The following is a 51,900-nucleotide window of genomic DNA, read 5'->3' on the forward strand; positions in this document are numbered from 1 at the left end:
CGCGGCGCGCCGGCGATGCATCACCCCAGCACTCCCGGCGGCTGCAATTACGTTGCATAACGAACCGACGCCGCTTCCTGCCGGGGGTGGAACCCCCTCCCTGCGCCCCCCGCGGTGCCACCACCTCCCTCCCGTCCCCGCGCTCCTCCCCGGGCCATGGGGACGGGCGTCAGGGTGGGGAGGGGTCCCCATGGTTTGCGGGTGGCACCCCTCTCCGGCAGCACGGGCGAAAGCGGCGGTGGGAGCCGGGGAATCGGGAGGTGTCTTGGTTGTCGGAGCCTGTGGGCGAGGTGGGGGTGCCGGCACGTCGCCCGGTCGGTGCCTCCCTCCCCCTGCCAAAGGGGTGACCCCGGGGCTGCGATGCCGGTGCCGGGTCGGGGGGCTGGGACTGGAGGGTGGGAGGGTGCCCAGGCCCAGAAGTACAGCAGAGGCGCAGGCGGAGCTTTGGGGAGGGGCAGGGGTGGGATGCGAGCCCCTTGAGTCGGGGGACGACGCCGACGCAGCCCTGGGAAAAGCCCAGCAGCCCTGGGAAGGGGGGTGAACCCCAAAATCGCCTGATGGATTTGGGGCAGGAGCCGAGTGGCGAGTCAATGGCTGGAGGGGGGATCTGTCCCTCCGCTCGCACCCGCGCTTGGGGCAAGCGCTTGCCCCGTGTGGCTGGAGCAAATCCGCCCCGGGGGGGACCGACGGCAGCCCCGCCGCACGGCCAGGCTCGCGCTGGCCCCGTCCAACCTCCCCCAAAGCAGCGAGGGACCCCGGGGCGCTGCCGGGTGCTGGGGCGCCGGTGACGCTGGCCGAGCGCCGGCGCTGTCGCCCACAGGGGTGGCCGGGGCCCCCGCCGGCAGCAACCCACAAAACGTGTCCCTCAACCAGAACCGGTCGCTCCCAGGGGAGGAGAGAGGCAGAAGGGAATTACCCGAGCCGGGGATTTGCACGGGCCCAGGAGATTTGAAATAACCATAATCTGGCCGCGGGGGTTATTTTGGCGCAGCGGCGGCTGCCCAGCACCCTCAAGAGAGATGCCGGGCTGAGCCCGGCCGGGGGGCGCGGGGGCTGGAGCGGGGATTAGAGGGTGCAGAGATGCTGGGAGGCACGTACGAGTCCCGGGGGTGCCCCGCGGCCCCCCCCGGCGCGCACGGGGCGGGCAGAGCCAGCCCAGATCTGGGGCAGCTGGAAAATGAGGAGGACGAAGCCTATTAAGCAGCTCAGTGCCAGCAAAGCAGAAGCAGGGACGGAAGCGGATTTGTGGGGGGAAGGGGACCGGGACCTTGAGCCAGCGATGGCTATATCGGTCCTGGGTTTTCTAAGGAGCTGCTGGGGGGGTTGGGGACCCCCCAGACCCTCTGCTTGGGCCAGGCCCCCGGCAGGAGAGCGTCCGTGGCTGCAGGGATGGGGATGGTCCTTGTGCTGAGGACGTCCCTGTCTGTGGTGCCCCCGCAGCGTGCACGCACCCGCTGAAAAATAAGGGGAATGATTCCAAAATGGGGTCCTGAGCAGGCTGGTGCACAAATGTGCTGTACTCCGTAGCTCAAAGGACTTTTCTACCTATTTCTTGGTGCTGTAGAGGATGGGGGAGCGGATGGGGGAGCAGATGGGGGAGCAGATGGGGATACCCTGCACCCTGCGTGTGCCTTTTCAGGGTCCTCTCTGAGGCACAAGTATCCTTGCGGGGTCTGCGGGCAGGGCTGAGCTGCTGGTGGATCCAGGTCTTGTGCCTCAGTTTCCCCAGCTGCAGAGCAGGGCTGCGGCCGTCGCGGAGGCAGGGCCATCTCCCTCGTTTGGTTCAGCGGTGGCCATCAGCCACTGTGGTTTTCCACCTCTTTCTCCTCCGCCGCAGCCCAAATCGAAGTGATCCCGTGCAAGATCTGCGGAGACAAGTCCTCAGGGATCCATTACGGCGTTATCACCTGCGAAGGCTGCAAGGTGAGCCCTGGGACACCCGGGGACGGGTGCCGGCGGGTGGGTGGCCACGGGGGCTGGCAGCCCGCCGGGCGCTTTCCCAACACCTCCCCGTCCCGTGCAGGGTTTTTTTCGGAGGAGCCAGCAGAACAACGCCAGCTACTCCTGCTCCCGGCAGAGGAACTGCCTGATCGACCGCACCAACCGCAACCGCTGCCAGCACTGCCGCCTGCAGAAATGCCTGGCGCTGGGCATGTCCCGCGACGGTGAGGCGTGCCCGGGGTTCCCAGGGGCCCGTCTGCTCCTCCTCGGAGCGAGCTGGGCTGTTGGGGTCACAGCATGGGGAAAGGAGGCGTTTGGGGAGCAAGGAATGCTTTTGCATTTTCCACGGGGGAAATTTAAATCGATTCTGTTCTCTTCGACCCAGGGTTGGTCTGGGGCAGGGGGTGCATCCGACAGGGCCCCTGCCTCGCTCGGGGCTCGTACGCCCCCAAACCGCGCGCTCCCCTGGGAGCCAGGACCCTTCCCGGGGCAGGCGGGCGGGCGCGGCCGTCGCTGTGCGGGGGCGAAGCCGCCCTGACGTGGCCGCTCTCCCCTCCCTGGGCAGCGGTGAAGTTCGGCCGCATGTCGAAGAAGCAGCGGGACAGCCTCTACGCCGAGGTGCAGAAGCACCAGCAGAGCCAGGAGCAGAGCGGCGGCACCAAGGATGAGCCCGAGCCCCTGAGCCGCGTCTACACCACCAGCGTCAGCAGTGGGCTCTCGGACCTGGATGACATCTCCACGCTGTCAGATGGGCTCCTTTTCGACTTCCCCCTCACCCCCGATGGCAGCAGCACCTACTACAACCTTGACCTGCTCGCCTCGGCGCAGCCCTCGCCCGACCAGTCCAGCCTGGACATGGCCGACGCCACGCTCATCAAGCAGGAGTCCATCTACGAGCTGATGCTGGAGCCAGCCCTGTTCGCGCACGGCGCGCTGGAGGGTGGCCAACTGACTGCCGATATCTCCGTCCTTGAGATCGGTGAGCGTTGGCGCGGTCCCGGCGCGATGCTGGGCATGCACGCGGCGTGCAGCCCCGGGGACGGCGCTCGATGCAGCCCCGGGCGCCTTGCAGGACGCATCCAGCCCCGGGTGCCCGCGCAGCGCTGGGCGCGCTCACAGCGAGGGACTGACCCAGCCTCGGCTCTCGCAGCAGCCCCAAGCCCAGCCCCTCCTCCAGGCTGAGCGCTGATGGAGCTCGGTGCGCCCCAGGTCATGCGGAGCATCCCCCCCTGCCCCAAGGACAGCCCCTGACCCCCGATCTGTCCCCAGATCCCCGTGACATCGGGCGTGAGCCCCTCTGCCCCCCCAGCCCCAGCAGCCCCCAGGATAGCCGGGAGAGGACGGTGTCAGGGCATGGGGACAAGGGGCCGGGGGGGTCCCCGGGGCTCAGCGCCCGCTGCCCTTGCCTTGCAGACCGGGTGGCCCAGAACGTGGTGAAGTCGCACCTGGAGACGTGCCAGTACACGACCGAGGAGCTCAAGCGCCTGGCGTGGAGCCTCTACTCCCCCGAGGAGGTCCGCGCCTTGCAGAGCAAGGTGAGCGCCGCTGCCATGGCCAGAGCCACGGCGGCCCTCGGCAGGGACCACCTGCGCGGCACCAAGGCAGGGAGGAAGGCGAGGAGGATGAGGGGGGGTCTTTCGGTGCTTTGGGAGCTGCAGAAGTCCAACTTGGGGGGGGGGTGTGGGTGGCAGGTCACATCCCAGTTGTCCTAGTGCCACCGCCCCCCGTGGGTGGCACGGCACCTGGGTCCCTTCCCTGCCCCGTGCAGTGGGGATGGGGGGGGACAGCGGAGCCAGGTGATGTAGTGGCAGCAAACCCCAGGTGACGGGGTGGCAGCGAGCCCTAAGGGACGTCCCCGCTGTGCCGGCAGAGCTGTGAGGCCATGTGGCAGCAGTGCTCGCTGCAGATCTCCAATGCCATCCAGTACGTGGTGGAGTTCGCCAAGCGCATCGACGGCTTCATGGAGCTCTGCCAGAACGACCAAATCATCCTCCTGAAAGCCGGTAAGCGCGGGGGACCCTGCCGCCCCCCTCGCGTCCCTGCCGCCCCCCTCGCGTCCCTGCCGCCCGCCTCGCGTGCCCAACGCCTCTCCCGCACGGCAGCTGCGGTGCTGAAGGCAGATCCCGTCTTTTCTCTTGGCTAGTGCTTTCCTTCCCAGATCTCCCCTCCCTCCCTGCCCCGGTTGCCCCCGGGCTCGGCATCGGTGCTCGGCGAGCAGATACCGGGCTGGAAGGAGTTTAAGGTCATTTTTAAAGGTGATGGTATAGAGAGGGACGTGGGGAGTGGCCGCCCCGGGCAGAGGGTTTTCTCCATGGTCACCCTCAACTAAATGTCACCCAGAAACTGGGATGGAAATGAGCACAGCGGGTTCGTCCCCGGGAAAAGGGGTGCCAAACCCAAAGGGGAGCAGGGAGGCAGAAGAGGAAAGGATTGGCTTCTTTTCCCAGCAAGAGACTGGGAAGTAGAGGACAACAGCAGCACACACGCGTGTCTCCCCCACCCATCTGTCTGCCTGAGCCGGCGACGCCGTGCCCAGGCGAGGAAGCTGAATGTGCAAAAGCCCCAAAATGCCAAAAAAAGGTGGAAAAGCTGCCCAGTTTTTAAACTTTCACGGCTGGGGAGCTGAGCGCCTCACCCAGCGCAGGGGACCTGTGCCAGCATCCCAGCAGGGTGCTCTACCCTGAAGCCAGAGCTGGCTGTGCCTGACACGCTGGAGTTTAACTCATTCTTTCATTTCTTCCTTCCATTTTCTTTTTATTTATTTTGTTTTCACCCTCTCCTCTCTCGGTGCTCCACCATGACCTCGATCGATCTCTGCGTCCGTCTGCAAACGCCTGGATAATATTTCCCTTTGGTGAAATATTGCGGTCGCAATTGGAAACGTTAAAAAAAAACCCAAACCCAAATTGGATTTATTGGAATAACCATTCTGCTTTTGGGAATGAACAATCTGGACTTCAAACTTGCACCGGGGGCTTTCCTCTTTCTTACGTTTGGTCCTGGGATGATGGAAACCCCCCTGCCCTGCCCTGCCCTGCCCTGCCCTCTCTCTGCCTGCATCAGGTTGCCTTGAGGTGCTCCTAATCCGCATGATCCGCGCGTTCAACCCCTTGAACAACACCGTCCTCTTCGAGGGGAAGTTTGGCGGCGTGCAGATGTTCAAGTCTCTCGGTAAGAGCTGCTTCGCTGCGCCTCTCTCGGGGCTCTCCTCTCCTTTCGACACCCGGACGGGGCTGGGGTTTGCAGCCAGGTGAAACGCAGCATCCCTGCGGCTGGGCTAAATCCTTGGGGCACAGGACGGGGCGAGACCCACCTGCGTTTGCTCCCGCTCCCGTTGGGATCGAGTTGATGTGCAGTGTGGTCGGGACCTGCTTTCTGCCCCAGCCCGAAGCCCAGCCATGCCGGGCATCCTCTGCTGGGGACCCCTCCTTCACCCATCTCATCTCCCGAGGACCCCTCCTTCACCCATCTCGTCTCCCGAAAGCTATCTGAGCCCCGGGTGCCGCTGGGGTCAGCCAGTGGGTGGGATTGGGGGGGGTGCCGCTGGGCAGCACGGAGCTGTGACGTCCCCCTCCTCCCCGCTGTCCCCCCCATCAGGTTGCGACGACCTCATCGGCGCCGTCTTCGAGCTGGGGAGGACCCTGTGCCGGCTGCAGCTGTCGGACGAGGAGCTCGCCCTCTTCACCGCCGCCGTCCTGCTCTCCCCGGGTACGGGGGCTGTGGGGGGACACGGCAGGGGAGGGGGTGCCAAAGCTGGGGAGAGCTGACCTGTAAATCTCAGCACTGCTGGATGATTTAAGTTATTCCTGGGAAAGGAGGTTGGGGTAAAAATGCATCTGCTAGAACTCCTCAGTGGGAGGAGGAGCCGCGTCCCCTACAGTGGGGTGGGGAGGGGTGAAGAGGGGCCACCTGGCCATGCCACCGTCCCCAAAAACATCCTGGAGAGCAGGAAGGGTTAAAAGAGCAAGAGGCCACCACACCGTGCCAGGGGGTCACCCCCATGGCAGCACTGACCTGGCTGGCGGCCATCTCCCGTAGATCGCCCGTGGCTGACGGAGTCCAAGAAGGTGCAGAAGCTCCAGGACAAGATCTACGTGGCCCTGCAGCACGAGATCCAGAAGAAACACTCCGCCGAGGACAAGCTCTCAAAGGTAGCGGTGCCGCCTGCGTGTGGGGCAGGGAGCCCGGCTGGGGCACGGCCCATGCGCCTCGGGGAGACGTCCGAACCAGTGACGGGGCTGTGCCAGAGCTCGTTAGCTGCACACAGGCGGTTTTTTGGGGGCGTGAGCCCTGGGACCTGTTGAAGGAGGAGAATTTCTCTTTCCAAGGGCTGTGCATTGCCATTGCAGTGCAGGCGGAGGCAGCCCCGCTGTCGGCAGCCCCACGCTGCTGTGCCCGGCAGCGCATCGGGCAGTGGGGGTTTGGGGCAAAAGGAGCCGTTTCAGGAACGCTTTGGGTGCGATGGAGCTGGGACGGGGGCGCTGGGGGGCTCCTCGCGCCCTCCCAGGTGCCGGTTTTCCTGCGGAAAGATGTGGGTTTGGAGGCAAGGCCACGTTGCTGCCAGGCTGCCCAAAGGTGGGGGGTGTCCACTGGTGCCCCCGGCGCTGGGCAGAGGCAGGAGTCCCCAAACCCACCCGCTTGTCCCCAAGGGAGGGTGAACAGTGGCATGAGGGATGCTGGCCGGGAACCGAGCGGTCACCAGTTCCAGCTCTTTCTTTCCCCGCAGATGGTTTCCAAGCTGCCCTTGATGAAGACCATTTGCAACCTGCACTTGGACAAGCTGGAATTTTTCCGTCTCCTGCACCCAGAGACCGCCATGAACTTCCCACCCCTCTATAAGGAGGTCTTCAACTCGGAGCTTCAGTACAGCAACCCACGGGAGAGCTAAGGCTGGGAGCCACCGGCCCCCTTCGAGTTCCCCAAAATTCGGAGATGAACTAAACTTCAGATGTTTGGGGCATTTTATTTAAAACAAATAATCAAACTCAAGAGAACCTGGAGGGCTGGGGTGTCTCCCCGGCCCCGTTTCCTCGCTGTGGATTGCAATAGCTCTTGAATGTAAAGCACCTTGAAGGAAAAAGCAAACGGACTTTGCCATACCAGTGAAATGAATGTGAAATCTCTGCTCAGGAGAGGAGATGCTCCTGGCAGTGGTAAGGGACCGGCTCCTCCCCGCAGCGCACAGATCCAGGGGAGCGCACACCATGCACACGCCGCCGCGCCCGTGGCACGGCCCTTCCCACCGTCCTGGCTGCGCTCTCCATCTCTGACTTTTAATTTTTTTTTTTAATTATTATTTTTATTTTATTTTTTTTACCCAAACACAAGGCATGGGATAAAGAAGGGGCAATGCAGACTTGGCTGGATAGGGGTGAGCCAGGCCAGTGGGGACAGCTTTGGGCTCCCGGCTGGAGCCAAGGAGAGGGCAAAGGCAGAGCCTTTGCTTTATTCCTTCTCCCACGGGGCACGGGGTGACCTCGGGAGCTCGGTCAGGAAAGACCCGGCTGTGGCCAGGGCGGGATTCAGCGCAGGATTTCCCCGTGGAGGAGGCTGGTTTGAGGGAAAGGATGCTCAGTGCGGCGGGGGAGAAGCTTTGCAGGGTCTCCGTGCCCTCTGTCGCAGCATTTTCCCAAATGTCCGGCCAACTCCCCGCCCAGCTGGCCGACCGCCTGGCTTTTTGGAGCTGATTCAGCAGGTCCGCCCGCCTCGTGCCACCTTTCCGCATCCCCAGCGCTTTTCGAAGAGGGGCTTTGCCCTTGCGACCGTGGCCAAATCCCAGCTCCCGGCTGCTCTGCCCCAGAGGCAGCTGCAGGCGTTGGTGCGGGCGCCGGGGCTCGGTCCCCGTCGTCGCAGGCAGTGGCTCTTTGGGTGCTGGCTGCCGCGCATCGTTTTCTTACTGAGGCCATTAAAACTCTGTCCCGTGGCTCGGCACCCGGAGGAGGTTTTGTGGCCTTTCCTCCGCCCAGCCCGCAGCCGGTCCCGCTGCCGGGTCCCCTCTTCCCACACGGGGAGCCCTGGGAGCACGGCCATGGCTGCTGTTGCAGGTTGAGTTGGACCCAGGCTTTCCCCCCCAAAAGGAGCTCTTTAGAACTGTTATTTTGGGGTTTGTCCTCTATTTAGCAGGACCTGGGGGCTTTTTAGGGGGAGAAGCTGCCTGTTGTGGTCAAGGGGAAGTGAAAGGCCCTTGTTCCTTCCCTGGGAAGTCACGGTGTGGTCGGGACCTGCTGCTCTGAGCTCGGGAGGCTCAAAAGGTGAAGAAGGGATGGATTTGTGGGGCGATGCTGTGACAGCTCGCAGCTGGCGGGGCCGCTTGAGGGACTCCGTGGCCAGGCTCTGCAGCTGGTTTTTCCATCCCTATTCCTGCTCCTCCTGCAGTGAATACCGAAAGCTACAAGGGAAAAACCTGCTCCGAGGCAGCCCCAGTTTGTGCTGACAAAGGGCTAAAATCCCAAGCCCTTCCCGCTTCGTGTTGATTTCCCATGCATCCAACCCCGTTCCCCAGCAGCTCACATCACCTCCGAGCATGAGCTGAAGACCTTCAGTTCCATAACTGCACCCCTCAAACTAAACGAGCAGCTTTCTTAGTGATGGTAGGGGATATTCATGCTTGCAGCTAAAAGACCTCCTAGGGAAGACCATGGCCCAACCTTGACCAGGGAAGACTCACCAGGAAGCCGATGGGATTTCTGCTTCGGTATAAGGCAAAGAAAAATTTGGGACTGTGCTATTCCCCAGCAGCTGCCGTCCGCCACGTACAGCCGTGCGCTTTCTGGTTTTGCTAACTGCCGGCTGAACTGCTTCTCGGAGCGTATCGGAGTCCGTCAGCCTTGTTTCTCTCCCCGATGGCGTTAGAGCCCAGGTCTCCGGCGAAGGCTGCCGACCCTCCCAGCGGGCCCATGCGATGGTGAGTGCCAACACGTCGTTCTCCAGCGCAGTGTTCGCCGGGGTGGGGATGCGCCGTGCTTGTTTCCTGCCCTCTCCGATCCTAAAGCTTTGACAGAAGTGAGAAGTCAGTGCTGCCTTTTTCGTCTAGAAGGTTGTGCCTTTTTTTTTTTTTTTTTTTTTTTTTGAAGCATCATTTCCGACGGCACCGTTCGCTTCCTGGCTCCTCTCTGTGGGGAAAAGCACTCGAGAAAATGAGTGTGCTTTGTGGAGGGGGCTCTCGCCCTCCATTTCTGCAGGACAGCAGCACTCCCTTTCTCGGAGGAAACAGCCGCGCGTGTTTTGAAATGTTTGGGAGGAAAAAAAAAGCACACACCCTTCTTTACGTCCTTGGTATTCGTCAGCCAACGTGCGCCAATAATCAACATCACCGTTTTCATTTCATCCGGCAAAGAAACCAAGAAAGCACCTTAAATTGGGAAAAGACTGAGCCCTCACCACCAGTTGCGGTTTTTTCTGGCTTACAACACAGCATCCATCTCCTGTGAGAGATTTTTGGATTCTGAGCAATAACAGCCCCTGTGGGAATCTAGGGAAGACTGGAAGTATTAAACACATGTAACTCAACCTGCCAAACTGCGGGAACCTGCACTTTTAAGTTCTCTTTAAAGGAACCGACTTGTCGATTAAATGATTTCTTGGGAGGGGATAAACGATTAAATGTCGGTTAAATGATTTCTCGCCTGGGAGGGGCGGCGTGCATCGGAAGGGATGGCAAGGGCGCGCCGAACCCCACGGCACCTGCGCTGGCTGCAGCCTCTGCTTTCGGCTCGCCCAAACGCGCGGGGGCTGTGCCAAGGTCGCTCCTGCTCCCTCTGTGCCACCAAGAGCGGCGGCTTGGCAGAGCCAGCCATCGAGCTTGTAGGGAAAGGGCGAACGAAAAAGCCTGGGTAGAAATGCCTGAAAAAGGGAGATTTCCGCTCTCCCCTGCACCGGAGCCGCGTGCGGCCAGCGGAGGTGATGCACGGGAGCCCCGAGCCCCCTGACGTGCTTTGATGCTCCGTCTTCGGCGTCTCGGAGATGTTCCCATCCCACTGGCCAAGAGACGTTTTGCCGCTTTATTTTCAAACAGACCTCGGCAGCGGTTCCCTTGAGCGGGGTGACCTGAGCCGTGAGGGATTGCTCTTTTCCAGATGAAGATGAATTTTTGTGTTTGTTTGTTTGCTCTGGCAGTTTAGCTGAGTGTGCATTTCCACCTCCAGAACCCTCACACTGTGTATAAAAATGGATAATATATATATAATATATATTCTTGTGAATGTTGGTGCAAAAGAGAAAAATATATAAAGTTTCAGTTGGTTTTATGTTATTTTTTATCTATATGAATGACAGGAAGAAATGGAAAACATTTTTTTCCATTTACCACCCTCCACACACACCTACCTGTAGATACCGACAGGTTTTACGGAAATGTTTTACTTTTTAGATTTAGGAACATGCTTCTGTTCTCATTGAATGTTCTGTCTTGTAAGATTGTAATTTCTATTTTTTTAAAGAAAAGAAAATAACTAAATAAAATTTCCTCTTTCAGACCAGTCAGCTAGGAAGGGAGGGCAGGGGAGGGAGAAATGTTTATTTAAGGACAAAAGCGTTGTCTGAATTTTTCATGACATTAAATAAAAAGTAATATAATGTATGGACGAAAAACTTTTTATTGAGGTGTATTCTATAGGTATATAGATGTATATTGCACAAAATTTACAGGGAGAAAAATAAAGACTGGTTTACGAGGTTAAAAAAAAATAATAACGTTGGAAATAGTGACTGTGGTTCCAAGTTTTAGCGAAGGGTGAGACTGGAAGCAAAGTCCTCAAAGTCACGGAAAAGCCCTTCATTTCTTCAGCGGGCTCAGGACCAAGCTGTACCAGAAGCCCCGATCCAGCGCAGGATTTGGCCACAAAGCCAGATTTTTAGCTGTTGTAAGGTATTGTTGGGTCACTCCAAGCTAGGAGCACACTGGGAAGGATCCCGAGATCTGGGAAGGGGCTGCACCTGGGAGAGCTTGGTTCAAACACCGCCAGGCTGAGGACAGCGACCGCATCTGCCTGTACTGGGGACGCGTTTCAGGGCAGGGGGTACGCGGATTAATTTTCAAACAGTACTCAGTCCTAGGAGGGAAGGAAGGGATACATGTGCTGGATACAAGGACTCAGATGCAAGGATTCTTCTCCGTCAGCATGCAGACGGTTCAAAGGTATCGCTGGCTATCAAGTGTGCAAATCTCATCATTTCCCCCTTCCGCTTGCCCTGAAAATCTCACCTCGGTGCACGCTCCCTGCTCCCTGTGCAAATCCAGAGCAGTTGTGTTCCCTGGCAGCAGCGGTTGACCTGTGGAGCAGAGCAAAATAATGAAAAGGGATCCTTGTACCAGCGGGGTCAGTAAATCCCAGGGTGGGCTCTCCCCTCACCGGCTCCCGAGCCGCTACCACTCTGCCATTCCCAGGAGGCAGCACGCGTCCTCCTGCGTGTTTCCACCTGCAGAGCTTATATATTGCAGGATAAAACCTGGCAGCTACCGAGAGCCAGGAACAGCCAGAAACATGGCATGGCCCGTGGGAACATGGGGAAGGGTCAGCATCCCATTTGGAGAGGGAGGGAGCGGAGCTGGGGCAGCCGGGGCTGCGGGGAATTGCCGTGTCCAGCGTGTGACATGCAGGGACCAGCTGGAGCTGGAGTGGCCCACAGCCCTGCCAAATTGCAACACACTGGCACGTCTCTTTGGTTTTCATTTTTAAAAAGATGTCTTTTTCCACAAAAATCATGTTTCTTCTTTTTTTTTTTTTCTTTCTGAAAAAAATAAATAAAAGCATGGGAAATCCATTTAAAAATTCCTTGCAAAGAGCCAGTCTTTAAACAAAACACTTTGATGAAACATGGCCTTTCAGTTCCCGGGGAGATGCCGGGAATTGGCGAGAGGAGCGTCAGCACCTGCAGCTGCGGGGGCCAGCGGAGGACGGGCTGCGGGGGCCCCGGGAGCCCGAACGCCTTCAGCTGCCGGTGCGAGGGTGACTCCGTGCCCCCATCCCGGGCTCTGCCACCCCGCTGCCCGTCCCGCATTCCCCCAGTAAGCGCTCTCCCTCTTACTGGTGGCCCAAGGTCTCCAGCAGCACTGGATTTACCGGGGCGGAGTGACCTCTACTGGTTTACAGCTAAAATATTCCCTGCGTGTCTTGTGATGCTTCTAGATCGATGGAGGCAGGAGGCCTGATCCTTCCCTCCCCAAAACTATTGGCCCAGCTGGCACTGCCTGCGCCCGCTTTGGGGCGCGATCCCCAGCAAAGCTGGGCAGGGGCCTGGAGCAGGGGCCGCACGCAGGCAATGAGCCACAAGACCTGTGTTTTAGGGCAACTTTGCAGACCAGGGGTGCGAAGGCCTCGGCATTTGTACAGCTAAGCGTTAAGAGGGATGAGTCGGGATAGCAGGCGGAGCTGGGAGTGCCGAGCTTACAGAAACCACAGTCCCAGGGCTTGCAAATGGTTTTAAAGTAGAGTAGGGTTTATATACGGCCAACTTAACAGCATTTATATCGAGCTGGTACCTTGGAGGTGGACTGGTGCCATGTTAAGGAGTCTAATGCAGCGTAAGGAAGGAGTTAAGGAGCTACAGAACCAAACAAAAGCGTATAAATCCACAAAGTGTATAAATCAGTGTGGCTGGGTAGGGGCTTCCCCGTACACCAGAGATTTCAGAGGGGTCTGTTCAACCTCACCACCCCGTTTGGCTGAACAGCAGAAGGGGGTAAGTCACGCAAGCGCCGGGCACCAGCTCCGTTGCTGCCGCTGCTGATTTACCTGACTTAATCAGAAGCGAAATCAGCATTTAGCGACAGATGTTACAACAGCACTCTCCTCACACAGCCCCGCGTCCCGAATCCAGCCGTCGCCCGTCAGCCGTCGCGCCTGACCCAGCGACCGAAGCGTGGCGATGCGCGGCGGGGCCGAGCTGAGGGCTGGATGCCGCATCGCCGTTTGGAGACGGAGCCCGCCGGTGCCTCCGAGCCAGCTCCGGCGCTGGCGTGGCTGCTGCGGGGTGCTGCCAGGAGGGGCACGCCACGAAGGCCCCGGCCCAAACCCGCCACGTTTCTCTGAAAAGACGCCGCCGCCAAGAGCGACGCGCGGCCTGCGCGGGTGGGCGGCCGCTCCTCGCACCTCTGCGGGGGTTCGTGACGCTCGCGAAGGGGTGAGGGCGGGGGGCACCCAGCCCCGCACACGGCGGGGCCTTGCCGCCCGCTGCTCCCCGCCCGCGGTGGCCTCTCCTCGGCCCGGGCGCCACCGCTGAGGCTCCTCCAGCCGTCAGGGGCCCTCCGCGCCCCCCCGCCCCGGCCACGCACCCGTCAGGTGGACGGGCTGTGCCAAACCCGCTCCCTCGGGGCGGCAAAGCCTCCCCGCCGGGGACGGGGACCGGGACCCGGCCGAGGCCCCCGCGCCCCGGACTCTTCTGTCCCTCCCGGCCCCCGTAGCGGCCTCGGCCGCGCCAAGGCCCACGCGCCGCCAGGCGGCCGGCCCCACGTGACGAGCGGCGGGCGTGCCGCGGGGCACGCCGGGAAGTGTAGTCCCCGCCGCCGGGGCCGCCGCGGCCGCCGCCGTGGCCAGGACTCTCTTTCCCAGCGCGCCCCGCGGCGGGCCCGGGGGAGCGGCGTCCCGGCCGCTGCGCCGTGAGGTGGGCACGGTGAGCGCCGGGCCGGGGCCGCGGGGGGGACGGGACCAGGGCCGGGCCGGGCCGGGGGGCAGCGGGGCGGGGCCGGCGGGCGGAGGGGACAGCCTGGGCGGGGAGCTGGGGGTCGGGAGGCAGCGCCGGCCGGGCGGGAGCGCCGGCGGCCTCGGGGACTCGCGGGGCGGCGGGCCCGGCCCCGGCGGGGTCGGGCGGGCGCGGTGACAGGACTGCCTCGGCCCTGGGGGTGCAGCGGGGCCTGCCCGGGGGCTGGCGGTGGGGCAGCGGGGGTGCCCGGGGAGGGGGACGACAGAGAGGGGGCAGCGGGGACAGCCCCGGGGACAGCAGCGATGGGGGGGGTGGGGGCGGGGGGGGAGCCTGTGCTTGGGGCGGTGTTGGGGACAGGTTTGGGGACAGCAGCGATGGGGGTAATGGGGGCGGGGGGGGGGGAGCCTGTGCTTGGGGCGGTGTTGGGGACAGGTTTGGGGACAGCAGCGATGGGGGTAATGGGGGCGGGGGGGGGGAGCCTGTGCTTGGGCGGTGTTGGGGACAGCCCTGGGGACAACAGCGATGGGGGTGGGGGGGGCAGGGGGGGAGCCTGTGCTTGGGGCGGTGTGGGGGACAGGTTTGGGGACAGCAGCGATGGGGGTGGTGGGGGCAACGGAGGGGGTGTGGGGGAGCCTGTGCTTGGGGCAGTGTTGGGGACAGGTTTGGGGACAGCAGCGATGGAGGTAATGGGGGTGTGGGGGACCCTGTGCTTGGGGTGGTATTGGGGACAGCCCTGGGGACAACAGTGATGGGGGTAATGGGGACGGTGGGGGGGGTGTGGGGGAGCCTGTGCTTGGGACGGTGTTGGGGACAGGTTTGGGGACAGCAGCGATGGAGGTAATGGGGGTGGGGGGGAGCCTGTGCTTGGGGCAGTGTTGGGGACAGCCCTGGGGACAACAGCGATGGAGGTGGTGGGGGCAGGGGGGAGCCTGTGCTTGGGGCGGTATTGGGGACAGGCCTGGGGGGATGGCGCGTGTGTGGGGAGGAATCGGGGTCAGCCCTGGCAGGGGGAGGGATTGGGGTCAGCTCCGGTGGGAGCAGCTATCGGGGGCAGCGTGTGCAGGCGGTGCCGGAGGCAGCCTCAGCGGAGAGCGGCGAGGGGGTCCCGTGCCCCCCGTGGAGCTCAGTGCCAGGGGTATCGAGGCTGCTCCTGACCCACAAGGAGCACGAGCACCCCGGCTGTGCCCCCCATCCCCTCCCAGAGGGGTGCTTGGGGATTTTCCTCTCATGGCTGCTTTCTGCCGTGGCCGTGTGGGGCCAGCGGCCGGGACACTGCCCGGGCCGGCACTTGGGGGCTCCCGGGGGAGCGCAGGGCAGGCCGAGGGGCTGCGGCCGATGTGCTCGGGGCAGGGGGGGCGCAGGCCGGGGCACAGCTCCTGCTGCGGGAGGTCGGGTGTGTGATCCTCCAGGGACTGAGGAGCGAGGGTGAAGCTTTTTGACACGTGGTTTGGGTAACAGCTCTTTCATATGCTGCCCTTGATAGAGGCAGCACACGGACATTGTAATTTTATTTCCCCCTCTCTGCCTTAACTTTTCTGTGAGTGTTAACTAGCTCAAGAAACTCTTCTCTGACCCTGTGATAAAGAGAGCATTAGCTTAGAAATTAAGCAGGTAATTGATAGATTAATTTATCTGCTTTTCAGTGTTATTCTGGGCCAATTAATGTTGTTGCTACTGCCTGCAGCCCAGGTCTTCTCCATGAGGCCAGTCCAAATAGGTGACACGCGGTGAAAAAAGCTTGTGCCCTGAACACGCGTGTTCCTGTGCTTTTCTCCCTTGCTCTTGAGCCTTCTGCGACTCTGACCCTATGCAGCCAAGCTTTACTTCTGGAAGTGGTCATACTGAAGTTAATATTTCTCTGCTGTGGGTTCCGTAGTACCTAAACTAAGGCTTCTGCTCATCTGCTGAGGTAGTAGATATGGCTGTGTAAAGAGGCTGGGAGAGACCCAAGGGGAATTGCTTCTGATTGTGCTTTCTCACCAGCTCCAGGATGGGAGGTGAGGGGGAAAGTGGGCAGCAAAATGCCCGGTACAGCCAGGCATTCCCAAGAGGCTCCGGTAACTTGGAGCTGTCTGTCGGACTGACATGGGAGGAGGCTAACCCTTGCTAACTTTATTGTTCCCTGTGCATTTTCGCAGCGGCGGTGCTGCCATAAACAGTTTCCCCGTTCTCACTGGTCGTGCTGGGTGGCTTTTGGAATTACTTTTTTGGCTGGTTTTGTCGCCTCATCTAATTTAAAGCACGGCACTGCAAGCATTACGCTGGCGTCGCTGAAGGGACAGTGTCCCGCTCCGTGAGGGTTGGCAGCGTGTGGCGAGAGAGGAAACACAAATACAAACTGTATCAGCTACACAAAGTCGAGGTTCATAAAGCTGAGCCAAGCATTTTGGTGCCTTGCAGAGTGACCTCTGCTGCTTTGGGCTCTCTGGGAAATTTCTGATAAGAGACGGGCATCTGAATGAGGCTCAAACCCAGCCTTTTCTCTTAAAACCAGTGCAGAGTCACCACTTTCTTTTTAAATACAACTGGAGAGGCATACGAGCAAGGCATTCGCTTGTCTCGGGAACACTGGAGGCTGCAGTGATTCCCTGCCAAGCCTGATGGTTTCAGATCCGCATCTCCCAGATCCCTGCGGGCTGCCCTTGCTTTTAGGACATTTGTTCTTCCAAAATGTCTGGGGTCTGCTGGCTTGCAGCGTGAAGTGACTTCCAAAAGCCTGGTCTCTGGTGATAGCCCTCACCAGAGGGGTGAGCTTGAACCACTTTCAGGAGATGTGCGTGGTGCCCAGGTCTTCTCATTCTCCTTGTGCTCTAATCATTAAATCGTTATCTTACGAGGGAGCGTTGGCAAGTTCTGCCGTTGCTGTTATGTACAGATCCTGCCCCTCGATTTGCTTTCGGCAAAGTACTCTAGATTAAACCCTTGAGTACAGATCTGCATAGAAGCTCTTAGCCTCGCTACAGTCAACATATTGGAATGAAAATATAAAAGTAGTACAGAAAATATCCTAAAGCAAGACTTCAGAAGCTGGTGAATTTTGCTGGATGGAAAGCTTAGGATGCTGGGCTCTTTGGGTTTGGTTGGGACCTCTGCAGATGGCACGAGAGGAGCCGCTGTTCTCTGAATCTGGTCTTAGGGGACTTGCTCCAGGTTACCAGGTGGGTTTATGGCAAAGCAGGAATAAATTTAGCTTTCCCACCCCCCTGTCAGCACTCCTCTTTTGGCCTGTCCTTTATTTATTTCCCCTACTGCCTTTCTCTCTTTTTGGAGAAAAAAGTAGTGAGAAATAAGGGAAACTTTTAAAAATATTTACTGTAATATAGGCGGAATAAACAAGGGAACTGAATAGCAACGTACATGCAGTCATATAATGTGCCTCAAGCAGATTGCCACAGGTGTTCCTTCACAAAATTTTCCCTAATCTGAGACGGTGAAACGTGTTTCGCACTAAAGTCACATTCGAAGTGATCATGTTGTTCACCTAGAAAAACAGTGTTGCTTGCATACGTGTCTTGGTTTAAAAGGAAAATGCTGTCCCTTAAACTGACACAGGCCATTTTTGTCTTTGAAACACTGGTGAAGAAAAGCTCCGACTGTTTCCAGTGGGCTCTGTGAGTCATGTGCGTTGGACTGTAATCTTGGGAGTTATTCGTTGACCGCAGATGAGCACAGTGGAAAAAGGAAGTTCACTTCACACCATGGTTTCCTTAGCATGTGTGGTTTTTTCTTCCCTCCACAAAGAGTGGATTATATATGAAGAAATCTCTGCAGCGGAGTGCAGGATGTTGGGTTTTGTCTATTCCCAATTAAACTGAAAATGTGCTGGTGATTAGAGAGCTTATTTATGGGTGTTGTTACCTTGCACAAATTCACGCATGGTTGGATGGTGCCTGTTTATGTACCTGTTTATCTGTATTTGCTGCGAATCTATTTCCTTATGGATCTTGCAACTGGAGCTTGATTTGAGGTTGTTTAGGCTGCACAGTGAAATTTTCCCCCTAAAGGATTTTTAGCCACTGGCTGTCCGAGCTAAGCAATGTCATCACTTATTAGACACAAGATTTTTTTGCTGACTGTACGTCTGAGACCCTGCAATTAAGACTTTGCAGGAATCCTGCCCAAATTGAGCGGTGAGCTGGGGAGGTACGAAAACAGTGACTCCTGTGCAAGTGGATCTCAGAGCACTGAACAAAAATATTGGGTTGGGTCCTGGAGTCTGAGTTCATGAAAGGTTTGAGCTTGCTGCCATAGGTGTGTGTGTTGGGTTTGTGTGGCAAGGTTTTGGTAGCAGGGGGGCTGCAGGGGTGGCTTCTGGGAGAAGCTGCTAGAAGCTTCCCTATGTCTGATAGAGCCAGTGCCAGCCGGCTCCAAGACAGACCCGCCGCTGGCCAAGGCCAAGCCCATCAGCGATGGTGGCAGCACCTCTGGGATAACATAGTTAAGAAGGGGGGAAAAAAAAAACCAACAAAACCAAACACAGTGGGACACAAACTGCAGCTGGAGTGAGAGTCTGTGCGAGGCAGCCCCCCAGGTCAGTGCAGGAGGGCAGGAGGTGCTCCAGGCGCGGAGCAGGGATTCCCCTGCACCCCGGTGCAGCCCATGGCGAGGCAGCTGTGCCCTGCACCCATGGAGGCCCCCGGGGGAGCAGGGATCCCGGATGGGAGCAGGATGCCCGGAGGAGGCTGGGACCCTGCTGCTGGCAGGGCCTGAGGCCCCGTGGAGAGAGGAGCCCAGGCTGGAGCAGGTTTGCTGGCAGGGCTGGGCTGCATCCCCACAGCGTGGGCAGCGGGGCGAGGGAGGGGATGCTGCCCCTCTGCCCCGCTCTGGGCAGACCCCCCTGCAGCCCTGCGCCCAGCTCTGGGCCCTCAGCACAAGGACACGGAGCTGCTGGAGCGGGGCCAGGGGAGGCCACAGAAATGCCCCGAGGGCCGGAGCCCCTCTGCTGCGGGGCCAGGCTGGGGGGGCTGGGGGTGCTCAGCCTGGAGAGGAGGGGGCTGCGGGGAGGCCTGAGTGCGGCCTGGCAGCGCTGAGAGGGGCCGATAGGAAGGGTGGGGGCAAGCTTTTTAGCAAGGCCTGTTGTGACAGGACAGGAATAATGGATTTAAACTAAAGAATAGATTTAGACTAGGCATAAGGAAGGAATTTTTTACAGTGAGGGTGGTGAGGCACTGGAAGGGGTTGCCCAGAGAGGTGATGAAGGCTCCATCCCCAGAACCATCCCAGGCCAGGTTGGACGGGGCTGTGAGCACCCTGGGCTGGTTAAAGCTGTCCCTGGCACTGCAGGGGCTGGGCTGGGTGGGCTCTGAAGGGCCCTGCCCACCCAAAGCATTCTGTGATTCTGTGACTTGTGACCCCGCGGGGGACCCACCCTGCTCCCGAAGGGCTGCACCCACCCACGCTGGAGCAGTGCGTGAAGAGCTGCAGCCCGTGGGAATGTTGGAGCAGTTCCTGGAGGACTGTGCCGTGGGAGAGACCCCACGCTGGAGCAGGGGAGGAGTGTGAGGAGCCCTCCCCTGAGGAGGAAGGAGCGGCAGAGAGGACGTGTGATGGACTGCGACCCCCATTCCCCGTCCCCCTGCGCCACTCGGGGGGAGGAGGGAGAGAAAATCAGGAGTGAAGTTGAGCCTGGGAAGAAGGGAGGGGTTGGGGGAAGGTGTTTTAAGATTTGGGTTTATTTCTCATTACCCTACTCAGTTTTGATGGGCAATAAATTAAACTGATTTCCCCCAAGTCGAGCCTGTTTTGCCCATGACGGTAGCTGCTGAGTGATCTCCCTGTCCTTATCTCGACCCACGAGCTTTTCGTTACATTTTCTCTCCCCTGCCCAGTCGAGCAGCGCAGCGACAGAGCGGCTTTGGTGGGCAGGTGCCATCCAGCCAGGGTCACCCCACCGCAGTGTCCGTGGGGAAAGCTCCCGTTCCTTTCACCGGAAGCCAGGCTGGAGTCTTGGTGCGGCTGAACCAGTGGAAGGTCAACGCATTTCAGGAATGATTATTCAGTGTAAAACTTGGTCATATGCGCTTGTCCTTGCAGAAAGAAATGTTCTTAATGCCACTTTGCGGTTCCAAAACACATCTTTCTGTAGGGAAATTACAGTTGTTGTCCCAGGAACTTCTGTGAGATTACTCATAAAAGCAAAGGTTGATGAAGAGAGGAATATTCAGTAGTTTCTGTTGTAGCTTCTTTACGTGATAATGTCCTCTGTCTTCAAAGCATTAAACCGTGGCTGAGATTTATTAGGAAGTGGGCAGGTAAATGAGAACAGCTGGGTAGGATGAGAAGGGAGTGCATCACCGGAATGCTGCTTGCTTTGGTTTTTTATTTCTTTCTTTGAGTTAAAGCCACTCGACAGCACCACGGTTGTCTCCTTGAGAAGGGAGGGCACAGGAGAGCTGCTGTTTGGCCAGGATGCCTCCGTCAAGCCAGGAATGTCCCGCTCGGCCTTTCCTTCTGGTTCCTTTTCCAGCAGACAGGCTGACACCTCCCACCACTCTGCAGCTGTAACACAGTGGCACTAAGCACATGAACTAAATAATCCTCTTCTGAAGAAGGACCTTACATGTTTGCTCATCTTTCAGTGAAAGATTCTTTTCTCAGTGCCTTGGCATAACTGGTGTTCATGTGTCATTTGCTCTTCCCCCCAAATTTAGGGATCTGAGCTGGGAGCAGCTGCAAATGGGTGGGGTGAAGTTTTCATTGTATTCTTAACTGTCTTCATACTTTATTTTCTATTCACACATTTTAAAAAGGCAAAGCAAAATGCTTCCATTTCTAAATCATAAGTTATAAAACGCCTGTCAGACACTGGGTAATGTCTGTATTGTGGGAAAGCCCGGAGGCTTCAGCTGCGATGGGGCCCCTTGTGCGAGCCTTTCACCAGGGAGTCCCAGCCCTGAGCAGCTCAGACTGCCGTAGCTTTCCTGTCCACACTCTGTTGCTTTCTTTAGACTGGTACAAGCGAAATAATATGTTCTCCTCAGTGTAGACATAGTTAAGCTTGTATATAACTGCATCTCTACGTGTAGGAGGAATTAGCTGCCTGTACAGGTCCCGCTTCTTATCAGAGTGCTGTTGTCTCCACCAAGGACTGTGCGAGAGTAGCTCAATTAAAAAAGGAAAGGAAACGGAACCCCAACAGAATAAGCGTGCCGTTGTAAACTCTGCAACCTCCAGAGCATCCACAGGGCACGCAGGAGGACAGCACAGAGGTGCAGAAAAGGGAAACGAGCAGCTGTGAATCCCGAGGGCTTTGGATACAACACAGCTATTCCGACCTCGGCGCTGCGGTTGCTGTCGGTGCCGGCAGCAGCATGTGGTGTTTGTTGTGTTTTTGTAAGGGCAGTTTTTAGTCTAGGCTGCCTTCATTCTTGATAACTCTTATCAGACCCTGCAGTGCTGGTTTAGAGGGTTGTTTGGTGGTGTTCTGTGTTTCCATTCTGGGATTTGCAGGTAGGGGCACACGGTGTTTTTATCCTTAACAAAGAAGGGGTAGAATCAAAGCTCAGCACAGATCTCTCTGCGGCTTTCATCTGTGTGATCAGTTCTGCCAAAATCAGCAACACGGCTGATGCTGAGTAAACTTGGCAGGATTTGATTCTTCCAGTACTACGGTCATGTTCAATGGCAGTAACAGGAAGAATGAATCTGCGTTTTAAGAAGGGTTGTGCAGAATTATTAAAATAATGAGGGATGTTGGGGTTTGTGTACCAGCTGAATTTTTTTTTTTAACAGCAGTTTACTTCCCAGCTAACAGTGATTATCTGTTTGTTTCAGCATTTGGGAAGGTCCACAGAGAGCCAGAAGCCAATAAATCATCTCAACACCTAAATAAGGCATTAAGTCTGGTGAGCTCGTACAAATTTGTCTTCTGATGTGTGCGCTTTGCTGGGTCCCAACCAGAGCTGTCTGTCTCAGGTTGTTGCCTGGCTGCAGCTGGAAGCTACACGTGTTCTGGCAGTGGCTCTCTGAGCATCCTCAGCCTTTGCCAGGTACCGCTACGAGCACATTCGTTTGCTGCTGAATAATACCAGCCTTAAAAGTGGTTGACAGTGGGGTTGTGCTGAATGAGATGCTACCAGGTGGAGCTTCATGTATACAAGGAGAAATTGTGATCCTTTCCGTAAGGTTCCAGCGTGCCTACTTTGGGCAATTGGAGATGAGTAGTTTGTAGTGGGAACCTTGGGCTTGCAGTCTGTCAAACTGTACCAGAGATACTCCCAGTTCCAGGAGATTCTTTGGGTGCTGGGTGGTGACATGTGCTGACCTGATTTTCTGTCTCTGATAGATCTGTTGCTGTCTGTCTGAAACTTCACCGAGAAACACTACTCGTAGAAATGGCAGGTAAGAGCACCTCAAATATGGCAATGCAGGGAGAAGAATGGTTTCAGAGAATGTTTTTCAGTGTGCTGTGATGGCTGTAATGTGTCAGGTATGCGACATGCCTCCCTTCCTGGGATCGCTAAAGCTCTCCAGGTACTAAAGTACATGAGAATAATTCCTTCTTTACAGAGGCTAAACAGCTTTCCATAGCATCTGTAGCTCTACTATTGATATTAATACATCTTAATTTTAGTTGTAGTGAAATTAGTAAAAAAATTCCTCCCAACTTTTTTAAGATAAGAAAAAGTCCAGGACTTGCACACAGCTGCTGTTCATTGGGAATACAGTTTGGTTTTTGAAAGCACGGCTTGTGCTTGCTGATCTAATGCGTTGATCCTAGCCTTGATGGGAGTTCTGTAGCACTCCAAGCTATGCAGTCAGACATAAAAGGGGATGTTTTAATTTGATTTCTTTTGTCTGTTCTTGGAAGTGACCCAGAACAGTTGAAAACTGCAGGGTCTCTGGGTGGGAGAAAGTGGTCATCTGGCTGCTTGCAGCGGAGCAGCAACAGAGAAGAGGTGTAATCCCAATCTTTGTGTACCTGGCAAACAGTTGTGTAAGTACTTGGAGCATTTTGTAAGCTTGAAGAATAACGAACTGCAGTGGCTGGTGCCCAGCAGGCCAGTTGGTTTTGGCCCCACTATTTGGGGAATTCTGCACTAGAGGCTGGCAGCAGCTCTATTGCCCATGACAGATCTATACTGTAGGAGAGAAAAACTGGAAAAGAGCAGAATCAAAGTAACTATCTGCAGCTTCAGCTGTTGAAGAGGGACAGAACAAAATTTTCCTTATCCCTCAAAAAAAAAAAGATTGTTAGAGAATCTGCTTTTACTGTGGTTGGTTAATCTTCATCTTACTGACTTCCCTAGAGAGCTGTCTCTTTAGCTTTAAAAGCTGTGCCCCCTTCCTTTCCTCTGATCCCGCACTGTTACGTCCCTTTGTAGGCTGCTGAGACAGACTGTCCAGGAGAAAGCCCATTAGGTGTTTACAGCAAACAAATAATTAGTGCTAAGAAGTCCAAATTCCTATGGACTTTGAAAGCAGCCACGGGACATCAGCACTCCATGTGATGGGGTCAGCAGTAGGTGTTAACCAGTAACTAATACCAGCTTTAGGGGGCATCTGAATGAATGTAATAAAATGCATTTAGAGGAGATGGGTGAGGAGGGGCAGAAGACTTAATGTTTGTTTTTATAAGGAAAAGTCTACTGAAAAGTCAAGTTGGGCTGGTGACTTCAGACATTATTCCATATTTAATTCTGATGTACTCACAGTGGGCGTTATCCTTGCCATATTTTCTGCGTGAAAATATGCCTTTTCTTTGCATGAAGTAAAGCCTTTTCTTTCCTAAAGCATGGCTTACAGCTTTAGACTCTTCCCTGCCAACCTTCAAGTGAAGCTAAGAAGCTGCTCCTGTGAAATGTCTTCTCACACAGAGATAATGGCAAGAGAAGGGGAACTCTTGTGCTGACAGTTCCTGTTCAGACATTTCCTCTCGTCTTCTGTGCCATTTGGAGGTTTTCCCAGGACATTCTTCATCTCTTCCTCTGGTTGTTTTTAATTCTGTTTACTGGGGCTGAAGTGGACTAGAGACAATTAGTCACAATGCCCTGGAATCAAACTTTAATCAGTGCTGGGAGGCAAAAGCAAACATTCCCAGACATGTAGAAATGCACATCCAGGCACACACATATATACATAGACAAATTTGTGCATCTGTCTAGAAGCTGAGAGTGGCTTAAATACGGAGGATTTAGGCATTTAATTATTTGATTTTAAAACATAATTTTTTCCCAAGGTAAGGTTTTCTTCACCATATCGCATTTGTCAGCATTTGCTGATTTATTGTATCTGAATGCAAAAATGCAAAGCTTTTTTTTTTTTTTTTTTCCCTCTGGGGGTTAACCTTACAGGAAAAACTTGACTTTTAAAGAAAAAAGGGTACGTTCATGAGTCTTGTCACAACAAAATCATCCCTGACATCTGACTTGACTTCCCTGAACTGGATGATATCTGAGTACTAAATTCTAGTTTGAGAGGTGCTTTCCAAAGGCACCCTTCCTTACTGTCACAGGGACGTATCTACTACAGGTCCTAAGGCCTGATCCATGCGCCAGCAAGCCCACCTACTCCGAGCTTGTGTCTGAAGGTAAATCTGCTTGTCTGGACAATCACCAGCCTTTCCTCTTCGCTTTGGTTTTCTGAGGGGTTGTAACTAAAAACCTCTGTGCAGCCTGTTTCCCCCAGATGTTGCTGGCCTCTCCCCTCTTCCTGGGGAACCTCATCCTGGAGCTTATTTTAAGGTTTTTTTTTGTCTTGCAGCGCCTTTCATGCAACTTTACACTGATATGTAAAGGTATCAAAGCCACGTGTTGCTTATTAGCTTGTTCCTATTCCTCGCTCTGAGCCTTGCATGTGCTAGTTTAAATTTCATGTCCACTGCTGAGGAAGGGGAACAACATGTTTGGTGTCCAGGGTGAGGATGAACGCGCTGCAGTGAGTAACGTGAATGGCCAGAGCTGGCGATGGTTTCCTCTTTTGATTCCTGTGAGTCCCCTCGACCTAGGGGTCCACAGGTGTGTATTGGGAAGGTGTGGAGGATATTACGCTTGCTCAGCCATATGAGAATGTTTCTGCATTCAGCTAATATCTGTGTTCTGCGTTGTAGAAAAGGTGAATAACTTCCCACCGCTCCCCAAGTTTATCCCTCTGAAACCATGTTTCTACCAGAATTTTGCTGATGAAATTCCCATCGATTATCAGGCTCTGGTGAAGAGAATCTACCACGTATGGATCTGTAAGTTGAATAAGAAACCTGTGCTGGGAAAACATATGTGTGTACTGAAACAGCATAGATCTCAATGACTTACATGCTTTAAAGTTTTGATGCAATTAGTTGATGAAAAGCAATGATTCATCTTAGAATACTGTAATAATAGCTGTATGCCCAAATTTTAAGCTGCTGTGCCTTAAATCTTTGCTGCAGAGCTGCTGTTGAAGAAAGGAGAGAGTATCAGTGCTAGAAAAGTCTACTAGTAAATTTGAGGAGGAAAAAAGTAGGCCACATTTGATACCTTTATTGATGTCAAGTGATGTTTTGCTCCCCAAAATAGCCCTCTTAAAGTAATTCCCAATTCACCTAAACTAAGATGAATAGGAGAATTTTAGGCAAGAAAATAAATGTGGCTCGTTTGCTTGCTACCTGTCTCCCCACCTCGCTATAGGAAGGCTAAAATTCCCCCTTGTTTGTGCCATCCACAGATTTCCCTTCCCAATCAAAGCAGTGTCTTCTAGCCATACACTGTCTCTTCCTTAGCTATCCGTAGCCCGCAGAACATTCCCCGTCCTGCTGGAGAAGGGTGCCGATCCTCTTGGTCACAGCTGGTGATTTGCTGATATTCTGTATGAACAGACCTCCTGGCTCTGGGCTTGTGTTTTCTGGCTTAGCCATTCAAAAGCCAGTAATGAAAATTGACCATTTTTCTCCGAGGAATGAAATCGGATGAAAAATGGTGTGGCAGGCCTAGAGAACCACAGGGAATGCTTTGGAAGATTAAAAATCTTTTCGCCTTGCTTATCTTTTTTTCCCCAAATGCTTGTCATCCTATTTACCCTTCTCACTGAAGAAAAGCTTGTTTTCTGCCAGATATGCATTTGGTGGCATGGCTTTTATTCCAGATGCATAGGATGTGTGTATGAGAGAGATTTGTGTGCATAAATAATAGCATAATCTATCACTCCATTGTTCTTTCGTTATTTAGAGATGCTGAAATGAGCTCTGTAATTTTCTTGCCTGAAGAAACTGCTTGTCCCTTCAGACTAACCGGTTAAATGTTGCGTGCTGTAAAGCTGCCTTTGTCTGCGACTCTTCCTAAACAAAGCGCCCCTCATTCAAGTTCACGCAGGCTGGAAGGGCGCCAGCCATTCGGGCAACTAGTCTAGGCACGGCTGAGGAGACCTGGCATTTTCACCAGGAGTTTCACATTTCCATCGGCAGCACGCTTTCTTTTGGGGTCTCCCTGACTTTTGGGGATGGGATGGAGAGAGACACACGTAGGGTGGTAAACAAGAAAAAGGCCGGTGTTAAAAATAGAAACACAAAAGTCATCGCTAGAAGGTCGAATGCTCATTACTTTAATTGGATGTGAACATTTTATTAAGGTGGAGGGTGATTTGGGGAAACCTGTACCAGAGCTCCCACTACTGGAGAACAAACTCCTACCTGACGTGCAGGGAGAACCAGAAGTTCCTTAAAACTTTATAGGTGCTCTTGGCTTGGTGGGATTTTTTTAATTAAGTAACTTTTGGAGAATAAATGACTTCTGAAAATAAAAATCTAAAGAAGTACAGCTAATTACTGTATAAATGAAATTTAAGTAATTAAAATTCTTTCTTCCTCCCAACATTAAGATACACCCAAACCATTGCGTATAAAGTCTTGTTAGCTACTCAGAAGAAATTTTCTTCGTAGTAAAACAGTGTTTTATTTTAGCTCTCATGTAATTTGTATGTCAGAAGCAGCAGCTGGGTTCGGATGCTTTCCACGCTAGATTCTCCCGACTGTGTTGTCAATATTATTTTACAACCACAAAACTTTGTAGCTGTTCAGCAGCCCCTGGGCTGCCTGGAGGCAGGCGGGTCTGTGCCAAGAGGAGGAGAGAGAAGAGTCAGAAGGAGAGGCCAGACTGGCGTTGGGCATCAGAGGACCGAGCCGGTGACGCGCAGGCGTGCTGCAGAGCCACCGCCTGTAGTGAAGCACGGAATGGGCAGGGTGTGTGCACTTACACGGGTGAAGAAAAATTCAGGGATTTCATTTTGACTGAATAAGCGAGGCCAGGGTCCAGAGTGTTACTGTGAGCCCATCACCAGGCGGTACTGAAGGGTCTGTTGTGTTTGGACCCTCCACCTTCTCATTTCTCTTCATCTGTGCTAATTGATACAGGTTACCACAAAGTTTTTTAAGAGTTGCCACCTGTTTTCCAAAATAGGAGCTTGTAATTGCGCTAAGCCTCTTCCACACTGGCAGAGCCTGAGGGGACGCGAGGACAGCTGCAGGGAGTCCCTGGAGCATTGAGGGGAGCGCGTGGAGGGAAGCGGGGAGCCCCTGGCATGGGGGCTGAGCTCAGCCTGCGAAAGCTAGGAAGCGTGCGGCCCCCTTTGTGGTGATGCTGAGCTTCAGGGAAGGCGGGGAGCAGCGTCACTTCGTGCACATCTACTTAGCGCAGCTGTGGTGCGCTCTGGGGGCCCTTGTCAACTGTTCCTTTTTATCCAAGTGGCAGGAACAGGGATGTGAAAAGGCTTTTAAGCCACCCCTGCGGCCCTGTGTTTTCAGCCTCATTGGAGTTTGCTTATCCCCTCGCTCAAGGCAGCACTTACAAGCCCTGAAGCTAACTTCCAGGCTTCCTCAGAGGCCCAGGGAAGCAGAGCGAGCGAGCCCGCAAGGCGCTGTGCTGGCTCTGTAATAGCTCCCGCAGCAGCCTCAGCAAGCGTGGAGACCAGAGTCGTACTGAGGCTGGGTGCAGGGCAGTGGTTTACACCCCTCTCCTCTCACAAAGGGGTTTTGCTACAAATGGGAACTGAACCTTGCTCGTAAATCATAATAATACTGGCCTGAGTCTCGCATTGGCCGCACCGGTTGCTACCCAGCTCTCCATCCTTTGGCAGGTCCCAAAAGCGTTTCCTCGTCCCTCTGCTGCAGCGCTGCCTCTGGAGATGGACGTGGCTGTGCGGCCGGCTCCGGGGGTCATGCAGGAACCTGCGACTCGCTTGGAGCGGCTGCATTACTGGGCTGGAGTTTCCCACTGCAGCGTGGACCCTTCCTATTATGATAGCGGGTGTTTGTTTCCTTTTTGCGTGAAGACGTGAAACTGCACAATCTTACGTTCTTTCCTCTGCCCTCTTTACAGTTTACTGCATCACGCTAGTAGTGAATGTAATTGCGTGCCTGGCGTGGTGGATTGGAGGCGGCTATGGGGTCAATTTTGGTTTGGCCATCCTCTGGCTTATCCTCTTCAGTCCCTGCGGCTACATCTGCTGGTTCCGACCTGCGTACAAAGCCTTTCGGTAAGTAGAAGCCCATGGGGCGGTTTCGTTTTGGTTTCCCTTGGGAGAGATGTGTGTTACTGGGGAATGCTCCTATGGAGATCTATCTGTCTGGGATAAAGGTTAAGGACTTGATGTCTGAATGTCTTGTTCACTTCCGAAATGAAGAAGAATGTGGCTACTTTTAAATACTAGATGTAGGACGGAGGGTCACCTGCCTAGGATTGGAGGTGAGCAGCAGTGAGTAGTTTGCCACTTCCATGAGGATGAAATTCATATTTTGCTTAAATATCTCAAGCTCAGCAGCACCCTCATATCAGTGTAGCATTAAGATAGATACCAGTTTGGTAAAGCTTCATTGAGGCTTATTTTGATGGAAGACCATTAAGTTATTAGTTTTTGAGAACTCTTTGGTTTTTTTGTCTCTAGATACTTGAGAGCTTGGCTGCTTTGCTTTTTAGATAAAAGCCATTGCCTGGAGCGAGTCCTTCTGAAACTCCACAAATATTTAAAGCCATCCTACATTTTCACTTTAATTAATAATCATTTGCATTTCCTCCTGCTTGCTGTGGATCACGAGGCGTTATTCAGACATTAATGCATAATGCTTGCCGGAGCTGTGAAGGTCCCAAGCATTTTCCAGCTTGATGCAGGGAGAGGAGGCGCAGAGGAGGGGAGGGACCTGTCCCGTGCCACGCTGCGGGTCACCAGCAGACCCCACACACCAGTCAGGGATTTGGACTCTGAAGGTGAAGCTCGTTCTGGTTCCCCATTACCAGAATACTCTGGATTTTGATGACTCACCAGATTCTGTGATGAGCTGGTTTAGATAACAGCAAAAGCAGCTGATAGAAATGGGAGTTGGCAGGTGGGGTCCTATCTGTTTAGCACATGCTAAATTAGTTGTTTAAATGCTCTTCCGAATTTATGTTTTGTGTACTAACAACACTGGGCAGTTAATGCACCGGTGGTGCTTAAAACATCAGTGACTACTTCGTGGAGTACGGGAGAGGATTAGTTCTGATGGAAACGGAAGGCCACTGGCTTGGATTCATCTGAAAATTTTAAAAGACATGAAAATACTAGCTCTGAACTCTTGCCCTCTGGGGCTGGGGTTTTGTCTCCATCCCTAGTTTAGAAGCCCAAGGGCCTCCGAGTGCCGGCTAGAGCTCTGTTCAAAGAGCAGTTTCCATTCCGAAGTCTGGGAAAAATTACTCCTCCCCGTTGACCTCCTCTGGGCTTCACAAGGACCGTTTCTAATTATTTCTTTAATGTTGTTTGTATGTGTTTATGCAACTGAATACTGAAAGGTCCCTGAGGTTACTCTGTGTAAGGACTTCTATGGTTAAAAAAAGAATAAGCCCTAGGGACAGACTGGCAAGCCCCGATATTGTTGACTTTGACATGGGTTGTAGAAGGGGCTTGAAAAACGCTGCAATGGGGCAGCACTGTTTCTTGTGGGATAGCAGCTAGTCATGACTCAAGAAAGCGAGGTCAGACCCGCTTACTATGATTGTTCTGGGAAGAGGCAACCTTTCAATATTGGCATCATGTACTGCGAAGATGCTTTCGTAAAACCTTCGTCATACATCTGCATCCAAAATTAAATTAGCTGCAGAGCTTTGGCGCTAGGGCAAAGCTGTTGCAAATCTACACCAGAAAGCTGGATCAGAAATCACCTTTTCTGTGTATCCTCACTAATTCCCACAGATCCTTTCAAATAAAGACTCCTCCAGCCCTTTCAGGTCGTGGTTGCAAGAGGCTGTTTGAAGGCTCAGCTTCGAGCCTGATCCTTGTTAATTGGATTATGATAGGCAGTGCTGTGAACAGTCCCTGTTTAAAGTATTTCTTTCACATTGCTGTACTCTGAGGTGATATTTGAAGGGTGGGATTGTGAGGATACTCAGGGATGGCAAATTTCTTTCACAGCATCTCTGTGGCCATCTTCCGAAAGGTGAAAGACAACCGCACCAACACACGTGGCTGAGAGCAGCAGGGGTCTGGCTGGAGGCTTTTCCACTTGTCTCAGACAAGCCAGGGTCCCCACCGTTGACCTCGCCAGAGCCTGGGGTCCTGCCTCCCTCATCTCCTCTGTAGGCATTAGAGGCTAGAATTATAGTACTAATAAACATTAAATACTTTCAGAGTTTGAGCAGGAGCTGGGGATGACTGGAGCTCTTTTGTAAACTCTCCCTTGCACCAAGATGCCTCATAAGCAACTGAAGTGTTTTTTGTAAATCTGTTCTGTAAATCATGGGCCCTTTGAGTTTCTGAGAGAATGGGAATCATTTGTATCATTAAAAATGATAGTTTGGGGAGTTTTAGATGTGCCTGGGCTTACAGTGAGAGACTGGCTCATCGACTTAGCTGGTTTAATGGGATGAAGATGTTCTGCTGCAGTTCTGCGGCAGAGCCAAAGCTTGGGCAGGACAGTGCTGTGCCCCAGAGCACCCATGGCGGAGATGACTGTCTGGTCAGCCTTCTTGTTTGGGATCGTATTCATGCTGCCTGGTATACCTGCATAAATTAAAGGACCTCATATATTCAGGACCCTCTCAACCTATACATCCTGGAGATGTAGAGCCCGCAAAGATGCGAAAGCATGCTTCTGCATTTCCCCAGACAGGGTACCACCCACTTCTCTTGTGGCTGTTTTTCCTCTTATTATGTCCCAGCACTGGATTATTAACTGCGGGCGTGTAAACGTGATGACGAGCAGCCACTGAGACATTCCCAGCTGGAATTCTCATGCTCAGTGATCACTTCTAGCGTATGGGCAAACTCTGCCTGCCAGTGTTCAGGCCCCCTTGTGCCTCCTTGCCAGTGGCTGAGCTGCACAGGTGTCAGGCTGTGCTGTCTTCAGATGTTTGGTCAGAGAAATGATTCAGGCACGCTCTGTTCTGCCGGAGACTGCCTATCCTCATGTGTCATCATATATGCAATTACTTTGGTAGAGCAATTGCAGGAGCCAGGCTTATTGGACGAGATTAGGTGCTGATGATTCATGGATCTGCATGCTTTCGGTGCCAGGGGAAGAGGAGCAGCCTTCAGAGTACGTAGGTGTAGAGGGATCTCTTCTGAGACACCACATTTGGGGGTTTGTGCGTGATGGGGTCAAACATCAGTGTGAAGCAACGCGAGGTGCCGGTCTCCCCCTAACTTCCTCTCTTCCTTCACAGGTCGGACAGCTCGTTTAATTTTATGGCCTTTTTCTTCGTCTTTGGCGCGCAGTTTATTCTCACTATCCTGCAGGCGATTGGTTTCTCCGGATGGGGAGCTTGGTAAGCAGGATGCTCCTACAGTCTTACAGCTGAGCACCCGGCTCCCATGCCTGAGAGTTTCATGGGCTGTTTCTATGAACTTTTGAGAAACTGGTGGGAGTCTGTACAGGGTGGAGTGGAAGAAGCTTTCTGTTTTCCTCTGTGGCATAATTATATCTGCTCTTGGAGTAGTACACAGTTCTGTTTTCATTGCTGTATTGGCAGAAGTCAGATGTCTTCACTTGCTTGTTCTTTTTAGCACCGTCCTACAATATCCATTTCTTTTTTACCATTTAACCAGCCAGTTTTAAGATTAATCTGATCCTGTCTTAGCATTGCCCTCAAATTATTCACAGCACATGGTGAGCAGTGCCTGATGACTCACTGTTGGCCTATAGAGCAAGTATTGTGAGAGTTGTCCTAAAATAAATGGGAGCATTTTACTGTCTGTCCCTGGTTATGTTCTAATTGCTTGGCATTTTAACTTTCTGTCTCTAGAGACTAGAGAGCAATTCCTGCTGAAACTACAAATAATAGAAAGTCCTAGCACTCCGTATAGCATTTTGTTTTCTTAACTGCTGATGCTCTCCGGTTGCCCTGCCTGGTTGTTGCCATCAAAGGCACAGAGATGCGGTGTAAATCATAGGACCCTCATGTTCCCCGTCCCCAGGTCTGATCTCTAGATGCCCAACCTCTGCACAACCAAAAGCACCTTGGGAATAAATTTTCTCTTCCCAAAGTCTGTGCAGCTGGCTGTCCCCTAAAGGTCTGAGACTGGATTAGCGAGGCATGCTGGCAAGCGAGATTTGAGGTCTTGGGGAAATACCTGCCTGAGCTGCGTTTAATTCTGTCCATTGTTCTTTTCATTTTCAAGAGCTTTAAAGCTTCCTTGTAATTTTTGGGTGTGAGTAAACAGTTTTTCTGATAATAAGGACACTTAAAAAAGAGAGCTGTAACGATAACGTTTCTTTCTTTCTGTTTCTTCCAGCGGATGGTTGGCAGCCGTTACTTTCTTTAGCACCAATGTTGCAGCTGCTGTGTTCATGCTGTTTCCTGCCATTATGTTTACAATATCAGCAGTCGCGATGCTCATCTGCATTTTAAGGGTAGGTGCTTCAGATGTCTCTCTGACTTGGAGTATCCGCACTTCATATCGCAATAATGTGAACAGGCAGCTTAGCAGCCACTGTAAGGCATCACTGCTTTTAGAGGTTTTATAGTGTAGTCAGCTGGGGTGTCTCAGAATATCTAGAGGACAAATCCAGATAACAGAAGACAGCTGGGGCTGGATGTTGTCACCATTTCATATGGTGATGTTCCTTTATGTCACCTGAAGCAAGCTTCATTGCTCATTGGGTTGGTCATTGATGGTAAAGGTGAAGCATCTTGAGGTGGCCTGCAGTGGGGACTGGGTGGCAGGATGGGAAGCGCTCCTCGGTTCTCTGCAGAAAGGAGGATTTGGAGGTAGGACTGTCTGGAAAGCTTCAGTAGACTGACGGCAGAGGAGGAGAGAAGACAGAAGCCCTGCTGAAGCAGCAGTGACAGTTTTACAGAGGTTTCAGCCCGCTGGCCTGGGTTGGCTGCCTTGCTGTGGGATCCCCAACCTGAATCCCAGACATGTGGCTGAAATGGGTTCGAGTGTTGGGTTGATTATTATGTATTTGTACCTCCATTCACTGTATTATTACATTTTTAGTGCTTTTGTCCCTTAGAAATATAGCTTCTTACAGAGAGAGAAACAAATACACAATACGGTACCAAAGTGACTAATAGCTCTTCTGAGGAAGAGGTGTGGATACCCGCTGCTGACTTTCTTCTTGTTCTCTCTTTCATCCATTAGGTACATAAAATCTACCGAGGGGCTGGTGGAAGCTTTCAGAAAGCTCAGGACGAGTGGAACAGCGGCACATGGAGGAACCCCCCCAGCAGGGAGGCCCAGTACAGCAATTTTTCTGGGAACAGCCTGCCAGAGTATCCCACAGTGCCCAACTATCCCCCGGGAAACCAATGGCCTTAAGCAGCAATAGCTGCAAACTGCCTGGATTCTCTTCTTTTTGGTCTTTTTATTATTGTTATTTGAAAAGATCATTTGCATTCCCCCCAAGCACCCCAGTCATCTTGGGGACTTTTTTGGTTTTTGTCTCCTCATCACTGCAGAAGATAATGTGCTATCAGCCCTTGCCACCTCCAGAGCTCTGCACGGCCTTATCGGAAAGTTTTTTGTTTGCGTTGTTACCAGTTACCAGTATTTGCCTCGTTGCAGACTGAGGAACCCACCGTTCACTGCCCTTGCTTGAGGGAATCCTCTCACGACCATATGTGAAAAAGGCTGACTTCCGTACAACGGCAAACTCCACCGCGATTGCTCCTTCTCCTGCCTCGCTGCTTAGTTTTCACCACATGCACAGCACACCGCCAAGTCACCTGTAATTCTAACAAACGCAATCAGAGCAGTAGTAGCAACTGGTGTTTACTGTCCTGGAAGAATAATCTGAAATTTTTCACTCTAAGGGAAATGCAGCGCCTAAATTATTTGCTACTAGTGATATTGAAGGTATTTGTAAAACCTACAGCCTCATTTCTTGCGCGCTCTGGTGAAGAATCCTTTAGATAACGGTACTTGCTGTGGGTGAGTGTTGTTCAGATGTGAAGTCCACAAGAGTCCTCTTTTGTCTGGCTGGGACTATTCTTATGCTAGAAGTCTTGCTTTCCCTGCTGCCAAAAGCTTTTGCTGAATCTGTGTGCTTCAAAGGTGCAGATTCATCTCATTTGGTTAATGATGGCTCGCTAAAAGCCTGATTCAAAGCCCACTGGAAACTATTTGAAAAGCTTGCTGACACTGGGCTTTGGACCTGGCTACCCGGGTGATGTTCACCCTGTTACAGGTAGGCAGCACAAGATCTCTACGCCATCTCACTTCCACTGACGTGGCATCCAGGTTTTGTGCTGACCCAAGAAATGCCCTACTAGACACGCCGTGCCCTCTTGGGACACCCTTTTTTCTTGGGCTCCCAGCCAGAAGCCAGATGCAAGGTAACTACTGATCTCGGTGCTGGGGCCCCAGTGTGGCTTGGGAGTAATTGTATTACAATGAAGAGTTTTAATTCTGCCTTCTACCGATGTAGTTGAAACTCAAACATTATGCAGTGGGGTCTGGTAGACCAAGGAGAGCTTCTTAGTCCTCGTAACTGATGTTAGCTGCGCAGACCTGGTCTGCGTCTGTGGAGCCAGCAGCACTTTCCTTCCATGTATGAGCAGGGAGAGATTTTTGCCTTTCTCCAAGAATCGGCTAAAGAGAGGATAAGGCTGTTGGGAGGGGTTGTTTTCCCTGAGAGCTAGCATCCGTCTCGTCCTTCATCTCCATTCTGTGCATGCACATCAGGACTCCTGTAGCCTAAGCCGTGCAATTCCCCTGTGTCCTCGGTGATCCAAGCAGCAGAGGCTGCAGTTTTTTCTTCTCCCTCAACAGCCTGCTGTGAATTTTTTCAAACCTGTCAAAACTGGGAGGTCAGTTCCCAATATTTTTATAGGGAGTGAGTGTTCAAAGTCTTCGGCCCTGAAAGTTTTGGCCGATGATCCTGTGAAGGACGGAGTGCTCCACTGCAGAGACTTGGGAGGTGTTGGGGACCCCGAGGATCAGCCCCAGAGCCTGCCCGGCTTGGCCGGCTGGCAGATGGGATGCCAGAGATGTTACGGTGTGAGTGGAGTCACCCCAAATTCACACTGAGTAACTGGGAAACAAAATTGGCTCCTGGAAAGGGACAGGGAGGTGGTCCTAGCTAGGTGGAATTGATTTGCAAGTGATCTTTTGAAAACTGTCTCTACATGTGCCTTATCTAATAAAATACTAGTTCACGAAGGAGAACTCTTCCTTCCACATTACCCCTGCAGAACTTCCCATTTGCTCTATTAACTTTTCCTGTGTCAAACTCTAAATACAAAGTGAAGTACAGCTTGGAGTCTGCATGACACCTTTGTTACTAGGGCCAAAGCGAAAGCCAACACAAATCGGAAGGCAGAGCCTCCCTGAATTTCCATTTACAAGCAACACTGACGCCCCACTGCAGAACCAGCCTTTTGCTGGGTCTGGGATATTTAACGTGCTCTGAACACGAGGGTTTTTTTTTTTTTTTCGTGCGAGTGTGCAATGTGCTTATAAGTATGAACGCTTGAAGCCTTCGTAACAGAACACAACCTGATCGCGTTGTCAAGCTTTTAGGTGCCTTTGTCTTGTGTCAAGTGTAATTTTAAGTGTTCTTTGTCGCTTGCATCAGAGAGTGATAAAAGAACTGCCTGTCGATTAACTCCCTGGAAATACGATTGCACTACGGGGGAGTGAGGGATGGTTAATGGGGCCGAATGCGAGGTTTGCCGCACTCGGAAGCCAGAACACGGTGCACCTGTGTACCACGCTCCCTCCAGCCCTGCCTCTCGCCATCCTCAGCCTCTTGCCAACGTTTTTCAAAAGCAATTGGTGCCTGTCCTTTTTTAGTGCGTCAGGTTGGAGATCTCAAAGGAACCAAGAGGAGAAGCACTGCCGGGGACTCCGCATCCTGCTTCTCTTTTTTTTCTTTTTTTTTTTTTCTTTTCCTGGGGACTGTTTTGAAGCAGTCAAAATGCTTGATGCAAGGAGAAGGGGGTACTTAGGAGCCCGGCCACCAAAACGGTCGGAGCCAGACACCGAAATCGTGATCCATTAGCATACACTGCCTGAGATCTCTACAGAGCTTAAACGAACCTCTCTGGATGGGATCTGCCATCTCTCATCCCCCCTCCATCCTCCTTGATGCCAGAAACCGTAATTCCAGAAAGTTGACTCAACACGCTGCCTGAACTACCATGACTTATTTTTTTGGACTCCTCTGTATGTTTTTAAATGTTTACATTAGATTTCTAAGACTTCTTAACACCATTAACCTGGACCTGGCTCCTGGGTTTGTTTGGCATCACGTGGCGTGTATGTGTGCGATGTTTCATGTCACTTGTGGAGTTCTGGTTTTTGTTTGTGTTTTTCTCCTGATCACAAGACAATAAATGCTCATCCTGTGCTTGATGAGAAGAACTGGCCATGTTAGAGAAGTGTGTCTGTTCCTAGGTAACCGGAGTTATCTGGCAGAGGGAAATGGCGAAATCTCTTATTTTCCTCCAAAGTCTCCCACCACATGTTGTTTTTTCCTTAAAAGAACAGCATGTTTACGGACGAAGCTCATCCCCTGTGCTGGGGACTGGCGCGACAGTGGCACGCTGTGGTTTGTACTCTTACAGATGCCTGCTAAGCGTTTACCAAAGGTGCTGCCATTATTCTCATTTTCTAAGGAAGGGAACGGAGAGCAGAGGTGTGGGTGGTGGTGAGAAAGTCGTATCATCCGAGCGCTGGGGTCAAGGTCTTTTTCCTGGCCTCTCCTTAGCAGTGCAGAGACTCGCACCAGCCCCTTGCAGTACTGGCTTCTGCCTTCTCCAGTTTATTGCCCGGAAGGAGATCATTATCCCTGGAGTGAACGGGCTGTTTGACAGCGAAGGTGAGTTGAATCGCTCTATTTAGCACATAGCTGAATTTATTGCCCCAAATTACCATATTGTGGCTACATACCCCAATTCCGCTCCGTAGCAGATATTTAATCCTAAAAGAGCCGTTTTCATCACAGCCGCTCGCTAGGACGTCTGCTACTCCCAATGTCTTCTTTAGCTCCAAAAGCCTTGGCCAGGTACCCCCTGCCCAGCCACCAGCATCTCGCTTTCACTGGCAGCGGTTTCCTACAGCTGCTCGCTGTGCCAGTGATGCGTTGAGCATGAGGATGAAATGGCTTTGGCTCAAATTCTTGCTCCAGGCCCTCAAAATCTGAGCACAAGGCACAGCTTTAAGCTCCCGCTCTAGCAGCTACTGGGGCAGGTCCTTGGCGCTTGGGAGCGTCGAGTTGTTTGCTTCTGCTGCGCTCCCTGCGCGAGAGCTGGGGCTTGGCAGGAGGACGGGGCAAAGTTGTCAGGAACGAGCCCGAAGCATGGGGACGGGGGGATGTGGCTGAGCTCAGCCCCCCACCCTGAGGAGCTCCCCAAAAGTCTCAGGGTCCCTGGCGTCGAGGTGGGGACTCTTCACCCAGGGGTGCATCGGCCGGGACGCTGCAAGGGGCCTGGCTTTTTCTTTTGTCTGGCTCTTGATGTGTTTCTGTCGCTCTTTGGTTTCCCAGGCCCTGAACGCGAATGTTTCACGGCAGGAAGGTTTCGTCCGCCCGCCCCCGAGCAGCTCGTTCTCCCGTGCATGATCGAGAGTGGTTCGTTTTGTGTTGTCTGCTTGTGAATTAGCCCTAATTAACTCGAGCCCGCAGGAGGAGGGCAGGGTTCATAGCTGGATGCTTTCCCAACAGAAATTCCCGAGCTTTTCTTGCTAACTTGCCGGTGCTGAGCCGGTTCCGTAGCATGAGCTGTACAGGTCTCTGCAGACCACGCCTGGCACACCGCGTGTTCACCGCTGGAGATACAACTTGAAATAAAATCAAAACTATTTGCTTTCCCCCTCTCCTGCTCCAGAGGATGGGTTACATTCTCAAGCCAAATGTCTGAACAACTTGCATGTTCTCAGAGTGCTTGAAATTGCCTCTTTCTGCGGCACGGGGTGGTGGGATGGTGCAAAAGGGAAATGGGAGGATGGCTCTGCCGTCGGGTGCTTTGGGGGCAATTTTATTCTGTCCAGCAGCAGGACATGGCGCAGGAGGAGGAGCGCCGTGTCGCAGCACGGGGATGGGGTAGCCACAGCTGGGCTTTACGTGTGGAGTAGCTCATGTTATTTTCCTAATTCTCTAAAATCAGAGTGTTTTCTTCTAGAAGCAAACACCTACGGGGGAAGAAGTACTTTAGACAAATGCTGGGGGGAGAGCGTTTCCCTGGGACTGGGAGAGAATCAGTTCAAATGGCTGGAAATGCTGGTATGGGTATTTGGGGTGATGCTGGTGGCTGAAGACCCGATTCTCCCCCAAAACCACACAAACTCATTTGCCCATTGCCTGAAAATATTTTTTGGGTTAATCTGTCCCACGCCATGAAGAAGATGAGAGCAGTGGGAGCGTACAGGAGTGCCTCCTCCCTCCAGCGTTGCCCTGAAAGGCTCAAATGGGGACGGCTCTTGAGAGAAACGATTCTCCTGGCTGTGCCCTCCTTCACCGAGTGAGCACAGGGAGAGAATTTTTATGGCCGAATGATTGATCAGAATAACTCCAAAACTGAAGAAAGCGAAAGACTTTTGGAGGTGGTATGGGGGGGCTGCATGCCCGCCCAGCTCCTGTCCCGGCGGGTCCCACCAGCCTCGAGCTCCGTCCCGTTGATGTCCCCTGCGAGGCAGCAGGGACGGCAGCGGCTTTGTTCAGGGCTGGTGTCCCCAGAAAGGCTTCAATGTCCGTGAAATGCTGGCCCCCGGCTTCCCTCTCCTCCCGCGGGATGGGGTGGGGTGGGATTGAGGGGCCTGCGGGGCTTCGCCCACCGGTACCACGGCTGCACCCCATCTGTGGGACCCCCAGGCCCAGTTCCCCTCCCCAGAGATGGCCCTGCCAGCCCCCAGCGCTGGTTGGGCCCTATAGCGGGGCTGTATGGTGTACCGGGGGCTGTACCCCAGAACAGGGGCTCAGCCTGTACATGTTAGGGCCTGTCCCCTACATCTGGGTCCACAGACCCCATACCGGAGCCTGTCCCCTATAGCGGGGCTGTGCCCTGTACTGGGGCCTGTTCCCTGCAATGGCGCCGTGCCCCACCCTGAGGACGGTGCCCTATACGGGGTCTTGGTCGCTATAGCGGTGCTGTCCCCCATACCGGGGGCCACAGCCTGCAGCGGGACCCGTCCCCTATAGGGGGCTGTACCCTATGGGTACCCTATAGCGGGGCCTGGCCTCTGTGGGGGAAGCTGTGCCCTATACCGGCACCGGCGCCTGCGCCGTACAGGGGGCCGTAGGCAACGCGGGGGCCTTCCCCACGGCGGCGCCGGGCCCCGTACCGAGCCCCCCGGGCCGGGCCGCAGGGAGTTAAAGGCAGGCCCCGCCGGTAGCCGCCAAGCACGGCGCTGCCGTAAAGCGCTCGGCGCTGCCGCAAAGCCGCCCTCCCGCCGCTCGCCTCAAGCCTGCTATTCTCGAACGCGCTTTACGCCAACGCCGTTGCGCCACCACCCTCCCGTCGGCTGCGCTTGCGCCGAGCTCCGCCGGGCTTCTCCGCTTCGGAGTTGGTATTCAGGAAGGGCGCTTGCGCCGGCGGCGTGGCGGGGGGCGCATGGGTGCGTGCGGAGCCTACGCCGGCGGCGTAGCGTTGTCGCTGGCTGGCCGCTGCCCGCGGAGTGGTGAGGGGAGGCGAGAGGCGGCGTGAGGAGACCGGGCCGGGCCGGGGGCGCCGCCATGGGGAGGCGGCCGCGGGGCAGCGGCAGCGCCGCCCGCCGCTGAGGGCCCGCGGAGGTAACCGGGGCCGCGCCGGGGTGCCCTGTTGCTGCCGTCCGCCCCGGCCGGGACCGGGCAGTGCCGGGGAAGCGGGGCGGGGGGGGGGGCCGGGCCGGGCGGCGCCTCGGGCGGGGGCGGCGGGGGCCGGGCCCGGGGCGCTGGGGAGGCTGTGGGGGCCGGGCAGGGCCCGGCGGGCAGAAGGGGCCGTGGGGGCTACGGGGCGAGGTAGGTGCCGGGGCGGGGGGAGGCCCAGGCTTGGCCTGGGGGGGCTGCGGGGGGTGGTGGGGCCGGGGGGGTCCGGCTGGCCCCGGGGCTCTGAGGGGGCCGTCGGGGCCGGGGGGGCTGAGGGCCCGGGGCCGCCTCGCCCCGTTTCCTCCCGGCGATGCCCGTTTCGTAGCCCCGAGGAAGGGGCCCGGGTCCAGCCGAGATCGCGGCCCCCCAGGCCCGCTGGAGGCCGGGCCGGTGGCAGGGATGGGGTCGGGGCCTCCCCGGGCCGTGTCCCCCGGGCCTGCCCCCTGCCCCGGCCTGCCCGGAGCCTCGCAGGATGTTGGCTCCTTTGTATGTGGCTTTCCTCTCTCCAGAGGGGTTGGGAAGTGTTTATTTGGGGAAAGGGACTGTGCTGAATCTGGTATTTAAAATAGCTTTTTTTTTTTTTTTTGTGTCTTTAGCAAAGCGGGTGAGGATGAATGTGAGAAACAGGAAAAATACCCTCCCCCTTCTGCCCCCGCCAGCCAGGAGCTGACTTTAACTGTTCCGAAGGCAGCCGAGAGCTCTGCAGATGAGCAGCAGCTCTCTGGTGGGGCTGGCGGCCCGAGGCCTGTGGCTCCTGTTTGGTGGCTGGCAGAGGGGAATTGCGTGAGGCCCTCGGATCCAGGGGGGCAAATCACGCGAAGTCCTGGGGATGTTCTGGAAGGTGCCTTTTCTTTTGAGGAATGGCTTGTGATCTGGGCGGGATGGGGACGTACCGTGTTAGGTGCATTTCTGAAGTTAAAAAATGAAGTTGGGTAAACCTCTTTCAAGTTGCCGTGAAATGAGTCTGCTCTGAACAAGCTAGAGGTAACTGGGACCCGAGTCAACCCGTGGGTAAAATGACTGCAGGCGTGTGAGTGGTTTGCACCAGCGTGTTTGGAAGTTGCCTCGTTAACTAATCCGTTTGTTTTCCTTTTGTACAACAAGTGGTTGGATATCTGGAAGTGAGTTCTGAGGAGCGTGTAAGTTCACCTGCCAGCTGGACTGTCCTGCCAGCCTGCCGCACGCAGCGTGCCCCCATCTCCCCACTGCCAGCGCAGAGGTTTAAAAATTGGGCCTTATATAACAGATTGGAGAAAACGTTTGGTGTTTGCCAGTGCGTCTGAAAAAGAATTGCTGTAAATTAGGGCAGGAGGCCTCCATGGGGATGCTGTGGAGAGGCCTTCTCTGTGGCGGGGTAGGCTTGACTGCTGGGAGGAACTTGCCAAAGATTTTTTTGGTTTTGTTTTAGTTCGGTGCGTTACAGATAGCGACGTTGTTCGGTGATGATTTTTATCACTCCTTAGCACCTTTTGGGCCTCTGGATGGGTTGTAGGCTTGTGGTGCAGATGAGGATGGGCAGACCCCAGTCTGCTGCCTGGCTGGTGGCAGCTTCTTGGGCACGCGCTGGTGGGCGCGCTTGGGGAGCCCCCGGTTCCCCCCACGGGGGTTGTCTCGTTGGCTTGTAGAGATGGCTGCCCTCCCATGTCAGTCCGCCTCGGGATTTGATCTCTTCCTCATCAGCTTAGAAATCTGTAAGGCTTTATAAATCAGTTCTGTAGTTTCTTTGCAAAAACAGCTGCCGCTCTGGTTTGCACTTTTATCAAAACGACTGGGGTGCAGTTGGTGGTGGCTTGCAGGGGAGACTGTTTTTTCTGGGCAGTTTCTCTGGGCGCACTGAATGGAGCTCTGTGTTCCTGCCCTTGCAGTGTGGTTTGTGTTTGGTTTTCTTGTTGCAGCACTCTTCAGAAGAGCGAGTGGAGAGGAGGAAGTTGGCACTTGCAGTTCAGCAGGTTTCTGGATTCTGCCCTGCGAGTGCTTCTCTCCGCTGGTGGCAGTACGTAGAGAGGTTTCGCATCGCCTCTCGTTTTGTATTCCGTCTCTGAGCTCCTGTGCCGCCCGAGTGTTGTCAAAACTGTTAATACGGGAGTGACTCAGCGGATCAATGAGAATGACATGAGGGTTGTGCTCGTGGACAATCGGTATTTCTCCCCCCACCCCCTCCAGCCCCACTGGGCTGGAAGAGACGATGTCCGAGAGCAACTGCCAATAAACGTGTTTACTGGACTCGGGCCTGGCTGTGGTCCGTAGCTTTCTTTTCCCCCCACTGTGGTTTTTCTAGCTAGGAGGAGCTCTGATGAGCTGTGCTGGAACAGCAGTGCGTTGCTTTGGCTGGTCCATCCAGGCATGTGCCTAGCCCCGGGTCTGGGGGCATCGCAGGCCGCTGGAAGGACCAGTCCCCGCGTGAGCCAGTCTGGGTAGGAAGCTGGTTTATCTCTGCCTTTCAGATAGGGGAACTGCAGCACTACAGGCTTATCTGAGGTGGTGAGGAAGCCTCGGGTGAACGGCAGCCCCTGCTGCGCTTTGGCTCCTTCCTGGGGGTGTGCAGGAGGGGTGCAGACCTCAGGGCGGTGGAAGAGACGCTCCCCTTTCACTCGGCAGAACTCGGGGCTGTTGATGTGGGCTTTGGTTCCAGCGCTCAGTGGCCTGGCTTGCCTTGCGCCGCTCCTGTGACTTCCAGCTGCGTCAGGAGTCGAACCCTCTTCCCTCATAGCGCTGCTGAGAGGGGGGAGACTCGGATGCCAACGCAGGAGCTTCCTTCGTGTGCTTACAATGGCTTTTTGCTCAGAGCTTGTGGGAACAGCTCTGCCCACAGCCCTGTAATTGGGCTTTGACTCGGCAGACTTGGCTTGTCCTGGGTGCAGTGAGAAGCTGTGAAACTGAGCCGCCTTCCTCGGGCCCAGACGTGGCGCGGCTTGGAGACTGCTTCGGTCCTGCTGTACCCTGTGAGCCGGGAGGGGAAGGACGGGGAGCAGGTTTCTCAGCAACTCTGGGCTTCTGCCGGAGAACAAGTTATCTTCCTGTTAGAAAAGCTGTGTGCTTATAAATAGTTTTAGGTTTTTATTAGAATGGATATTTATACTTCCTACTGGCAGTCTGCGTCTCCGGTAGGTCCACTGCTGTAGAGAAGAAGCAGGGCTCAGTTGTGAGGAAAGTGTAAAGGTGACTTTCTGCTGGGGCAGCTGAACGCAGAGTGTTGGGGCTCTTTGTCTGGCTCCCAGATTCATGCTAGCTGCCCTCCATCTCCTGGGGAATTCTTTTAAATCCCTGCACAGGCTGTGGCCCTGCAGCCCTTCCTGTTGCACAGCCCCTCCCTTGCATGGTACATTGATGCATTATTCCTAATACCTAGCTTTAAAAAAAGCTTACTGCAGAGCATACGTGGAGCTGAGATGTTCCAGGATAGCTCCTGCCCTGTCTTTACTACACTGTCGGCTGCCGGATGGCTCTCTGGCAGCTGGGGTGAAACATGGGTCTGCTCTTTCGGGGCTTGTCTCGACCCGAGGTGCTCAGAGCTGTGATCCCCATCGCCGGCGGGTTCCACCAGCCCTGCCGTGATAGGGAGGGAGAGGTGGTACAGCGTGCGCTGGGTGCAAGCGCAGTGCGTGTAAAACCACAAAACGTCTGCCTGTCTTCCGCTTGCTGCGACGGTAATGTTGCAGCAGATTGGTGCGCTCGATAAGCGCTGAGGTGATCCCACGCTGTGCGATTTAGGAAATGGTTCTTCAGGTAAGCTGAAACTTGTAGGTAGGACTTTGCAGGGTGTTTTGAAATGCTGTGTGGAGCAAGATGTTCATGATTTCTTTCACAGCTCGCAGTAAGGAGAGTTTGCTCCTGGAGTAGAGGAATTCAATTAGTTCTTGAAAGACTTTAAACTGGCTTCTTTGGTTCCAAAAAGATGACCGACAGAAGTTCGCCATGTGTCCAGGAAGATTTCCTAGGGCCCATGAAGTCTGTATTCTTCTGCTGACAGGTTGGTGACAGTCACGTTTTCCGAGCAGTACCCTGCTGACTGCCTTCTCTGCTGCAGTCAGACCTGTGTCGCTTAAAAAGTTGCAGCATAAACTTTCTCACCTGTAGGAAATGGAGGTCTCGATGTCTTGAGGCTAGTTCAGCTGTGACAGTAAAACCAAGTGCTCTCATGATCTCGTCTGCTAAAAAGACTTGTGCTAAGATGGTGACGTGAGGGAAGCCCGGAGTCCTCTCCTGCGAGGTCTGGAGGAGCTGAGCCTCAGGCCTGGGAAGGGTTCCCCGTGCCGCAGGCAGAGATCTCCACTTCCTCTCCAGCGTCAGACGTCAGGCAGCAGAATACGGCCCCACCGCTGTCTGGTGGGGATGGTGCTTTGAAACAGAGCTGGGAGTGCTGTGTTGCATTTAGTGTCTGTGGGGCAGAGGCGGCAATAACTTGAACGCGGGAGCATTGCCATGAGCCGAGGCACCGTTGCAGCCAGGTCTTGGAAACAAGGTGCTCGTTGTGTTCCCAGGGCGTTTGAAACGCTGAGAGTCTGGAGGAAAGAAGCGTTAATTTTTTTTGTCATTCAATTTTACATGTCCACCAACCAAAGAGTGTCCTGTGGCCCTTTGTTATTTAAGGTTATGTAATGGTTTTTAATGAGGGAGGCCTGGCTTTTGCTTTCCAAATGGTGAATTAGACAGTTGGCAGGTGACGCGCAGGCTTTGTCAGCCTGAGAGCGATGTTCTTAAGTCAATAAACAAGGGGGTTAAGGTTGGTCTTGAACTTGGATTTTGTGAAGCTTTCCTTTGGAAGAGCTTTGCAGCCCCGCGGGTCTGCAGCTGAGCAGACCTGCGCAGGAGGAGCGGTGCTGGGAGGGGTTCGTGGGGACCCTGGGAGCACGGCCGCGTCTCTGGGGGTTCGTTCCCCTTCCCAATTTGGAGGCTGGAAAGTCTTGCTAAGAGTGGCTGTTGCCCGGGTGTGGGGGGGCTGGATGATGGGCTCTGAAAGGTCAGCAGTAATCCAATTTAAAACTAGAATGGAGGTGTAATGGTTTTGTGCTACGCAGAAGCTCCATTCTTACAGACTCTTGTCATTGCCCGATGTTTTCAGGTAGAAAAATCTCGCTGCTTTTTTGCTTTTGAGATGGCACTGAGGTATAAACAACAAAGCGAGAAACCCTTTTTCTTTTCCTTTCTTTAACACGGGCTGTTGGCAGCGATGAAGTTTATACTCTCTGCCTGGTTTCCCGAGTTTGATGCAGGGAGAGGATGGTGCTTTCCAGCACCTTCTGTGCTGTACGTGTGGGCGAGGGGCAGGCTGAGGCTCTCCTGGAATCCCCCCACCCCCAACTATGCCGATTCCCCTCATCCTGAAGGCGATGCAGGTTTGAGTTGAAGCCTGGCTTTTGTGTTCCCAAATACCGAGACTATCAAGGACGTGACTCAGAGCAAGTGCTGGAAACGGAGGTGCGGTCTGTGTGTCGGAAGGGACTGCAGGGAGCTGAGGAGCAGCAGTTGCTTCTGGTGGGTGTGGGGTCAGCGTGCCACGGGACGAGGCACCGGAGGTGTTGGTGCTGACAGGTACAGACTAGCCTCCGCCTTGAGCCCTGGGAATTCCTGCACAAACTTGCTTGCTGGAGCTTGTCGCTCAGTGGGCTTCAGCGGCTGGGGAAGGAATAGGAAGTGCTTGGAGGGATGGAGCTTTAACATTTCCTCCAGTGTAACTTGCAGCTGATTTTAAACCCATGCTGTTTTCATAGGGGTGATCAAGCCTGATCAAGGGCTCCTGAGAAGAGATTGTCAGAGTCCCCAGCACATTCTCCAGCTTGAAGTAGTAGGTGTTTCGGGGCAGGGAAGGGTGTAGAGAGAGGAATTCCGGCGCAGCAGACCGTCACGGCTCTCCATCTCACGCGATAGCAGGGGATGTTGCCAGCGAGCGGCTCTCCGCCGCTCGGGCCCCTCTTCTCCCTCCCAGGCCCGCTGCTCGGAGCAGGGGGAGCCGAGCAAGGTACTCCTCGGGCCTACCAGCTCCGCAGGCACCGAGTTCAGGAGAGTGAAGGGGAAGCTGAGTTAACACACCATGCTGAATTTAGCTGGATGTAGAATAAACACTGTGCATGTGAGTTACTGTGCAGTATGCTGTTCAGGCACACCTGTGCTGTGGTGCAGTAACCTTTCTCTAGCTCAAGCTCTGGGTAAATCTGTTGTGGCATTTTGCCACGGAGAACTGGTGGGCCGACCCCTTGCGTTGGAGCAAACTCTGCTCTCGGGTGGTTTTTGGCAGGGGCCGTGAGGTGCAGACGCAGGCCTGCCTTCAGCAGGAGGTGTGTGAGCAGCATGGTGATGTAGCAGCCCCGTCTGCCGATGGGCTTGGCTCGGCAGCGACGCGGCATCGCAGGGCTGCTTTGGGGTGAGGCGAGGCCGGCTCTGCAGGGGCTCCGGCCGCTCGGGGCTGGCTGCAGAGTCACGACGGGAGCTCTGCTCCCCTGTTCTGTGTGGAAAATGCCCACAGCGTCCCAGAGCCTGGGTGCAGCCATGCTTCAGGTGTACTGACCTCACTGCTTTTTTTTTTTTTTTTTTTTCTTCCTGCTCACCCTTCCCTCTCCCTTTTATTGTGCTGACATCTCTCTGACTTCTTGGGCTCCTACCTTGCTGAGATGTTTTCTTGCAAGAGCTAGCACGTCTGTCAGGGAGCTGGGCTGCCTGCGTAGCAGGAACAGCCTAGAGCATCTTCTGCACCGGAGAGATCAGTTTGCCAGGCACGGCTGGATGGAAAGGTGGGCACCTTTGGGAACAGCAGCGGCGCAGCCAGAGCGGGGAGGACAACGCATGCTAACGCTTTCGCTGCAGTCTGGATGGCACCCCTGGTTCCCAGCAGGTCGTCTCTAATGTCTCTCTGAGTATATAAGCACAGACCTGGAAACAAGACTGAAAATATTCCTGTGCACAGCGCAGAGGATGCACTGCAGCGGGCTTGGCTTGGTGACAGCAGACACCCGAGGTGTGATGATGCAGGAGTGGGGGACAGTTCCCGCTGCTGGTTGTGGTCCTGGCAGGGGATGTGCAGAGCCTGAAATCTGCCTTCTCCCTGGAGAAGAGCGTAACGCTTGGTGCTTTGCTCCTATTTTTGTTCAGAGCCAGAAATCAAAGTCCAGAGCAGTGCTTCTGCAGCCAGAATCATTTAAAAGCACTTGCTGTTGTTTTAGGGCCAATATTTAACTTGTGCCTGTGATGAGGAATGCCTGTTAGACTCTAAATATTTGCCTTAAGGAAGAAGTTTAAGGAAAGAACATCCACTGCTGGGGGGGGAAGCAGGGGGGACGTCAGGAAACGAGTTTAAGTCTCTGTATTTGCAGGTCTGTGTAAAACAGCCTGCGCTCCCCTTCTGACGCGGCTCTGGCAGGTACTGAGGCTGCTCTGGCTGAGCCGCAGCGCAGGAGCGTCTGGGAGGAAATGTTTGTGCGCTCCGGCGGCTGGAGCAGGCAGCGGCGCAGGGTGTGTCTGCTCACACAGCCCAGTCCTGCGCTCCCGCTGCCAAGGGGGATTTAAAGGCACAGGTTTGGAGCTGCTCTCCAGCTGGGGCTGCTGTGGGCAGCCGGGCTGGAGCGTGCGTAAACTTCCTGCCAAAAGCAGCTTATCGGAAAAGAAATGCTCTGCTGCTTTTGCTTTCTTTGTGGTCTTTGGTGGCGAGAGTTTGTTAGCTGTGAAATCCTCTGCAGTGGATCCTGCTAATGGTGGGATTTCCCATTCCCTGGACCTGCTCGATGAGGTGTTTGTGGCTTCTCCTGTCCTCTCTCACCTTTCTGTGTGATCCTCCCCGCAGCGTGCCACAAACGCCGTCACACGGCCTCCGGTAAGCCTGTAAGGGCGTTTGTCGCTGCTGGTCAGCGTTGCGCTCGTCCCACGTTTCTGGGCAGAGAGCGGCTGTGTGGAGCTGTGTGCTGGGATGCCGGTGGTGTACGTCAAAATTCAGGCCAGGTTATGCTGACATCTGTGAAGGCTGTATGGGCTGGTTGTGGCGCACGAGGACAGGGCAATAGAGAGGAGCCTGGTCTTCTATTGCCTGCTCCTTCGGTGGCCTTAGGTGGTCAGGCAGCCCCTCTCTGCAGGCAGGGCAGGTCAGTCATTCTGGGTCTGGATGTGAAGTCTGAGCTTCCTTAGCTATGTGGTAACCCTCTGCCCCGACTTCTCGTGCTCTGTGCTCTTGATTGGATGCTTTTGGCCATCCTAGACTATTTTAGCTGAGTTTTGCTTAGATACAGAAAGAACATGTTTTCTCTTGAAGCAAAATCAAAGGCACGCGGCTGTTTGCAAGCCAGCCCAAGGGGAAGGCTTTGCCCAGGCTCCTGTGTGCAGAGTTCAGCCCGGCTCTGAAACATTGAGAACTTTCTCCTTCCAGCGTAGCGAAGGGCTCGCAGGCAGCCCTCGATCCCAGCCTGAAGCTGTATGAGGGAGAGCCAAGTCCAGCTGGAGCACGGCTCTGGCTTTTTGTAACGGGTTTGGCGCTGGGGAAGCAGAGGCTTTTGTCACAGCCCCATCCAGCTCAGAGGGTGGCATGGTGCTGCAGTTCGGAGGGGATCAGGGGCTGTGTAGGAAGATGGGCTGTAGAGGGGCTCGTGTTCCACAGCGTGGCTGGCAGCCCCTCTGAGCACGCACCCGTGGGGCTGGCTGCGGGTGGGCACCCAGCAGCACTGTGCAGCTGTGGGAAGTCTGGGCCTTTTTCCATCATGAGTGTTGATGGGCTTAAGCCCACAAATTGGCTGCATGATGAATGAGGGAGCCAGGAGAGCTGTGTCCTGTCTGCAGGGAGTCGAAGAGGTGATGGGAACTAGAAACATGAGTAATTAACTCAAAAAAAAAAAAAAAAAAATAGTTTGGGTTTTGGATGGAAGTGTGTGCTAGAGAAGGGTGAACGTGTGTTGGCTGGGGTTTCTGGGACAAATTGGAGCAGTGAGAGCCCAGAAATGAGGGAGAAGGGACAGTTTGTTCGTGCAAATAATGTTCCAGGTATTAATAGCAGCAAGAGGAAACGGGTCCTCCTGGGGGGGTGTATCCTGCGTGTTCCTTCATACGGGTGATCCCTCTGGCTTTATAAATTAAGCCCTTTGTGTAGGGCCCAAAGAAGCAGATCTTGAGCAGGTAAGGTAAAGGGAGGAACCAGCGAGGTTTCACTAGATCTACCTGCTTGAGAGAGAGTAGTCTTTTGGCTGAACCCCTTGAAAAGTTTCCTTTCCCAGTCCCCAGCACCTCTGTAGCCACCTTTTTGGCTGTAGCCACTCTTGTGATCCTGTGCAAAATAGGCACAGGTGAGGACCGAGGGAAGGTGAGAACCTTTGGAGCGTGCCTTTCTGATGTGGAGCTTGGTGGCGAACCAGTCCGAGTCCTTAATCCACAAAACTGTCACGGTGCAGTGATTATTTATTAAAATACCCTTTATTAAAAGGGTTGTGAGTCTGGTCCTCTACGTGAGGGATGGAGGAGTGAAAAGATCCTGAATTTATGGCGTGGCCAGGAATGGGATGCAGGTCTCCAGCCCCTCTGTTCTGAAGCTTATCCCTCCCTGCGAGCCAGCAGGCTGGGGTATTTTTTAGGTCTTAGGAATTTGTGCCAGTTAGTCTCCAGAATCGCCTTTCTCTACCCCTCTCTTCTGTGAGATCACGGATGTGTTAAGAGTTTCACGCTGCTTTGCTTCCCCATCTGTAAAATAAGCAAGTCACTTCTGTACCTTCGAGAGAGGTTGCAAGGAAAAATGTGTAATGGATTGAGCTGCTTGGTCTTGTAATAGAGGGGGTGGGAAGATAAATGCCTCATGGATCGCTCGTTGCTTCTCTGAAGATGCTGCTGACGCTTGCATGTAAGCTGATGGATATTGTCGTGCCACGGAGCATCCCTCCGCCCCAGTTACTCTGCAGGAAAGATTAATTGCACAGTGCTACTCTTTCCTCCCCACGGTTGGGGCTGTGGGTCCTGCTTGTGGTCCTGGGTGGCTGTCCCCGTTGGGGTGGCGAGCTGGGAGCAGCGTACATGAGCCGGGGCGGCAGCAAGCCATCTCCTGGGTAACTGTGCGGTAGGGAAGTGATTCTGGCATCTCGGCACAAGGTGTTTGACAGCTCTTTGGGGAGAGGTTTCCCTGTGAACCCCGCCGGAAGCCTTCCCTTCCCTCCCGCTCTTCTTTCCCCCCCCAATTCTTAAGGCTTGGCAGTCATTTCAGAGGAAACGTGTGGGACTTGAAGCAGCCTGGGGAAGAAAGAGGGGGAAATGGTGTTTGCTTGAATGTGGGACAGCTCGGCTTGGCAGCTCGGTTGCAGATCTGCAACCCAGAAATGGAAACAGCCCTTGTCACCAGTGGGAATGACACCCCCCTCCGCCCACCCTGCTCCGGGGCTCTCCAGGGCAAAGGCCCCGCTCTGGAGCGACGTGACTGGGCTGGGACAGAGTAGAACTGGCGTTGTTCCCCCCTTCCGTGTGACCCTAGGGGAGCTGGGGACGTTGCAGTTAGCTGTAGTTTGGCGATTGAAGAGATAACCGGATCCAGGCACCCCTTTTTCCCTGCCTTATCTTGCAAAAGGCTACCCCAGATCTGCCAGTGCAGCTGCTTCATAACCTGGTTCTGTCAAGAGGATGTGGGTTAAGGGAAGGAAAAAAAATCCTACTATTAAAAGTGCTTATGCCAACCCAGATCCTGCTGACAGAAAAGGGTTTGGTAGCGGTACACATGACAGGAGGCCAAGCAGATCTCGGCAGAGTGACAGTCCCCAGATGGGCTGAGGAGCGGGGGAACCCTCCTGTCACACGCATCTCCCCGCTGCGGTGCAGAAGCCTTTGGCAGCCGGGCTGGATGTACGCTTCGACTCCGCTGAGCTGGAGTCCCTGTGAGTCTGTTCCCCTGCTTTAAGCCGCGGCTGGCATGTGAGTGGCTCATTAGTAAGCCCTTCTGGAAACCCCTTCTACCTGAAGGCCCCAGAGTACTCAACTTGCCCCCTTTCCCTGTGCAATGAGGAACTATCCCAAATCTGGGAGGTGGGAGATGAAACAGGCTGTGGTTTTCGTTCCTCCAGCGCTGCGTGGCTTTCATCTCTGCCGCTTCCTCCCCAGCCCTGGCCCTGAAGCGGGGCTGGGAAGAAGCCCCGTTGTTTGAGGTACCGGGCAAATCTGTATTACAGCAATTGCCCGTGAGAAGTCTTGATGAAGGTGATTGGGAAAAACTGTCCAGTATTTCAAAGCCACTCAGCTGGGCCTTGCAGTCTCCTGGCAAGGGCTGGTTGCTTTGCAGCGCAGTTCCCGGCCCTGTCCCTCGTGGAGGCAGCGGGGCTGCCCCGAGCTGCCTGGCCCATGGCCAGCATCTTCTCCCAGCCTAGGCCGCACTGCAGAATTTTCAGATCCCTTGGGAGTGCTCCCATCGCCTCCCTGGCTCCGGACTGATTTTTTTGGGCGGTACAGCACAGCTCAGCCTTCTTCCCCAGTTGTCAGGGCTGGGAGCCCCTCCTTTCCCCCACCGCTGCCTGGTGAGAGCCCTGCAGTGGCAGAGCCAGGGAGGGAGCAGGGGATGAGCGCTCGCCCGTGTCCCTCTGTATCCCCTGGCAGAAGCTCGATGGCTCTTAAGAGGTGGTGCCTGCCCAGGGTGGCACTGGCGAGGAGGAGGGAGGTGCTGCCGACCCCTGCCTGTGGGCACCCGCCTCCCGGGAACGCGAACCAGGAGACAAATCTGAAACCAGTCTGGCAATGTCGCGGCCAGGCCTCTCACCCGCTCCCAGCGCTGTGCGGGTGATGCTGCACGGGGCCGAGTTACTGCCCTGGCCTGGAGAAGGTACCCGTGGCCGGACCACCTGCGCAGGTGGCCTTAGAGGGCACAGCAGGCTCTGGGGACCGGGCTTTTCTCCCTCTTCTGCCGCTGCTTTCTGTGCGACGTTAGGCAGTTACGTGCCTCGGTTCCCTCTTCTGCAATGACACTTCCTTGGTGAAGTACTTTGAGCCAGCTGCTGCGAGGAGCAGTCGGAGAGCCGGGGGGCTTTTATCGTTTGCATCAGCTGTCGGGAAAGCCCCCGGCACTTGTGACTAGGGACATCAGGGAGATAAGGTGGCTAATGCTGCTGCTGGGGTTCTTGCCCAGCTTGCTGGGAGGGAAGGAGGTGGGCGTATATGGCATGGATGCCAGCACAGGGGCGCGGATGTGGTCTCTTCTGGGGTGTCCCACCCGCTGGGACAAT

General features: G+C 54.5%; 2 protein-coding genes across 4 annotated transcripts in view; both read left to right on the forward strand.

Moving 5' to 3' along the window:
- Window positions 1–6,829, forward strand: part of LOC142595484 (nuclear receptor ROR-beta-like) — a 12,484-nt gene extending 5,655 nt beyond the window's left edge. Inside the window, exons 2-10 of the mRNA XM_075723840.1 lie at window positions 1,838–1,923; window positions 2,024–2,165; window positions 2,507–2,920; window positions 3,355–3,476; window positions 3,812–3,944; window positions 5,005–5,112; window positions 5,539–5,649; window positions 5,980–6,092; window positions 6,668–6,829. Coding sequence (XP_075579955.1) covers window positions 1,838–1,923; window positions 2,024–2,165; window positions 2,507–2,920; window positions 3,355–3,476; window positions 3,812–3,944; window positions 5,005–5,112; window positions 5,539–5,649; window positions 5,980–6,092; window positions 6,668–6,829 — 1,391 coding nt within the window. The remainder of the gene's footprint in view (window positions 1–1,837; window positions 1,924–2,023; window positions 2,166–2,506; window positions 2,921–3,354; window positions 3,477–3,811; window positions 3,945–5,004; window positions 5,113–5,538; window positions 5,650–5,979; window positions 6,093–6,667) is intronic.
- Window positions 6,830–13,519: 6,690 nt separating this feature from the next.
- Window positions 13,520–36,329, forward strand: SCAMP4 (secretory carrier membrane protein 4). Of its 3 annotated transcripts, none has more exons than XM_075723606.1 (8): window positions 13,520–13,542; window positions 21,355–21,425; window positions 21,866–21,921; window positions 24,629–24,757; window positions 27,867–28,023; window positions 31,182–31,283; window positions 32,251–32,368; window positions 33,103–36,329. In XM_075723606.1, the coding sequence occupies exons 3-8, from the start codon at window positions 21,915–21,917 to the stop codon at window positions 33,277–33,279; spliced, it is 690 nt and encodes a 229-aa protein (XP_075579721.1). In that variant the 5' UTR covers window positions 13,520–13,542; window positions 21,355–21,425; window positions 21,866–21,914; the 3' UTR covers window positions 33,280–36,329. The 3 variants fall into 3 exon arrangements, with proteins under 3 accessions (XP_075579721.1, XP_075579720.1, XP_009487886.2); XM_075723605.1 differs by having other exon boundaries at window positions 13,524–13,551; XM_009489611.2 differs by lacking the exons at window positions 13,520–13,542; window positions 21,355–21,425 and adding an exon at window positions 21,557–21,569.
- Window positions 36,330–51,900: the final 15,571 nt, after the last annotated feature.

Source organism: Pelecanus crispus, chromosome 20 (genome assembly GCF_030463565.1).
Source record: "Pelecanus crispus isolate bPelCri1 chromosome 20, bPelCri1.pri, whole genome shotgun sequence".
NCBI lineage: Eukaryota > Metazoa > Chordata > Aves > Pelecaniformes > Pelecanidae > Pelecanus > Pelecanus crispus.

Excerpts from the sequence above, each read along its gene's own strand:
- SCAMP4 (XM_075723606.1), top strand. Across the intron at positions 28,024-31,181 it reads CCTGCGTACAAAGCCTTTCG|GTCGGACAGCTCGTTTAATT; the intron begins GTAAGTAGAAGC and ends CTTCCTTCACAG. Across the intron at positions 31,284-32,250 it reads TTCTCCGGATGGGGAGCTTG|CGGATGGTTGGCAGCCGTTA; the intron begins GTAAGCAGGATG and ends TGTTTCTTCCAG.